The sequence below is a fragment of the Phyllostomus hastatus genome, unplaced genomic scaffold, assembly GCF_019186645.2.
Source record: "Phyllostomus hastatus isolate PE091 unplaced genomic scaffold, TTU_PhHast_1.1 phas_scaffold_345, whole genome shotgun sequence".
Classification (NCBI taxonomy): Eukaryota; Metazoa; Chordata; class Mammalia; order Chiroptera; family Phyllostomidae; genus Phyllostomus; species Phyllostomus hastatus.
In genome coordinates, this window is record NW_025334024.1 from 24596713 (window position 1) to 24663442 (window position 66730).

General features: G+C 59.3%; 2 protein-coding genes across 4 annotated transcripts; both read right to left on the reverse strand.

Moving 5' to 3' along the window:
• Positions 1 to 1480: 1480 nt before the first annotated feature.
• On the reverse strand, positions 1481 to 11061 carry HERPUD1 (homocysteine inducible ER protein with ubiquitin like domain 1). Of its 2 annotated transcripts, none has more exons than XM_045818617.1 (8): positions 10804 to 11061; positions 8144 to 8221; positions 7981 to 8052; positions 6630 to 6760; positions 4390 to 4512; positions 3512 to 3862; positions 3060 to 3165; positions 1481 to 2247 (listed from the first exon to the last, which is right to left on the reverse strand). In XM_045818617.1, the coding sequence occupies exons 1-8, from the start codon at positions 10942 to 10944 to the stop codon at positions 2083 to 2085; spliced, it is 1167 nt and encodes a 388-aa protein (XP_045674573.1). In that variant the 5' UTR covers positions 10945 to 11061; the 3' UTR covers positions 1481 to 2082. The 2 variants fall into 2 exon arrangements, with proteins under 2 accessions (XP_045674573.1, XP_045674572.1); XM_045818616.1 differs by having other exon boundaries at positions 7981 to 8055; positions 10804 to 11060.
• Positions 11062 to 20589: 9528 nt separating this feature from the next.
• Positions 20590 to 53105, reverse strand: SLC12A3 (solute carrier family 12 member 3). 2 transcript variants are annotated; one of them, XM_045818996.1, is made up of 26 exons: positions 52799 to 53105; positions 52233 to 52376; positions 50847 to 50922; positions 50063 to 50158; positions 49625 to 49764; positions 48999 to 49109; positions 47875 to 47986; positions 47551 to 47681; positions 45828 to 45912; positions 44764 to 44918; positions 44413 to 44520; positions 43924 to 44047; positions 42069 to 42170; positions 41107 to 41262; positions 40022 to 40121; positions 38806 to 38917; positions 38481 to 38621; positions 37303 to 37409; positions 36432 to 36514; positions 35298 to 35369; positions 34654 to 34755; positions 33600 to 33711; positions 32893 to 32979; positions 29743 to 29878; positions 29176 to 29243; positions 20590 to 23504 (listed from the first exon to the last, which is right to left on the reverse strand). In XM_045818996.1, exons 1-26 carry the CDS (start codon positions 53078 to 53080, stop codon positions 23363 to 23365), a joined length of 3084 nt encoding a protein of 1027 aa, XP_045674952.1. In that variant the 5' UTR covers positions 53081 to 53105; the 3' UTR covers positions 20590 to 23362. The 2 variants fall into 2 exon arrangements, with proteins under 2 accessions (XP_045674952.1, XP_045674951.1); XM_045818995.1 differs by having other exon boundaries at positions 52233 to 52379.
• Between the last annotated feature and the right edge of the window lie 13625 nt (positions 53106 to 66730).

Here is a 66730-nt window from a genome sequence, read left to right on the forward strand (position 1 = left end):
GCTGCCCACCCGCATCACCGCCTCCAGAAGTGAGACGCCGCTCTCACCAAACCGAACTCAAGACTGAGCCTGGTTTAATGAGGTCTGGGACAACCTGCCACCCCAGCTTCTGGAACACAAAACTTCCAGGCAAGTTTCACAGGAGAGAGCCATGGGGATTCAGGGCCAGTCACCCCGAGACATGTGCCTGTGTGGCCTGCAGACTGTTCTGAGCGAGAGGCGACTCTGGCTGCAGCTCAGGAGAAACTCCTACCTGCCCCACTTTACATACCTGGAAGAACTTGAATTAGGGCCCTTGCCCATGAGAAGAGGTTATCGGAGATAACTTCTTTTGACCTTTCTCCAGGGCCGAACTTGCATTTGTAACACTGAAACTCATCTGTTATCATCCTATAGTGACCTTTTGAAGCCCCTCAGCCCCCCAATTTGTATGATGGCCCATTTCTAGCTCAGGATGTCTCATGGGCCTCGGTCTCTATCTCCGAGTCTCTCCTGCACATGGGAATGTGACATCTCTGTGACCTTTTGGTTCACAGGCCTGCGCTCAGTCCACTGAGCCACACCAGCCGGGGTAACTCCAGTGCTATTCCAACCAGGAAACGGGCGCACGCGCAAGTACTGGGTTGGCCAGAAAGTTCGTTTGTTTTTCTGTAAGAGGCTCTAGCAGCACTTAGTTGTCTTTAACTCCATTCGAAACAATTTTGTTAGATTGTATTGTGACAGCTGTCCTATCAGTGTGCATTAAAAAAAAACTTATCCCTGGCTGGCGTAGCTCAGTAGATTGAGCGCAGGCTGCGAACTAAAGCATCGCAGGTTCAATTCCCAGTCAGGGCACATGCCTGGGCTGCAGGCCATGGCCCCCAGCAACCGCACATTAATGTTTCTCTCTCCCTTTCTCCCTTCCTTCCCTCTATAAAAATAAAATCTTTAAAAACAAAACTTATCCAAGTTGGCGAATTTTTGTGCAGCCATGTTAATATCGAGGAAGGAAGAAAATACACAACATTCTCAGTGTTATAATGCTGGAAATGAAACCAAAGTGCAAACCGAGATTTGTGCAGTGCGTGGAGAAGGTGCAGTGCCCATCGAACGTGTCAAAGTCGTTTGCCAAGTGTCTTGGCACTACTGCCATTTTGGCCAAACAACTCTGCTGTGGGGCTGTCTCACGGGTCAGAAGATGTTCAGCAGCCCCCCTGGCCGGTGCCCACCAGAAACCAGTAGCTGGAGAGAGCCGACCTACTCAAAATATCCAGATCAATAAGGTAATTGGTGAAAATGAAAAGTGTGTCTTTTATTTTACAGAAAAGAACTAAATGGACTTTCTGGCCAACCCGATACATTCCTAGGGAATGAAAACGTCCACGGCCTCACCTCGTCACCCCTCTCCGCCGGCACCGGCACCCCTGTATAAGCCGCAGCGCCTTGGCCGCGGAGCGTCCAAGGGGCGACGGGCCCGGAATAAGCTGCCGAGAGTCGCCGCCAGGATCATTCATAGTAAAACTTTATTGAACAAAAACCCCAGCAGAGGCGTCCTCCTCTGCAAAGTTCCCCCTTGGTTTAAAGTAAAGCAGTGCATTTTAAAAAGCAGTTATACAGAAGTCTTTCCTAGAAAAGTCCTGCTAAAACATGTCTAGCAATTTCATTGATTATATAAAGTAGTACACTTAGTGTAATTTGAACATTCCAACAGGAATCAAATCGTCCCAGCAGAACCGCTTCTGCCTCTACGACGTCTACGCACAGACGCACATGCAGACACGCACATCCGGACAGGCCCTCGGGCACAAGCATGCGACACGGACGCCCCCTATGTACAACGCCTACGGAGCTACACACAGTACGAATGAAAGCTCTTCAAAATAAAGACATGAGAAGCCGTGGGCACTGTTTGGTTCAGCAATTTGTATCATGGCTTCACGTCTCTCTCTCTCTGCTTTTGCTCATCACAAAAGCACCTGGTCTTCCTGCTGACTGGTTTCCCAGTCCTGCGCCATTGCCACGTCCAGGTGGGGAAGTCTGGCTGGAGTGCAGCGACCCCGTCCGCGTGTGTCCAAGCCTCCGGCAGCCTGAGAGCAAACAGCGTCAGTTTGCTATGGCCGGCGGGCCTTCCGGGAGGAGAGAGGCAAAGAAAGTCTTGAAGACGAGCCACGCTGTGCTCATAAACGAGGGGCTGGTCTGCTGGCCGGCCGGCGCGTCCCTGTCTGGAGGGAGGTGGTTGGGGTCTTCGTGTTCAGGATCAGGCCCCTCCTACAGGTAAAGGTGAGACACAGTGAGAAAACAGGCAGGCCCATGATGAACACCAAAAGACAACAGGGCGACGGCAGAGGAGATGCCGGGCCCCTGGCGCCACCGGCGAAGCAGCCGGGCGGGCGGGACCCCAGGGAACGGTGTGCTGGCTGGCGTTTTCTCGGCACAGCCGTGCTGGTGACGTGCGCGGGGCTTTGACTGTTGCCAGCAGCAAGTATCAGAATAAATGAAGTAACCAGATCTTCAGCCATTGTTAAATAAGTCGTTAGGTTAACACCTCCTCAGTAAATACGGACATCCTTCTACTGTTGGCAATGTTGTGAGTTAAAAAACTAAAAATGGAAACCCAGCGTTCTAAAACAGACACTAGGGTGCCAACTTATATTATAAAAAAATGCTTTAGGATTATGCATTAAAGTGCCTTATAAAAACTCTACTTCTGTGTGGTGTTTTCCAGAACACCAACTCCGAGGACACGACTGTGCTCTCAGCCCTTTGCTGGGGTAACCACCCACCAGCACTCTCCGCGGTGTAGCTGACACATTGGTACAGACCACGGAAACTCCAGATTGGGAGCTTACAAATTTCATTTAAATATTCCCAAATGCAAATCGCCATATGACAAAACACTTGATAGATGCTACGACCTACTTATTGTTTTAAAAATAGTTACTGTTCTAAGAATACATGGGAAAACACCTTGAGACAGCTAGCCTCAGAGTGGTAAACCCCGGCCCTGGCCGCTGGATGGGGAGGGTTCTCGCAGCCCAGCACCTCGCGTCCTGCCAGCCAGCCCCGCCGCAGCTCCGTACCTGCAAGTTATTGTTGGGGTCCTGGCGGGCAGCTTCCTGAGGGGGACCCTCGTTCGGGAAGTTCTGGGCCGGCCTCGGTCTGAACGGAAACCAGCCGACGTGGTGCCTGCGAGGAAGCACACGGGGTCCCTCTCAGCTGGCATCACGGTGAGGCTTACACGGGGGTGTGAGGCCTCTCATCAGGTAAGGTCCCCCACACTCCCCCCCTAACCAGCGGCGCCCCAGCTGGCAGCTCCCAGCAAGGCCCATCTGCGGAGACATTCTATCCCCCATCCCCTGGACTCTCTCGCTGGCCCGCCGGGGTCTTAAAGGCGGGGCCTGTGATCATTCACCATCGTACACCCAGCACCCTGCATGGCCCGGCACACAGCCCGTGCTCAGTAAGGGCTGGAGTCACCTCGGTGAAGGGTGATTGGGACTCAGGGGGAAAAGGGGGCGAATCCTCTGCTTACAGGTACATAACCACGGTGGCTCCCATGACCATGAGGAATCTGCTCAGGGAGGAGTAGAAGTAGAGGATGCTGAGGAAAACGGAAAACGTAGCTGCTGAATAGGTCCAGTCCAACCAGTCGCGATTTATCTCATCATCTTCCTCCACGATGGGGCCGCCCTGGGCATTCATCCGTAAGTTCTGATTGGCCCCGGGATTAACCACCACTTGAGGAGCAGCGTTCTGATTGGCCGGCTGGTTTTCCGCTGGAAACTGGTTGTGAATAGGGGCCGGAGCAGGTGCGGGGACCACGGGTATCTCTTGTGCACTCGGTGAGGGAACGAAAGTCCTGGACGCAGCAGTGGCCGCTAAGCTGAAACGGAAGTGGCAGAGGCAGACACCGTTGAGAGCAAAGCCCCGTGAAGATTGTGGTTCCCATCTCCTTGTTGGCACAGGGGTCCTTTACTGGGGAGAATTATGGGTAGGCACATACAAACTTAATCTTTTCTTTCACATAGTGAAGAGCCTCTTCACTAGCAGTCATGCCTAGACACGACTTTCCTGCTTTTAGGAGCAGCAACATGGTAAGTTTTGTCTGGAATGAAGCATCCAGGTCACTAGGAGAGTATGGTGCCGTAGCAAATTAAAATTTTCTCCAAATATTAAAGACACCCCATGCTGAAAAGGAAGTGACATATTCCACGTGAAGTCACCAGACCATGAGTCAGACAGCGGCACCGCCGCGTCCACACGCAGACCGGCTGGCAGGCAGCACTCACACGCTACTCTGCCCACAGCGCCGGGCCCTGCACGAGCGGGTGAGCACCCCCTACGGTACAGGCGACACGGTGGGACCCCGTGTTGCCCCCATCCCCCACCCCCGGGCAGGGCAGCACTCACTACTGCATGTAGTACTGCCGCGCGTACATCTGCTGGAACCAGGAGAGCTGCAGCCACCCATAGGTCGTGTAGCCTGAGAAACCGGGCCCCAGGCCTTGGAATGCCAGCTGGGCAGCTTCTGGCCTAGGAAAGACGGTTTCAAAGGGCATTTTGAGTTGGTGTAGTACAGGTAGGTGGGCACTGAGTTCCAGGAACCGGGTAGCTCAAGCGCGGAAAGGGCTGGCCGACAAGCCCTCGTACGTGATCCCCAGGGGACACAGGGGCCCAGCACTGGGCTGTCGCCGGCTCCGTGCCACCGCTGGGCTGTACGAGCAAGCTGCACCTCCACGGGCTAGGTGGATCCCACCCCCGCTGACGACCTGCCGAGTCTCACTGCAGGTCTAAACCCACTGTCCGTCCTTTAGAAAGCAGTTCCAAACCCCCCTCCTCCCAATACTCACTTCCCCCGGCCTCTAGACCTGACTCTGCACGGGCGGCAGTGGTGTGTGCATGTGGCCTCGCCCGAGCGTGCTCACTGACCTCCCGTGCCCCGGACAGGCTGCTGGGCTGACCCCCAACCACCTGGCGGGGAGGGACCTCTCCCCAGCTTTGCAGAGGGGAGCCCCGAGTGCAGCTCGGGGAAGACAAGAGACTCATTCGCACAAGGTGACACTGAGCTAGGAAATAGCGGGGCTGGATTTGAGAGCTCTTTATACGGCACCAAACAAACCCATTTTTCTATCATGTGACACAGCCTTAAACCACCCAGGCCAGAGCAGAGGGGTCACCAGTGGCCTTGTGAGTTGCACACGGTAAGCTCTGCTTCACAGAACGCAAACTAAGAGAACTGCAGGAAGACCAGGAGTTGGCGAGGGGGTCACCTCTGCTGGGCAACTCATTTCTTCCTTAAACAAAGTCACGTGGCTGGGGGCTCAATAAATACTTGCCGAATGGAGTCATCAGGTTTCACTCCAGTGGCATTCACGACAGTACAGGTGACCGTCAGATACGGGCCTCCGTTCTCAAGTGGGGCAGTGGGGATAAGGGACCTGTTTTAACTCTTTCTACCCTGCCCAGTTTACATGTGGACAGTCTTCTAACCAAATTCCAGTCCCGGAGGTATTTCCTGCACCAGTTAGGTCCTGGTGCAATGCTGTCACTTAAAAAACTACAGCACACGGAAAGGAGAAGAGAGTGAAATGCTTCTGTTGGCTCTGATGATGATGGCACTGCAAGAGGTTTTCACAATGGCCCTGGCTGGTGTGGCTCAGTGGACTGGGCGCCGGCCTGCGAACCAAAGGCTGCTGGTTCGATTCCCAGTCAGGGAACATGCCTGGGTTGTGGACCAGGTCCTAGGTTGAGGGTATGTGAGAGGCAACCATACATGGATGTTTCTCTTTTCTCCCTCTCTTCCCCTCTAGAAATAAAAATTTTTTAAAAGAAAGGTTTTTACGTGACATGCCGAGTACGTAGCAGGACAACAACATGATTCCAGGGAGTAACTCTCGCAGCCTCTGGGGGTAAAAGGGCCAGGGAACAGACGGGATGAGGGTGGCAGCACCTTGGCCGTCACGGGGCCGGGCGGTGGCCGTGTGGCGGTTCTTTGTATAGTTCTCCCCACTTCTGCTGATTGAAATTTCCATGAACTAAAAAACATCCAAAAAACCGCCTCATTCTGCACACACCTGGATCTGTTAACAACCACACATCAGAAACTGAGAAAATGAGGGCAGAGGGCTTGGGGAGCCACACGGTTGCGACCCGTGGTGAACACATTATGTTTTCCTGCAGGAACGGTCAGAACAAGGTGTCCCGAGAGCTACTAGATCCCCATGTCCGCACCTTCGTCACCCCTGGCTTTTGCTCTAAAGGAGAAAGCGCTAATCGCGCTACAGAAAATGGCCTTTTTTCCTGGTACCTTGGCAGAGTATTGCTTAAAACAGTCCCCTCCCCGTTTGTCAGCCAGTGCCACGACGAGCCACCCAGCAAGGCAGCCGCACTGATCTCCCGCCCTGAGGTGGCGCACACCAAGCACAGCCGGGCAGGAGGGGAAGGCCTCTCAGTACAAGTCTCCACTTTCCGGTATGTTCCCAAGAGGCTGGGTAGCGAGAAGAGTTAAACATAGAAGACCTTTAAAGCGAAACCCTTGGTACATTTTGAAGTTTTGTGACTACGCCACGTAAACCTAACAGCCTATTCTTAAGTCGATGCAAATGATGCCCGTTCATGCGTACAAACCGGTTCCTGACCGTAACGCTCACCTGGAGACGTTCTCCCACCCAGAGGGAGGAAGGTGCCGAAGAGCCTCCCTCGCCCTTGACCCTTCGCCGGCGGCATCCCCAGGGTACTGTCCCTGATGAGGACCGGCGGGCTGCTCCGTGGATTCAGCGACCTAAGTAAAGGGACCGTGAGCGTGAGAACGAAGGGTCTGAGGCAACTCACTGAAATCGAGCTAAGAGGGTGGTTTTGCTGTCAATGGCTTATGTCCCCCCACCCTGCCCCAGACCTCTCTGATCGTGATAAGATTAAACAGATACAATGTCACGTAAAAAAAATTCTGAAATTTGTCCAGCACAATTTCAATACACATTTCAATATACATTATTTCACTCATACATTTTCCTAGATAACAATGCTGTGCTTTCATTATAACCTCCCAATGAAGTTATCATTGCTAAGAAGCTTCTTAATAATTAATGCGCCGTGTATCTTACGGCTACCTTTACTGAATCAGGAAATTGAATCCGACCAACCAGGTTTCCCAATGCAGCCCAACCAGCAAAAAGGAAAGGAAAGGACCTCTGGTGCCGAGTTCAGGAGTTTGGGAAACACAGTCGCAGTGCTGAGCTAGCACGTGCCACCACACTTACTGATACTGTGCGTCTCAGTCAGCACTGTGACACGAAATAGAAATGATTCTGTCAAATGTGTGTCTTGCCCTGGCTGGTGTGGCTCAGGGGGCTGAGCACCAGCCTGCGAACCCAAAGGTCGCTGGTTTGATTTCCAGTCGGGGCACCTGCCTGGGTTGCGGGCCAGGTGCCCGGTTGGGGGGGTGTGAGAGGCAACCAATTGGTGCTTCTCTCCCTATCTCCCTCCACTCCCCTCACTCTAAAAAATAAACACAACCTTAAACAAACAAAGTGATGTATGTCTTTAAGGATCACTTGATAGAGACTGGCCTTTCCCTGTTGAACTAAATAAATAAGCAAACACAATGAAAATTTCCAAAGAGGCTATACTTTTTTACTCTATAAAAATGAATAGTTCATTAGAACTATTCTATTCAAAGTTATGTGCTCTAGTCAATAAAACTCATTTTAGAGTGTCTCGTTAGTTCAGTGATCTGGACACACAGCCGCCGTGAGTCAAACCGTGTCGCAGCAGACAGGGTGCCTGGAACTCCACTCGCCTATCCCAGCGACAGTGGTACTGTCTGCTACTGTCGCAGTAAACCCTCACTCACGTTCTAACCCTGACTCTCGCTGGGGAAGAAACAAAACACGGCGCCAAAAAGGCCATCACACCTCCCCTGAAAGTCCCACCCCACTTCCTTCCTCCCCGTCCTGAGAGCCCGAGCGACAAGCCCCCGTGCTCACGACAAAGCAGACGCACCCTCGCGCTGGTCTCCGACGTTTTCGCAGGACCCTTCACATTGCACACCAGATGTAGGACGTGCCGGGCTTCCTGCTGAGAGCAACACGGAGGTACGTTAGGACCTGAATGCAACCTGGTGAGAACTTGAAAACGTTCCCAAGTTGGTATGCACGAGATGTACCTTTGGAAGCAGGTCCCTGAGGCACTGGTTATCCAACAGCAGCTTTCCAGAATAAATTAACCTCTGGTCCTCCGGACGCTGCCCACGGCAAGAAGGGGAAGCAGACAGAGTTAGCACGTCACCCCCACACGTTCCCAAACACAGAAGACTTTTATCCAAATAATTTAAGTGTTTTCTTCCCCAGCACCACAGGAAAACGTTTTTTCAAAGGCCCTATACAGAACTTTTATTTAGAAAGTGCTAAAGTTGACACTGGTTTCGAACGTGTAAATAAATTTAGAATGGCACATGATCCCCACTCCCCCACACCTGCAGTGACCTACCTGACTCTCAGGAAAACTGCCTTCTGCCACTAAAAACACAGACGTGAAGGGGGCTCCTACAGCACCTAACTCCAAAACTCGGGTTTGGGTTCAGAGGAAACCTGAAGCACTCCCCCCAAACCACCTACCATTGCCCCAAAATAACATGAAGCAGCTCTAGACTGAAGCCCTCGAAGGGACACCCCACAACAGCCCTGTGCGAAGTGGCACCCCTGTTGTAAAGGGGGAAAGTCTGAAACAGACCTGCCCAAGGCCACCACCTGCGAAAAGTTCAGATTCCAGCCCCTTGTCCCCATTCCAGTGATTTTAAAGCCACGGGGAATCCACACACTTTTATACAAATCTCCCTTTTGAAATTCTAATTCCTTTTAAAAACTGTGCTTAAAGACAGTGGCCTCGACTGTGGAAGTCAGGACACTGGAGATCCCCTCCTGTTGGCCTGCTGTTGCCAAGACAACCAATGATGCAAAACTTGGAATCGAACTGCTCCTGCCAAGTAGCCCAAGATTATAAAGCAAGCAGTTTAAAACAAACAAAATAATAACTGCCAATCTACCTGCATAAGCCCGGTTTTTCCCAACCGCGCTACAAAAACCAGCTGCAGAACTAAGTAGGATGCTGTGCTCGCCGCCATTGTCGCTGGTCGATTTTATCAGCCAAAGTCTCTGCACTTGACTTTGGGGTGGGCCCTGCATTACATGAAAAAGTTCTGTGCTGGAGAAGGTTTGAAAACCACAGCTGCCTGCCATTTACATTGTTTTCCCTGATAAAGGCCTAAATTGACACTGTTTTCACCCAGGCTGATTCGACAAAAAATTAAATGTTAAAGCAAACAACTATCATAAAGTAAGGCTTCTTACATTAAAAAGAAAAAAACACAAATGAGTACTCTCCTGCCACAATTTTTAAACCCAAATTTGCATATCTGGGAGACCTGTTATTGACAACTTGCAGGTCTTCAGACTTCACAGGAGTAATGCCCCTCCCCCAAGGAACGCTCTCCTCCAAAACACTGCCTTTCTCCAAATGACGCAACCTGCAACCCGGGAGGACACCTGCTTCGCCCATTTGTGTACCTAACAGCCATTCTCACAGCAACGCAGCCACCTGCTGTTTGGGTAGAACTGCAGAGTCCCCAGGTGAATGCAAATTAACAAGCAAATTTCAAAAGAACAATTCAGAAGGAAAACTCTTCCACACCTGCCATTAAACAAACCTGAAACAAATACCCTGACCCCTGAGCCACCACACACGCTGAAACTCTTTAGCTAAGATAGAACAAAGTCACAGCCCTTTGCCGCCCTGATGCCCTCTCCCGTCGGGTGGAGAATTACACTCGAGGGCAGCGGAGAACACTGCTGACACTTACATAATGTGAGAGTGGAAAGTAAATACAGGAAGGTCCAACTCACAGCCTCTGTCACGTGGGAGGGAGGGAGGGAGGGCGGTGATAAGGATGATATTGACAGATGCGTCAACCAAAACAAAGCGAGGAAGTCTCTGGAGTTGAGGCACCAAAGCCTGAAACTCAGACTCCAGGAGACTCCTTCCGCCTGCGTCCCTCCTAAAGCACTCTTTACCCGAACGAGCGCCGGCTCCTCCCCGGGACTCGGCAAAAGCTGGTCAAGTCAAGCGTGGCAGGGAGGGGCCGTGGCGGGAGGTGGGCAGGGAGAGGAAGAGCCACGTCCGGCTCCGGGTGTGGGACCTTAGGTACACACGGCCTGGGCGAGCACCATGTTTCTCTGCCCAGTGGCCTCGGGGCTGGCACCTGCGCTCTCCTCTCTGCAGCGAGACGCCAGTTGCATTCAGAAAACAACTCTCTTTTTTCCGCCGTATTTTTCTTATTCCTATCCAGTGGAGGCAATCTTAAGGAGGAACACTTAGCCAGCCGCCCTGTCGTTTTGGGGGAAACGGAGGCTTGAAGGGTGAACTGACTCGCCCAAGGTCAAAGTGCTGTTTCAGCGTCTCTGCTAAGGCTGGCCACCAGATCCAGGGGGCCAGGAAAAGGGGTCTGGGGACGTGGGGCAGGAGGGTGACAACCGTGGGGAATGGGGAAGAGGAGACAGGGGAAGGCAGCCCGTCGGGAAGGCGGGGCGATGGCGGCCTAGGACCAGGAAGTGACAGCCATAGGGCCAAGAGAGGGAACGTCTTCGGAGGTCGGGAGGGGCAGGGAGACCACAGCCCTGAACGAGGTGACCGGGTGACCACCTAAGATCGGGGGAAGGCGGGCGAAGGGCGAGGCTACAGGGAAGGGGCAGGCGGACTTGGCAACCCTAGGCGCACGCCAGGAGGCCGGGCTTAGGGAGCGCTGGCAGCGGGCGTCGGGGCCCCTCTTACCGGGCGCTCAGGGTAGACGCGGCTCAGGTGGGCCTTGAGGTGGCCCACGCTCCAGCTGCGGTCGCCGCTCAGCTCCAAATCGCGGTGGCGCTGGTTGGGGCTCTTCACCAGCAGCGTGACGGGCTCGGGCTCGACCTCCATGTCGGCTGTGCCGTGGGCTCGGCTGCACTCCGAGATGCCAGGTAGGCGGCGCCGTAGCCGCTCGCAAGCTCCGCAACGACTGTTCGCGTCTCCGGGGCGCGCGCCCCCGCCCTGCGCTCCCTTTATAGTCAACCCGCGCCGGGTCCCTGCCGCTAGACCCCTGTGTGGCTGCCGCCCGTTGGCTGAGGCAGAAGCCACTGCCCCGACGTGGCCCAATCGGAGGCCAGGTCGGTAGGCGGGGGGGCGGGCCGAGCACGTGGGCGCGGCTGATGCAACCCGCCGCGGTTGCGTCACCCAGCGTGGCGGCTGCAGCCCTAACTCCGGGTTTGGTGACCCTTTCTGGGTGTGCTGCAGTCCGCTGGACCGCTGCCTAGGTCCGGGAGCTCAGGGCGCCTTAGGCAGGGCCGTGCCCGCCGACTCCCGGTTTGGCAGCCTCTGCAAATTGTTCCCTCACAAAGCAGCACCCTGGCGTCGAGTCCCGCTTCCCCTTTGCGTTCCCCGGGAGGGACAGAGAGGGTCAGCGGGCCCTACAGCCTGACTTTGCAGGGGAGGCTGCCCCACCCCTACCCTACTTGCGAGCCCACCCAGAAGGCTGCGCCGAGGCCCATCAGAAGAGCAAGGAAGAAGCTGGGCATTTCCTGGGACTGAGGGGCTGGAGGCATCTGATCCAAAGTTGCCAGTTCATCTGTGGTCTTGGACTTGAACAGTTACACTCTCGAGCGCGAGACATCACCCTATGAATGGCAAACAGGCCACAGTCCAACCAGCACACGGAGACACTGGAAAAGGGCCCCACGTTCCAGGCTGCTCGCAGGTGCTTCCTTTAAATCGGGGCTGAGACAAGGAAGGCAGGATTCTCACTATTTTAAAAATGTGACTCCGAAGGCCTCTCTGAGGGAGGCCCTCCCTGCCTCCCTTCTGAAGCAGAAAAGGTCTTGAAAACCAAAACTGACAGTGCGCCGGCCCCATCCGTGTTCCAGTCCTGTTGGGACATCTGGTTTTTGGGGGCGTGTCAGCAGCTTGGCAGGGGTAGGACGGTAACAGGAGGAGCCTGGTCTGTTTGGTGAGTGCAGGACTGAAACTGGTGGCTTTGTTACCAGACAGCAGTTGGGGTCCCGCTGCCCACCCCCACCTCCAGTCAAAATTCCAGAGGCAAAGGTTTGGTGATAAAGGAAAGGGATTTTTTTTGAAAGATTTTATTTATTTATTTTTAGAGAGGGGAAGAGGAGAGAGAGAGAATCAATGTGTGGTTGCCTCTCACATGGCCCCCACTGGGGACCTGGCCTGCAACCCAGGCATATGCCCTGACTGGGAATCGAACCTGTGATGCTTTGGTTCACAGCCTGCGCTCAATCCACTGAGCTACGCCAGCCAGGGAGGAAAGGGATCTTTATGCAAAACCACAGCGATATGGAAGCAGCCCAAGGGTCTGTCAATAGATGAGTGAATAAAACAACTCTGGGACACTGACATCCTGGAATCCTACTTGGCCGTGAAAAAGAAGAAAATGTTACCCTTTGCGACGGTATGGATGGACCTGGAGAAGATTATGCTAACTGACAGAAGCCAGTCAGAGAAAGACACACGCCATATGATTTCACTTATATGTGGACTCTAATGAACAAACTGAACTAACAAGCAAAAGAGGGACAGACTCAGATGGAGAACAGATGACAGCTGGTGGGGGCGGGGGGTTAAGGGGTGGAGGGATTGAGCAAAAACGAAAAAGAACTCACAGACATAGACAACAGTAGGGCGATTGCGAGGTGAAGAGGGCTAGAAGGTGACTAAATGGTTGGAAAAACAATAAAGAATAAAAATATTTTTAAAAAACTTCCCAATTTTGGAATAACAGCTCTCCACATGCATTAGTCACTTCAGCCTATCAAGGCTAAACTAACTCTTTAGTTACAGCTTTAACCACTTAAGCCTATCAATTAAGGCTAAACTCTAACACCTGAGTTTTATCACGTCCCCTGTTAGTTTTAATTGTCTTATTTCTATAGGCTTAGTTTACAAACTAGAACAACCTGAGTCACAAAAGCTGCACAAAGCTGGAAGAATGGGAAGCTTCTGCCTCAGAGTCTGTTCCCTCTAGAACACCCAAAGAAGAATAACCCTGCCACCGCCCGCCAGGCCAGCCTGACCCTAGGCTGCACCTGGCGTTCCTTCCCATCCAAAATACTGTCTGTTGGGAAACGCAGGCAGCCGCGCACGACCCTCCAGGCATCCTCGAGGAGGAAGAGAGCCAGCCCTCTCTTTATTTATGTGCACTCTGGAGGCGTTCAGCTTTGAAGTCATCCCGACCTAGACTGTTGACCATTGCCCCTGTGGCCCTTCCCCACGTCTCCCCAGTGATCTGATCAGATCTCTCTGTATCAGCCTGAAGGACCAACATTTGCCATTTCACAGTACCGGGGGCTAGAAGTCTGGGATCGAGGTCCGGGGCAGGGTAGGGTCCTTCTGAGGGCTATGAGGGCGAGCCTGTTCATGCCTTTTTCCCCATTGAGGTTTGCTGGCCATCTCTGGGTCCCCGGGGGTGTTGCTGTATCACCCCACCTCTGCCTTCATGGGCACATGGCTTTCTCCCTGTGTGTGTCCCTCTGTGCATGTCCGAGTCCCAGTCTCCTCCCTTTTTATTAGGACACTGGTCAGAGTGGATTAGGGCCCACCCTAATGGCCTCATCTTTATTTTTTGCTTTAACTTTTATTACTATTTATTTTATGCTGCATTTACTCCCAGGCCTTCTTCCGTTTCTTCTGGGGTATCTTTTTCTTCTGTGCAACCTCTTCTTCTGGTTTGAGAACAATCTGCTCTTTTCCCGTGGGAGCCCCTCAGTGTGGCAGGGAGAATTCCCGCGTGGGTCCATCCGTCCGGGAGCTCTGTAAGTTTCGTGCCGCATCTCGGGAGCTTCGTGTGCCTGGATGTGGTCGATGACCGGAGAATCTATATCTAAACCCTCAAGTTCAACATTGCTCTCTGCATCTTTAAGCACGTGCAGCAAAAACTCAGCACCGACCCAGCTCCGCCATGGTAACAATGACAACGGCACATGTTGCTTCTATAAAGTGACAGCCTTCAGGTACTTGGTGGCCTTTCGAATATGCATACCCTTGACAGTCCGGGCAGTTTCATGAGTCTTCTTAAAGTGAACACGAATATTCAAACCTCTTGGTTCGCGTGATTTTGTGGGTTTTTCTGGGTCAAGTGACGAGCGAACCGTTTTCAGAGGTCACCTCTGGCCGCTTTTGGAAGAGCCTGTCTTAATCCGATCACTTCCAAATACGATCACAGGCACATGTAGTGGGGTCAGAACTTAAAACATCCCTTTGGAGGGCGAGATTCAAACCATAACAGCTGGCCTCACTGTAACACAGAACCTGGGGCTGTTTCTTTACATTAAGAAGGAGGTAGAGGCTTTGGAGATCAATTGTCCCCGTGCTCAGCTTTGTGGGACGGCGCTTTTGTCCTTGGAGAAAGCCTGGCTCCATGGGCATGGCCCCCACCTTGGTGTAACGCTCTGCTGCCAACGTGCAAAAATTCCAAGTAACTTTTGAACAAGAAGCCCCATGTTTTCCCTTTTCACCGGGTCCCACAAATTCTGTAGACTTCCATACGTCAGGGTGACAGAACATGACTGATGATGATCTGGTGGTCTTGCAGCCAGCTAGACGCTGACGGATGGGGCCAGGCCAGATAAAACAATCCAGAAGCCTTCGAGGGAGCAGCCAGGCAGGACCTGACAGGCCCACTGGGAAATTAAGTGTGGCACAGAGCCCGCGTCCGCTAGCCTGCGGCGACAAGCACCAGGGCCCCTTACGTTTCCACTCGGTATTAAGAGCGAAAGGGGTGTTTCTCCCCCTAGAGAAGAGGCACTCCACTGTCTGTATCTCCTCTGGGGTTCTGTCCCGGTGAGACAGCCTCCGGTAAAGGTCTCTGGTGGTTTTGCCTGGAGCATCTTGAGGAAAAACATGAAATTCAAGTCAATAAACGTGCCAGGAAAAGCAAGTTACACACAAGTGACTCGGTCTCAGTGACCTTACAAAAACAATGGGGACGATAAGACCGCACAAAAATACAGAAAGAAAAGACAACCCCAAAGTCCCCTACATTTCAGAAGGACTCAAGAGTACATGAAGGGGTTTTCCTGAGGGGCGGAGGAGAAGAGGGGAGCCAGAGAAAACATGAAGGAAGGGGCAGAATGAAGAGGAAGGATGAAATTTGAATAAGCACAGTGGTGGCAGTCACGGGTGAGCCCCCCAGGGGACCTGTATACAGACCCTGCTTGGGCAAATATAGCTCCGCGGGAAAGCTCATGGGGCCGGGCCGGGCGGCCTGTTTTCAGACTCAGCTTTTGCCACTTTTGAGCCATGTGACCTCCAGCAAGTTACTTGACCCCTCTGTCCCCAACTGTCTCATCTTTAACATAGGAAGGAGAAGAACGGTATCGTTTGCAGCAGGTTGTTGGGAGGCCGAAATGACAGCACGTTGTTAAAGTTCTTGGGATGCATCCAGACCCGGAGGAGGGGCTCGGGGAATGTTAACGACGACTATTTACGGAACTGCGAGTCTGGGCCGGTGGTTCTCGAACCTGACGGTGAGGCTGACTCCCCAAGGAACTCTTTTTTTTTTTTTTCAAAGTGAAGTCCCGCAACACCAAGTACTGGTGAAGATGCAGAGACACCGGAACTCTCCTCTGTGGCTGGTAGGAGTGTCAAGTGGGACACCCCTGTGGAAGTCGTCTGTCCGTCCCTCATAAAGTTAAACACACACCCACCCTAGGACAGCCGTCACTTAGAGGGATTCCCCCCAAAGAAAGGAAAGGCTTGCACGAGAATGCTGATGGCAGCTTTACCCTCCCCCCCAGCGCCCAAGGCTGGGGACTGTCCGCGTGTCAGTCAGCAGGGGGCCAGACAGGTGAACTCGAGGCACCCGTCTATCAGTGATAAACAGGAATGAACTACCGACACGTGCAGCAACGTGAATGGATTTCAAAACCGTGCTGAGCAGAACCAGACCGAAAGCACACCTGATTCCCCTCGAGTGAAACTCCGGAGTAAGCAGGACGGGCCGCGGTGACAGACGAGAGGTGGCGTGCCGAAGCCGGCTGGTCCTGGCCCCCAGAGACCACTGTGTGCTTCTCTCCCGCTCGCTGCCCTCGGTAGCGTCATGTTGGTGGCTCGAGGTTGGCCATGGTGGGGGTATGGACACCCAGAGATGAGCAAAAGCCATGAAGCAGAGGTTATACCCCCCTCCCACTTTTACCCACACCCCAGTCACTGGGCGTGAAGGAAATTCCTGGGTTGCTGAAATGCTCTGTCTCAATAGGGCATGGGTTACGTAGGCGTTTGTCAAAACAGACCAAGCTGTCCATTTAAGATTTGTGTGTTTCACAGCACATACATTAAACCTCGACTCAACGTGCAAACAAAAAGGTTGGGTGTCTGGGTCCTGCCTCAGGCCCAGCAGACAAGGCCTGATGCATCCAAGCGGGCATTGCACCCAGGGCCCGGGTTCGGAAACCACTGCTCAGGCGTGACAGTGAGCACAGGGTTTATTTTGAAATCACGGTCACGGCAAGAATTCTTGGGGCCAGCTCAGGAAAGGCCTGGAGGGGCCACCCTTGAGAATTTGGACCTTCTTTGCGGGCAACAGGTGGTTTTTGAGCAGTAGTGGGATGGGCTTGGAGTCCGTGTGGATCCGCATCTTACAGAGTCTGAATTTCACTGGACTGGACGTGGGGCCAGGAGACCGACTGCAGGAGGAGATGTAGATCAGCACTAGGATAGACCCCAAAAGGAAAAGTGGGGGGTCGTGTGGCGGGGGAGAGGCACTGCAGAAGTAAAGCAGGCGGGAAAGGGGCTTGGCGACAGAGACTGGCTCATGAAGGGAGACACTAACGGCTCACACCATGGAGCACCGACCACCAGCCAGAAGCACGGCTGCAGCTTCATGCGGCTCGATTCGTTTAACCCTCGCAGGAACCTTCCTTGTGGAGGAGAACGCTCTTACTGTTGTCATCTCACAGCTGGGGAAACCGAGGCACGGGGCACTGAAGTGCGTGCACTAGGTCCCAGAGCTAGCAACTCTAAAGTTATAATTGCTTAATTAGTTGGTACCAGGGTACGATTTGCATACAGTACAATGCATCGATCTTAAACGCGCAGTTCCCAGAGCTGTGGCAGGTGTGTTCGCACCTGTGACCCACAGCCCTGTTGAGAAAGAGATTCCCATCGGTCCAAACGCCCTCTGGTGCCCCTTACTCCTACTCACCGGGACCGCCCCTGGGCCCGTGATCGCTGACTGTTCTAGAAGGCCAGACCAGTGACATCAGACAGTACGTATTCTCTGGTGTTTCTCAGGGATCGAAATTCAAGCAGATCTGGGGAAGAAATTTAGTCCGCTGAAGGGAAACCCATATCCTTTGATGATTTCTGGAAATGTGGAAATGGAAGGGCTATAAAAAGTGTGGCGCGTGAATGTGGCAGGCCTCCACGGCAACACATCTCTGCCTCGACCCGAGCCATCTCTAGACCCGAGAGCGGGAAGGGACGAAGGCCCCGCGCCCGGTCTCACGGTGCAGCTGGGTCGGAAGGCTCTGGAAAGACCTCTGCAGGCCCAAACAGGGCAAAGGTCACCGATGATGCACGTGTCTTATTTATTTTATTTATTTACTGACAGATTTTATTTATTTACTTTTAGAGAGAGGGGAAGGGAGGGAGAAAGAGGGAGAGAAAAATATTGACGTGAGAGAGAAACATCAGTTGGTTGTCTCTCACGCCCCCCCAACTAGGGGACGACTCGCAGGTCTGGCAGCCAGTGAGTGGCTACACGAGGGTGCTACATCCAAGGCAGTACAGCATTACTCAGCCTCGTAAAGGAATGAAGCAGCGACACGTGCTACAACGTGGACGATCCCTGAAATCACGCTCAGTGAAAGGAGGCAGACTCAGAAGGCCACAGAGTGTGCAATGCTACTTCCTAGACGTGTCCAGAACAGGCAAACCCACAGAGACAGAAAGCAGACTGGCGGTTGCCAGGGGCCGGGGGTGTGACTGCTTTAACGGGTCTGGGGACGATGAAAATGGGATGGAGCGAAATAGCGGTGATGGTCGCACGCCACTGTGAATATACTACATTGCATACTTGAAAAGAGTTACATATTTTTAAAAATATGTTTAAAAACCTACTGGGTTCCTTGTGTCCTATTGAATGTTATTTCCCGGCCTTTCCTCCAATGGAGAGAGGAACCCAAATCAAATAACCACCACCGCACAACAAACTCCTTCCAAATACCCCAAAAAGGGACCCTGGACGGGGTAGGTGGGCGGTGGCTGCCTGGTTGGAGAAACTCACAGAGTGAACGCTTCACTTCGCCCGGGCCTGCAGGGGCAGCCCACTGCAGGTCTAGGACGCTCCCCGGCTGCTTGGGTGTGGCCCCGGGGCAAACACGACCCTGCTCTCCGGGCCTGCATCCCGGGCAAGGTCATGGCTGGACGCTGAGGCCCAGGGAAGCTCAGAAGCCCACATTTCCCGTCCCGTCCTAGCTACCTGCACCCCCTTTCCTGATTGCAGCCCAGCATTTTACTCTAAAGAGAAAAAAAATAACTCATTCGGTTTAAGATTCGTAGCATCTGTTCATGAACACAGACTCTTCCCTGTACCGTAAGGGGAATTTTGATTGCGTGTTAGTTTCTTTTCTTTCTTCCCTAGCAAAACCCCCAGCGTCCCCGAGGTGGTTTCTGACTAGACCTAGCACTCAGGCAAAGGGGCAGAAGACTGCAGGAATCATTCGCAGGAACAGCCTTGCCAGTGGTGGGACTTCAATCTCCCCCATGACATTAATTCTGCCTGCTCAGCCCCCCTGCTCAACTCCGGGGGAGTTTTCCTCTCCCCCAGAGCACTCCTCTGCCCCCTCCAACCCTCCCATCTCCACCCTGGCCCGGCCAGCCTTTCCCACGCCAGGCTACCCCGATGCCCCATCTTCAGGAGTCACCCCAGCTCTGGCTCCTAGTGCGCAGGCCCTTCGCCTGCTCCCCCAAACCTCCTCACAACTCACCCACCCCACCTGTCTCCAAGACTGGACCCCCTGAGCCTCCCCCGTTTCATGTTGTAATTCTGGCCTGAAAAATACTGTCTTGCATCCACGTGACACTCTGCTGCGGGCTGGCCACCCTGCCAGGTGGCTCTTCTCCAGGCTCCGCCCACATGGCATTTTTGGAAACTGGATTTGTTGTGGTTCCTGTGCAAGCAAGACACTCACGTCATGCTTTAGCTTTCGGTCACAGGATGAACCCTTGCTTCGAAGGCGGAGTTAGTTACCAGCCAAGCCCCCGGCTGGGCTTTACTGGACCCCGTCTCTGTGAACACTTTTGAAGCTGGTAGCTTTTTTTTTTTTTTTTTTTCTGAAATCCTGAGCTATATGCAGCTACAAGCGACACCTGGCTGTTTTGCATGTGTTTGGGGGCCACCCAGCCAGGTGGTTCTTCTGGAACACCCCAGCTGGTCTCACCTCTGTGTAACGCCCCTCTCCCTGGCCACCCGGGCGAGGCCAGGCAGGCACGTCCAAGGGAACCCGGTCTAAATGGGGCTCTGCTTTGGCTAATGCGGCCACAGCTCTCTCTCTGCCTTGGAGACGGAGCTCAGAGAGCCTGCTGGCTGGAAAACGGGTTGTGCTGTGTGGTTACCTTAAAGCCACGATGGATCTGGGCAGGAACTGAAGGAGAAGGTGCAATCGGAAGGGGAAATTGGGTGCTAACTGGCCGGGGGATCCCGGGAGCAGGGGTGGGGCGAGATAAGTGAGGAGTGCCTGCTGTGGGGGCTGGGGCGGCTGTGGGCTAGGCCCCCCGCCCCTGGCCCTGATGACCCGCCTCTCTGAGGGGCAGGTTTCCCAAGCACAGATTCATGGGCGAACAGCAAAGAAAATACTTCCCACCGCTAAAACTTACCACCACGGGGCATTTGATCGTCCAAAGGCACAGAGAGCCATGCTGTGGACTGAAATCTCTGAACTTCCCAGCGCCCAAGGGGCCCAACCACGACTTGGAGAGCCTTGGAGAACTCCCAGCCCCCGGCCCCCCCCCCCCCCCCGTCACTCAGTGGGGAAGAAGGAAGTGGTGAGCCACGGGGCGGCTGTTCCCCATCCCACCCTCAGCAGCTGCAACACCGATGCACCACGCATGGGCCCAACCAGCTGGCCGGGGACACCTGTTCCGGCCCAGCTCCCTCAATGCACAGACGGAGGCCCAGAGATAGGAAGGGGTGTATCCAGCTCACACAGCCAGTTTGGGGGGAAGACGGGAACTCCAATCCAGCTCTCCTGGTGGCCAACCTGTGGCTCCTCCCACTCACCCTCTCTACCCCTGGGCTTGAGATTAAGATTCCCGGGAGACCTTCTATAAAACGGAAGAAAACACCGTGCCCCAGAGTCTGCAGACACACACAAGAGAAGCAAAGGGAAGACAAGCGTCTCCATGAAATCTTCATGTAGCAAGCTGGCCACGTGACCTCTAGTCCAAGCAGAAGCTCAGAGAAAAGTTCAGGCCGGGGTTGAAAAGGCAATACGCTTCAGAGTTTTTTGTTTTTTTTTTCAAAACACGTGGCAGACTTGGAAAAACAGTGTGTTCCAAAACAAGTCAGTCCTATTGCCTCACAGAATGTATTTTTATTCATTTTATTGTTTTGACCTCTCTGCTAACTCAAGGCTATTTTTTTCACCCCCCAAAGCTATTACCATCATTAAAAACTCAGTTTTCCAACACGGTGAAATTTTGTTTTTTTGCTTGAAGTGCCGGGAGACAACGCATTTTCTGGCCCTGGAGCAGGGTCTCCTGAGGTCTGGCGCGGGAGCCCCCCTCTGCCAGGACCTGGTTTCCCACGAGGCTCTAGAAAGGCGAGTACTCCCTGACCAAGGCTTCCCCTTTGGTGGAGCTGGGGGGCAGGGGTGTCGGTCCCAGGTCCACTGGATGGCTCCAAGGCGAGCGCCCTTCTGAGGTCCCCAGGTCCCCCGGGAAGGAGAGGAGCCGTCCACAGTCAGCACAGCAGGGATTCCCGATGAGCAAAAGGCCTGGGGCCCCAGAGCCTCTGCTCTCTGCAGTGACATGAAATGCTCTGTCCTTTTGAGACAGGATAGTGAGAAGCGAGGAACGTGTCTTGGCGAGTAGAATAGGGTAACGGAATCAGACAGCTGAATGCAATGGCCTCGCAAAGTACAGCCAGATACAGAAGGTCATCCACCTCCCTAGACCTGACATCTAGGCCTCACCTGTACTTCAGCTCCAAGCCCAGAAAAGCAGCAAAACCAGGTGGACGACACGTGGACCAGCTGCAGTGATAACGCCCTCCCACCCCGCCCCCAGTACTGACCAATCAGAGGAGACCGTGGCTCTGAAAGGGCGCACCTGGAGAACTGATGGACACTCTGCTGAGACCTCCCCTGAGATTCCTGCCGGCAAGATATAAAAGCCTCAACACAAAGGCCCCAGCACACACACCCTTCCTCTGGGGAGCAGCCGGTGCCATTCCCTTCTTTACCCTCCACTTCTTTCAACACAGGCAGGCGTCTCCTAAACTCTCAGGCACTGGGCAGCTGGCAGCGTGTCCCTGGCTACTCCCCTGAACCTGTCCCCGAGGCCACCTTTTCTCTCTGACTTCCCAGTGAGCTAAGGCAGCCCAGCCTGGCCTCTCCTGGGGCTTCTTCTATGCTAGGCCTTCCTTGTTTCACTGTCTGCAGCTTCAACAAATGTACCCTCACAGTCGCTTGGACGCATGTTGTGAAATCTTTCTTACGCAAAGTCAAGAACCCACACATGACAGCTGGCCCCGGGCAGACCCACTCAGGGCCAGGCCCCTGGCTGCTCACACTTTGGGTCCAAACCCTAAGAAAGAGATTTTTGCCTTCATGGCTAAGTGGGTGCTTCAGTGGGCTCAGAGGGCGTCCACAAGTCCCAAAGATGCCTCGCTCCTTCCCCCGTACCCCCGTGCTACTGGAAAAGACCCAGGCCACCGAGTCCACCAACGGCTGGCTTTACGCTGTGTGCATGCACCTAGATCTGAAACGCCCTTCCAGGGAGCCCCACCCACCAGCATCGGGCATCTCCTAACGTTCGGCCTGCTCTTGCATCCACACCCGGCTGCTACAAGCGTTCTGGGGGTGCTCAGTCCTCAGGAACCCAAATACCCTTGCACAGACCCCAGGTCCATCGTCCCCAGGTTCTCAACTCTGACCCCCATCCTAAGACCACCCGCACCACCACTTGCTCTGTCTTTTACCCGGGGCTCCTCCTCCCTTGTCCTTTCCCACGGCCTTGGGCTGGGTGTGCGTCTCTCCGACCTGTCACTCACTTTTGCCATCTTTACACACGCCCAGGGCTCTGCTTCTCCATTCCTGACCTTCGCCATGCCCGCACCCCTCACCAACCCTCCACCCCACCCACCCCCAGCCAAACCTGAAACCAAACACCCTCCCTAACACTCCCTAAGTCTTGCCCCTCCTTGGAAGCCCTTTCTTGACATTCACTGACATTTCCTCATCACTGGCAATAACCCTCCGGAGTGCTGTTTGTGAGTTCCCCTCCTTTCCTCGCTGGGGGTGGGGAGGGGAGGGCGATGTTAGTCAGGCCCATCAAGACCTTTCTCACATCTTTTGCACACCACGGGCCGCCACCCATTGGTCGGTTTCAAACTCATTTTAGTGGGCTGCAACCGACGTTCCAAAGAGAAAAAGAATCAGAACAGCGAATATCAGAGTGCCCCCCCCATAGGAAGGGTGAGTATTGTTTGGGGGCACTGTCATTTCAGCGTGTGCTTCCTCCATATCTCAATGTAAAATATATTCCTTACTGCGGGTTGCAGCCCCCCAAAGTTTGGAAGACCCTGGACTACCAGAGAAGCAGCCAAAACACTGAAGACACATTGTTACTGAAAGTGAAGGGGCTGAGAGGTGGTTAAAGAAATCTGCGTTATCACGGAGGTTCCAAGGGCCCTTCGACCCTCCTGTAGGGGCTGCAGGTGTGTGTATGTGGGGCACCGGCCTTGGGTGGGGGCAGGCACCGTCAGGGAGAACTCCCAGGAGATGTTTGGAGAAACGGCCAAGAGGCACACCCAGCGCTCTGACTCAAACGTGTCTATAAATCACAGACTGAAATCTTCATTTGCTGTACTCAAAATCAAAAGAACTTAAAAGGGCTATGGATCCACCGGAAAAACTTCCACCCAGCCTCCAATGCTGCTTCTCCAGCCCAGAGGACACGTCCGACGGGAGGGGGCGTCCAGCCAAAGCTTGGAAATCTACCGGCTTCTTCAGTCGGGCCGTCAGAAGCTACCAGTTAGCATGTGACGGCACCCAGGTCTCTTCCCCGTGGAGGGGTGGCTGTCCCACGGATCCTCGGCCGCAGGCAGGCCTGGCTGTGCTCGGCGTCACTGGCAGTAGAAGGTGAGCACGTTCTCCTGGTTTCCTCGGATCAGGATGACGGGAGGCCTGAGGTCCTGGGACAGCGTCTCCAGCCAGGCCATGTACAGCGAGCTTGGGCACTTCCCCTTCCTGCCTATGGGCAGGGTGCTGCGAGACGGGAAGAAAGGCGGACGAGAAGTCACCCAAGGGCCCTCTGCACGCAGCCCAGCTCGTGGTTTGCTTTCCGGACAGCAACTCTGCCTAGGGACCCCGCCAGAGCTGCTTCTTCCCAGCCCCCCTAAGAGTGACCCCCCCACTCTCCTTAAAAGCATGACTCCAAATGGACCGTCAGCCACGGTCTGCAAGGCCTCCGTGATCCGGCCCCCGCCAGCCTCCCCAGTCCTACCTCCCACCACCCTCAGCCTCGCTCACAGCCCTGCAGCCACAGTGGCTTTCTTACTGCCCCTAAAAGAAAAGCCAAGCTTGCTCCTGCCCCAGGGCCTTTGCACCTGATGCTCTCTCCACCCAGAAGGCAGCACCCCCAGCTCCTGACCTAGTTGGCTCCTTTGAATCACTCAGATGCTGGCTCACGTGCACCTCCTTCTCCGGTCACCCCCTCCGCGGCAGGCCCCAACCTCTCCACCGTATCGCCCTGTGCCACTGTCTTCTCACGCAGTCAGAACCTTCCTCCCGCTTGTTTGTTTGTTTGTTTGTTTGCTGTCTGTCTGTCTCCCCCCGACTAGAATGCAAGCATGCCCACTCACGGGCAGGCTGGGTCCGTCTTACTCATGACCCTTCTTCCTGTTCCTGGAACTCGGTCTGAGGCAGGTGGGAGGTTAAGTGGGTGACCCCACCCATCGGGCCACTTGAGTCAGGCCAGCCTTGCTTCTCCAGCCACACAGCAGCTGCTTGCGGCCGCCAGGTGACCCGTTTAGCTGAGTGTCCTTGTCCTGCCTCCTGCCCCGTCCCTGAGGCCCCCCGGGAGCAGGTCTCCGCCCTCGCCTCGGGAGGGCCCCTGGGGCGGACTGCAGTGCTGTGGAAATAACGAGCGGTTCCTTGGAGGCTGTTTAGCCAGATGTTCAGGGCTATGTCAGGCAGTGTCTCAAGACAGTTTTTCACTGTCTTGAGATTCCGGGAACACATCACAGTGACCCCATCTGGCCTGCTCTGGGCTCTGGAAGAAGCCGGCATCTCACAGAGCCAGGTGCAGTCACAGGAAGTCGGGGCCCCGGCACCTGACAGGGCTCCACACCTTGATTTCCCAAAGGAGGTGCATAGGTATCACTCCGTCAGAACCTCAACACAACTCTGGGGAAAGGGCGGGGCCCGAAGCTCTGCCCTCTCCTCTGTTGGGCCTTGTGACAGAGGAGGTGTCTGCGTTGTGTCTTTGCCACTTCCTCAGCCGTGTGGCTTTCACAGATGGCTCACTGTCCCTGAGCCCCGCTCTTCTCCTCCTGAGAGTGTGGACTCACACGGCCCCCTGCCAGGATGTCGGGTGCTCGGGAGGGGACGAGCACACCCGGGGCCCCGAGCAAGCGTTTGGTCACATTGGCAGCGGTTCTTGTCGCTTGTCATTGCTCACCAGCACGAGGCGGCCGAGCCCGTGAGTGGCAGAGCTGGGACCTGACCTGGGTCCTGGGCTCGCCCACGCCAGCTGCCTCTGCTCACTGCCACCCCGTCTCCTGCTGACAGGGTGAACGGAGGTCCCGAAACAGCCGCCCCTTACTTCCAATCCCACCTTCGAGCCTTCCTGCCGAGCAACACTCCCCTCTTTTAAAAAGCAAAGACCCCCAGGAGGAGAGGTGGTGAGTGGGAGCAAGGACATTTCATTAACCGAGTGTCACCTCGGTTAGAACGAATTTGTGTCCGGTGACTCTCCAGGGGAAGGGAAGTGGCGAGTCGAGAACGGACTTCCCCATCGCACAGGGGTGCCAAGGGCTGCAAACGCCCTCTGGGAACTGTTACGTCGTCCTCAGGTACTGCTGCTTTCGGAGGCTTCCTAGGTCACGAGGGACTGGAGGCAGCTTCATCACGGCTGGGGACACCCATCCCTCCTGCCGTGGCCTCTCGGGCTCAGTCTGTGCACCCCGGGGAGAGACGGGCTCCCCCGGCGCTCGGCCCGGCGCCAGGCGCCATCACTGTGCTCCTGCCCACCGGGCGAGTGCACGTGAAGCTGCTTATCTTTGGGAATAAAGCCACTCCGGCACAAGGGATGTTTTGTTCAGGGTCGCATCTCTGAGTCCCAGACAGGCAGCCTTGGATCCAACCGAGACACAAAGCCGTGACCCTGCGTCCGAAACAGAACTGTGTCACGGCCTCAAAACCAATGCCTGCTTCCCCGCGGTGAGGTCCCGGGCGAGTGGCGTAACTCCTCCTCTGGGGCTCCGTTTCCTCATCTCCAAAGTGTGTGTGTGTGGGTGGGTGGGTGGGTGGGTGGGTGGTGGGGGAGGGGTGTGGGTAAAGTAGAACCCCTTCACAGAGTTTTGAACATGAATAAGGCCCAATAACTGCAGGGTCAGGGCTTTGAGGAGGAAGTCCTTATCGAAAAGAGAGGGCTCACCTGGTTTATCAGCAGTGCCAGTGAAGCTGAACGTAACCAGGGGAACTGCTGGTTTGCGGGCACTGAACAACCGATTCCTGCCTCCCACCTGCTCCGGAAAATGGGCCCGTGTGCTCTGAAAATGCTAGGAAATGTGATTTTGTCCTTTTACAGCGAGGCGTGGGAGGATTCTGGATTCCTCAGAATTTCTGGGGAATGTGTGTGTCTCTGGACTCCACCCAAGGCCCTGGTCTGGAAGGAATGGAGGAACTCATCATTTTCGACAGGCCCCTGGCGGTTCTGTGGAAGGTGACCCCGGAGTGAACCTCTAGAAGGACATCTGGCTGGGGATTAGTGACACAAGAATGCAGCTACGTGCCCTCCCAGAAGAGTCAGCCCCACAGCCAGCAGCCAGGCCCTTCGAGCAACAGCTGTTGGCCGCCACCTGGGGTGCGACACCGTGTGCCAGCGGCTCCTCTGAGGCAACTGGATTCAGTGTTGTCTGTGCCCACTGACCCCACAAAACCTGGGGGTGGGGGGCTGGCTTCCCCTCTGAGGCCTGGGAGTGGGAGGCAGAGTCGCCTCCCAGCTGCTGAGAGCCTGAGTCATGTGAGTGGCAAATAGAACCGTGACGTGGTAGAGCAAAAGGGCATCTCGAGAAGCACTGAGTCTCTAGCTGTTGTCTAGAACCGGGGAAACCGAGGCTCAGAGAGGTCGGACTGTGTGCCCAAGGCCGCACAGCGAGCTGCGTGCAGAGACAAAAGGCAAGCCGGCCTCCCTGAACACAGGCGGCGCTCAGGAGGGGGTGGCGTGGCCTGCCCGTGCACCCCGGGTGGCGCACACCAGGGTCCCAGGATGAAGCCCCTCCCTCCTCCTGGCGCCGTGACCCCGTCTGCACCCAGGCCGACCTTGCCCCAGAGACGTTCTCTGCAGGGTTCCGGCCAGAGGCTTGGAGATAAATCCAGCCCTTCTTCTCCTCACCCTGGTTTCCACATCAAAGGGAGCATTTTTTGGCACAAAAAAACGATCTCCCTCAGAGCCCCCAGGAAGCCCGGTTTCAGGCAGAACCAGCTCCACGGGCGAGCAAACTGCACATTTTTCGCGACCCCGTACTTAGAAGGGTCCCGTGCGGGGCGGGTCCCACACTGGGCTTAATGCCCCGCGGGCCCCATGTTGACAGCCTTAGGGTTTGAACAGAGGGTCCCCGCATTTTAGTTCTGCAACAGGGCCCCACAAATGGTGCCTTCGACCCTGGTTTCAGGGCAAGAAGAAAAGCAGGCTCCACAGGCTTCTTGGCCGAACTGCAGAACTCCCTGGCGGTCCGCCCCGGGAAACCTAAGAATGGCTGACGTTTGCCTTGGCAGACACCCCCGTTCCCTCCGAGCTGGCGGAGGGGACTCAGGCGGCATCGCTGGCCACGTTCTTCCTCCCGGCCTCCGAGAGAATACAGCCACCGTGACACGCTTTCCGTGCCATCGTCACCGTCCGCTTACTCAGCCTTGGCCAGTGCCCACCGGAGGCGGCGCACTCCTGGACACGGGCAGCAGCCACGAAGCCGGAGGGCCTGGCGGGCATGGAGCCCGAACAGTGGGCAGCGGCGGCCTCGGCTCCTGCTGCCCAAGCTTGGCATCGACCTTAACCGGGGGCCACCGAGAGCCAAAGAGGGCTGGGTGACCCCCAAACAAGCAAGCATTGATCTTCCTCTGGAGCGACCCAGGTCCCCTTGGCCAAGCCGAGCTGGGCAGCAGTAGGCGACGGCAGGTACGGGAAAGGCAGTGGTGAGGGGCACTGGACAGGCCTGGGACCGGGAGGCCCTAGACCCCGGCCAGCTGGCACTGCGCAAGGGGACCGTTCTGAGACGTCCTTGATGAAATTACAGCGGCCAGAGGGCGGGAGGAAGAGACCGGCGGGGGGTGGGGGGGGGTGTCAGTCCGTTAGCACCTGCAGGGCAAGACCAACAAAAGACTGCTCCCTGTCCTGAGTGTGTTTTGGAAGGCGGCCTGACTTCCAGGTGGCCGTTTCCACCATTACCTGCCGGGCCCTTCGAGCAACAGCTGTCGGCTGTTCGCTCGCAAGAGCCAGTCACCAGGTGCAGCCATCCCAGCCCAGGTGCCCCCGCTCACTGACACGTGAACCTTCCAATCTGCCGCCCACGGCCAGTCCTTGGGAGCAGACCCTTCTTCCTTAAGCACCCCCCGTGCCCCACTGCAAGATTCTTTCAAAACAGCCCAGCTCTCTCTCCCCTCTACGTGATGTATGAAAACACTCAACAGCTCCAGGACTCCGGATATACGGGCCCCCCCGACCAGGCACAGCTGTGGGGGTTTAGATGCCCCCTCCGCCCCCCAGGGCCTGCCCTTCTTTTTCTTCTTTTTCTTTTTCTTCTCTCCCCTTTTTTTCTCCCTTAGCCACGGCCCACTAATAATCCCTGTCTCCTAAAAGGACGTTCTGTCCTGGAAGTTAAGACGCCTGTTTACCAGCCCTCGGGGTGAGAACGGCCCAGTGCGACAGGCCAGGACGCTGGGACAGTGGGACGGGAACAGGGACAAAGAGAGCTGAGCACACTGGCCGAGGAATGTGCAGCCAGGTACAGAAGGTCACCTCCCCAGAGATGACATCCAGGCCTCCCCCTGTCCTTCAGCTCCAGGCCCAGAAAAGCAGCAAAACCAGGTGGGCGACGCCAGGCCCAGCTGCAATGACTAACAACCCCCTGCCCGGTCGCTGACCAATCAGAGAAGGCCGGGACCCTGAAAGGGCCCACCTGGGGAACTGAGGGCTGTTCTGCTGGGACCCTCCCCTGAGGCCTCCTCTAAGTGTCCCACCTACGAGAGATAGAAGCCTCAAGACCAAGGACCTAGAGTGTGCTCTCTCTGCCTTCCCCTCCCCCCTCTTTTTCTTCCCCCACAGGCAGCTTCTCCTAGACTGGAAGGGTCCCCAGGAGACTTGCCCCCAGGGGAGCGACGGGCAGCTTGTCCTGGGCTAACCCCCTGAGCCTGTCCCCCAGGGCCCCCTTTCTCCAGTCTCCCAGTGAGCTCAGGCAGCCCAGCCTGGGCTCACCTGGGGCTTCTTCTGTGCTCAAGCCCTTCCTGGTTTCCCTGCCCCAGCTTCAGTGAATGCACCCTCACAGTCGCCTGGACTCGTGTCGTGAAGTCTTTCCTACACAAAGTCAGGAACCCACACACGACAGCTGGCCCTGGGCGGGACCCGCTCAGGGCTAGGCCCCGGACATCCAGCAGTTGGCCGCCCCTCCAAAGCTGGCACCCTTGGCCTCTGAAACAGGCTTCTCCTCCCGCTACTCACACGACGACCAGAGCGGCGTCTCGGGAGTAATCCAGCAGGATCTCATTCAGCCTCACCTGCCGCAGGGACTGGGGCGAGGGGGGAAAAGCCACTCCGTCACTCCTCCTGTCCTCAGGAGCTGTCCTCACCAAGCCCAGGATGCATGCATTGTTCCCCTAGCTTATTATCCATTCCCCTGCCTCCGAGAAGGAAGGGGGGACCCTCCTAGTCATGAGGGGCTAAGCGCCCCTTCAGGGAAAGCCAGCCCTCCCGGGGTTTTCCTTGCCTGACCTATGACCAGCAGGACAGCGGGGGAGTGGGGGATGGAGAGAGCTCGTTACACAGTGTCGGGAGAGCAGATCATGCAGAATAGAGGGAACTGAGCAAGACACACGGACTCCCCGAGCTCCACTGGTGTGTGGAAGGTACATGATAAGGGGGACTGGAGCCAGGGCGGGGTAAGGGGGACAATCCTCCCTAACAGGGTAGGGAGCTCGGGGTACAGAAGCACAGGGTCCCGACCCAGGGGAGCGCCTGCCCGTCCCCCCCCCCGCCCCTCCCCCTGCAAGGCCCTTCTCCCTTCTGCACCTTGACCCTGTTCTTGTTAATCTCCTCGTCTGAGATCTTCCAGGGGCAGTCCCGCCTCAGCTCCGCGACGGTGGCCTCATCCTTGAAGCCATCGTTCAGGCGGAAGGGCGCAATCATGTCCTCAAAGCGCTTGGTGCTGCGGACCAAGAGAGCAGGTGAGACCAGGTCAGATGGGCTAGGTTCCGGGGAAACCAGGTCCCTGGAGGGCGCCCCAGGGACCTCCTTTCCGGGCTGAGCCCCATTCCGACACTGCCGCTGACGTCGAAGCAGCTTCCGTGTGGAGCTCGGCACTGATGGCACCTCCAGGAGTCGGCCCTGACGACCCATCTGGGACCCGCCTCCACCCCACCCCCCTGACCGGGCCCGGGAGTTTACTGGGCGCTGTTCTGTGCCGGGCTCGGTGCTGCACACAGTGACCACACCCGCCCGCGTGCCCTGTCCTCCCGGATCTCAGGCTCTGCTGGGCGGTAAGTGTGACCAGCAGTTTGACGGAGGCACAAACCGGGTGCCGGGATGGGACTCCCAGGGGCCCGGAGGGCCTCCGGACCCCAAGGGTGCCTGTCCTTCCAAAGCCAGCCATGCACAGGGCAGGTGCTGGAGCAAACAGGGCAGCAGGTGCCCAGGCCCTGAACAGAAGTGCGTGCTTGGTCTGCATGAGAAGCGGTGTGGTGAGCAGGGCGCATGCAGGGCAGGGTGGGGCGAGGCGAGGTCAGACAGGGGCAAGGGGCCAGGTCCGCAGGCCTTCGGTGTCTGCCCTGAGCGAGACAGTAACTGTGGCCGGGGAGGGGTTCCGTGGGATCTGACTTCTGTTATTAAAGATAGAAACGCAGACTGGCCGGCAGTCCGAGGCAGCCGTGGGCAGTCACCTGGATGGATGAGCTCACCTGGGGACAGAGAGAAGGGGAGGGGGAGGGGAAGAGAAGGGGGGGGAGGGGAGGGGAGGGAAGAAGAAAAGGAAGAGGAAGAGGAAGAGGAAGAGAAGAGGAAGAGAAGAGGAAGAGAAGAGGAAGAGGGAGGGTCCAGGGTGGAACCCCAAGGAGGCCAACAAGTGTCACTCAGCTCAAGAAGGAAGAGGTAGTGAAGGCAACTGAGCGCCTGCTGAGGTGGGAGGAACCAGGAGAGGGTGGCGTCTCGGAAGCCAGGAGAACTGCTCCCAGAAGGGTCCCTGTCACATACAGCCGGGAGAGAGGTGGGGGAGAGGAGCTCAGCGGGCCCCGAGGGCCTGGTGGTGGCGGGACGCTGGTGAGAGCGATTTCCATGCATCAGCGAGGTGGAGGGAGGTGGGGAAGGAGGGGTGGGAGGACCGGCACCAAGTCTCTGGGGGTGTTTGGCTGTATAAGGCTGGGGGGGGTGGGTGGCGGAGAAGCACTCCCGGAGGTGGGGGCAGAAGCTGGGGCAGAGCGAGAGGTTTGAAAGAGCAGATGCCGGGTGGGGCCTGCATGCTGGCTCTCGCTGGCCTCTGCACCGGGACCGTCTCCCCTGTCTCCCCGTGTTCACGGCCTTCTGCCAGGCTTTGCTCCTCCGCCAGCAGAGGGGACCCTACTCCCTTCTGCACCCGGTGCGTCTCTGCAGCGGATGCTGGTGGCTCTGGCGTCCTCCAGCCCGCCCTGAGCTGGGGTAAACCTCAGGGGGCAGGGCTGTGAATTGCTCATCGCAGCCCCTGCGGCCCCCAGCACAGCCCTGAGCAAACGGTGGGGGCAGCACACCCATCACCATTAAACAGTTCCTTGGGGTGGGACACAGAGGGGAGAGGGAAGGGCTACAAGGGCAGGGTGGCCCTCACTTTGTTGAGGAGATCAAGTCCTCCAAAACCTCAAGCAGACCGATTTACACAAAACAAATCCTATTGTGAAAAATCTTATTTTAAGACTATGAAACTGGGTGCTTAGGAAGGCATTTCCACCATCCCTTCTGACTCCACAGTTGAGCCTCCCTGAGGTTCACACTGGGGTCTGCTCACAGTCTGAGCACTTGGCCTTGCGTGGAGGGAGGAGGGCAGTTCTTGCCCGCGTTATTCAACGTCTCCCCCACTCCCTCCACCGAAGTGCTAATACAACAGGGGCTGCAGCCACTGCCTGCCGCTGCCTCAGGGCCTTCGCACATCCTTTCTTCCAGTGGGGCAGGGCCTGGCCTCTGCTGCGGCCCCTGCAGGAGGAGCTGCCCTCCAGCCACGCATCTTGGAGCACGTGGCTCTGCCACCCCTGGCCAGGGCCAACTGGACCAAAAGTGGCCAAGGAGTAGGATTTCCAGTAACCTCCACCTTGGCCTGGCAGGAAGGGATGAGCTGGGCCAGTCATATTCCTTTTTGAGGAACTTAAACTAGGCAATGCCTGGAGAAGGGGGCAGTTTGGTTGCACAGAAAGGTCAAGTGCAAGGCTCCGGAGCCACACGAGGAGGCCAAAGCCACACATCCAGCATGTACTGAGCGCTGGCTGTGGGCTGGGCGGCGTGGTGAGTACATTACAGAGTGTCACTAAGACAGCGGTCCTCCCAGCGGGGTGCCTGGGCCAGCACGGCGAGCCTGTCGGAAACACAGGTTCTCAGGCTCTGCCCCAGACCTACCAACTCAGATCCTTGGGGGTGGGTCCCGGCAGGCAAGCTCGGTTCGAGCAAGCCCTGCAGGTGACTCGGGTGCGTGCCCGAGTTCGGGAACCACTGCTTTGTGAAAACACTCCGGGGTTGGAGGAAATTCCGAAGCCCAGACCCTGTGGAAGGGAAAAGCAGCCTTTTGTGAACAGCCAGAGCCCTGGGCTTGTGAAGTGTGCAGCCGGAGACACCTCGGTCCCTGTGGACAGAGCCCTGGCCTCTCTGCTCAGGTGGCGGAACAGCCATGAGCTGCCACCTGCAAGTGCTTAAAGGACACTCGTTTGAAGAAAAGCACCAATGTCAACTTCCATCGGCCTCCAGCCCAGGTGTGCTCCTGGCCCAGACCAGAGCTCTGATGTACAAAGGACAGGACCCAAACACGAAAATAAATAAATGGCTGCAGACTCTGACCCTTCTGCTTTGGTTCCGTGAGCCCCGCTGGGCGAGGGCGGGAGGGGCAGCCCCTCTGCCCCTGGCTCACCAGGGAGAAGGGGGCGGTGGGCAGAGGGGTGCGCGGGGCACAGGCTGGCCCTTCGGCCTGGAGCCCCCCCGCAGACCACTCACTGCTCAGCCCGCGGCTTCTGGTTGATGTCGGGAAGGACGTGCACTTCGTGGAATCCCAGGCGGAACTTGCTCAGCAGGGACACGATCCTGGAAGGTGGAGACAGTTTTCAACGCATCTGTTCATTCCACGAATTTTCATCGCTTGCCCTGGCCAGGGGCCGTTGCCGGCCAAGCCCCGGGCCAGGCCCACCCTCTTGGACTTGGGTGGGAGATTAGCACGGATTCTGAGCTGAGAGCCCTTCTGCAGGGTCAGCCACGAAGTGAGCTGTCACTTATTCGGGGGGGTTTGCTGCCGCCTCTCCAGGCTGCTGAAGTCACCTCTTGCCTCATCAGGGACGGCAACCCGCACTTGGGTGGGGGTGGGGGTCGGGGGGACAATTGCCCTGCAGGGTTCTAAGCGATGCCTCATTTCTCAGGAGGCAGGGGCTTCTCCATCCTTCAGGTCACACAGGTTTCTCTTCGAGCAGATGTGTGAGTTTAAAACCTAACACCCTCCCTCCCTGTCCTGGCAAGACTGGGGCACCTGCATCTTATCAACGGAGACAGGACACCCCAAACCCTTCTGAGATGGACAGCAACCTGCTCCCGCCCAGCGCCCCCTCGCTGCTGCTGTGACTCGGTCTCGCTGAGACACCCGGGGACAGGGGCCGGGGGGGGGGCGAGGGGCGCTGAGGCGGCCCTGGTCCCCACCGGTGCTCCCCACTTACGCCTTCCTCTCCTGGTCCATCCTGTTGATCTGGCCGCCCACAAACACCCGGATCCTGCATTTGCTCCATCGCTTCTTGCGGCCAAGCAGGTAGGGGATGAGGAGGGTGAGGCCTGGTCCCCGGGAATCAAGAGGAAAATGCTCTCAGGGTGGAGCATGCTCTGGGGTCTCGCCCCTTCCCCTCGCTGGGCCTCAGCTTACCCGTCTGTATAACGGGCATGCCATGCCGGCTAAGCCAGAGAGGCACACAGCGCTCTGAGGGCCTGGGTTTATTTGGCTTGCACCGTGTTTTCACATAAGCGAGCGGGCATTTAATAATGGGGGGTTCCCATGCAAATCAGGATCTCTGGCATTTCTGGACAATTGAAAACTGGACCAGTGGGTGGGAGCCCCCTCACCCCTCCCTAACATCTCCCCACACAAGGCCAAGGACGAGCTATCACTATGGGTACAGAACCTTGGACAAATTATTTCACCGTTCTGTGCCTCAGTCTCCTTACTTGTAAAGGGGGCTAATACTAGCTCCTACCTGGGAACTGTGGTAGGGGAACCCACATAAAACACTTAGTGTCAGGAATATAGTAAGTGCTCGGTCCTATTAGCCATCACTCATAGGACACCTTCTCTCGGAGCAGAAACCCTTTCTAGCCAGGACTTGATCAAAGGTCGGCACAGTAAAGCTGGGAGTCATGTGTTTTAAGAAGAGCGGGAGAGACTGCACTTCTCTGGGAAGTAAAGGGGGCTCCTAAGGGTTCCTGTGCGCCAGCCCGTCCTCCCCATCAATGTTCCACGCTGCGGCCCCTCGAGCCTGAAGGTTCCGCCTCACGCTGACATCAGCTCCTGCCCGTAAGTCTTCATTTACAGCCGAAAAACTGGAGGCCAAGAGAGGGCCCAGCCAGGCTCCCCCCAAGCCCAGTGGTGTGGGCCAGTGACCCCTGCCCCCTGCAAGGGGCTCTGAGGTCCCACCACAGGCCTTGCTAAGAGCGGCAGGAAGGGCCAGCCGAGAGCCACGGAGGGCAGGCGGCGGGGCCGGGGCAGGCGTCGAGGGTGCTGACCTCCGTCGTCGAAGAGCCAGTAGATGTCGATGGTCTTCTTGCCCTGCTCCGACTGGAAGATGGTACTGGCCTGCTCCTCCCGCACCAGGGCCTCGGGGTCCACTGCGGGGGCAGAGGGGCTGGTCACCGAGGAGCAGAGCACGTTCAAGTGCCCAGTCTGCCTGCAGATGGCCAGCTGCCCGGGCAGCGGCACTGGCGGTCAGCAAGGATGTGCACCCTGCTGAGGACCTGCGGGGGTGGGGGTGGGGGGTGGGGGCGCGGCCCAGAGCACCGCCAGGGGCCCCTCTGAAGCTAAGACTCCGGTTTTCCCCTCAGAGATGCCCAGAGGGTGCCCCCAGCTCCAGCATGGGTCGGGGGAAAGGCTGAAGGAGAACCCTGCCCCTCCCCTAACATTTGAGCCTGGCCAGAGAGCGGCGGGGGGGGGGACGGGACGGTGGCGGGACACAGGGGTGGGTTCCTGCAACGCCCAGATATCGAATTCCCGGTCTTTAATACTGCCCCAGCCGCCACCGCCCCACCCCCACAGCCCCAACCCCAGAGGCCTCAGGCACCTCCTGCCCTTGACCAAGATCCCCCGTGTGGCCCCCACCAGCTGCCACGCAGGGTGAGCGTGTCCTGAGCCTCTGAGGTGGGTGGGGACTCACGTGTGCCAGAGACCGATGGCCGGGCCCTGCTGGCGTCCTTGCCGTCCTCCGCGGGGTCAAACATGGGGTTAACTGCAAGAGAGGGACCGCAGCTGTACCCCCAGCCCATCCTCCACCGGGCACGTCTGGCTCTGCCTCTTCCGGGCCCCTCCTACCACAAGGAAGAAATCCCGACGTGGCGCCTTCCACGGACCTGGCTCGGCCTCCTGCTGACCCGACTCTTCCCGGTCCAGCCCCACGCAGTGTCCTCCTGCCCCTCAGACAGGCCTCCCTCCTTCCCTGCTGCCCGCGGTGGTGGGTGGGCCGGGCACCGGGACAGTCAGCTTTCCCCAGGGCCCCCTGCTCAGGGAGGGCTTCTCGACCCACACCCTGTGTCGGTGGCACCGTCCGAAGTGACCCGTGGGCCCACCGCGTTTCCCGGGAGGACGGCAGCTCCCCCGGGGCAGACTCGGGTTTGCTCCCCCCGCACCCCCAGCGCCCAGTGTTCAGGAGCTGCTGCTGCTGCTCTGTAAGGACTGTTTGCGGGAATGCTCACTCCACCGCGCCGCGCCAGGGGGGCCCTGGGTCTCGGGACAAGACCCGGCCCTGCCTGCGACAGACAGCGTCCGCCATTCCAGTCTCCCAGCAAGCCCTCCAGGGGTTTTCCTGCGTGTGGTTCGTTTCCCATGCATCCGGGGGCGCATCCTCACGTGGGACTTTAAATGGGGCCCATCCCCGCTCTGTGCCCCGGTGAAGGTCTCGGAGGGTCTCCGGGGCCCTTGTGTGCGTGCTTCATGTTCCGATGTGCTCAGGTGGGCGTTCTCCTCTCCCGCCTTTCCTTCCTTCCCTCCTGTTGGGTCCTCCTCAGCCCATCTGGTTACGAAAAGCCCTGACCGTGACTCCAGGAGCTCTGAGCTCCGGTCTGCCCCCAGCTGGATGCACGACCTTGAACGGGTTACTCCCCCTTTCTGGGCCTCAGTTTCCCCGTTTGGAAACCTGATGTGCTCACATGGGCCACTGAAAGCTGACATTCTAAGGGTCTGCGATCTTTATTCCTTACTCATTTTACCACTTTAAAAAAATGGGTTCTAGAACCTTCTGGGAGGCTAACCCCAGTTTCGGACGGGGTGCCAAGCAGGTGGGGTGCGCACTCACTGTGTGCCTGCATCACCTCCGAGACGTTGAGCCCCTCACGCATCCTCATGACGCACACGCCATAGTTGAAATCAAAGGCGTCGCTGGAAAGAGAGAAGGGGGGTCGGCCCCTTAGCCCCAGGGCCCGGCCCCCAGGAGACCCGGTGTCTAGAGCTGGCCCTGCCTCCCACCACCTGCTCTCTCCTCGCTGGGCCTCAGTCTCCCCATCTGTGAAATGTGCAGGCGAAACTGGAGAGTCCCCAGGACCCTCTGGCTCTGTGGATCCTGCGGACCCTGCACTCAGGGGGAAACTGAGTCAGACCTGTCTCCGAGCCAGGCCCCGTCCCCCTGATACATTTGAATAACCCTCACAGTTCTGCCAACAGAGGTGGGGCTGGGAACTCTTACCCCCCTTCCACACACACAAAAGCTGAGCTCTGGGGAGCAACCTGCCCTTGGTCACACACCGCCGAGTGGCCACTGGGGTGAGAATTCAACAGCTGGGACTGGGGTCCCTGCCCGAGGGCACAAGTTTTCACCTGAACACCCGCATGTTCGGCTTCTCTGTAAAACTGGAAGGTCTGGTGACCCTGGGTCCGAGTTTCCTCGCGGGCACAGCTGGCTGGGCCAAGTGGCTCTCCCCAGTTTGCCGCAGGCCTCACTACCCCCTGTAGTCCCACACCTGGGCCACTTGCCTCTCTGTGCTACCTGCCGGGTCCCCTTGTCAGCTTTCAACCAGCGACTCAGCGTCACAGGTCACAACCGCTTCCCTGCCACTTCCCACGGCCCAGGAACCCCAAGGCCCAGGAGGACAGACCCCAGGCCCTGCCCACCCACAGGCCCTGCCCCCCACAGGCCCTGCCTCCCCCACCCCCCGAGGGCCCTGGCTCACTGCAGGATGCCGATGTAGTCCTCCACCGTGGCCGGGTGGGCCGACTGCCAGTTCCTCTTGAAGCCGACCACCAGAATGTTGGGCTTCATCCGCCCGAGACCTGCGGCCTGTGGGGGCAAGGGCGGGGAGGTGGGGGTGAGGTGAGGACTCAGGCCTCACGCCCCCGGTTCTGGGGCCAGGGTGGGGTTCTCTCTCAGCCCCGGCTGCCCTCTCCACCCTGCGGCGCCCACCCAGGAACCACATCCCCGTGTCCAGGGTCCTGCCTGCCTGGACTCACTCGCGGGAAAGGCACAGCTGCAGCCAAAGCCACCCCCGTGACCTGTCCCAGCCCGGGCCCACGACTGGACCGCACATTTGTTCTGGATTGCCCCAGCTCCCGCTTCTCTCTCTCGAATCATTTCTCATAATAAGGGGCTTGAACTTGGATGTCAAGCTTGGAGGCTTCCCAGGGCACCTAATCCATACATCTTTGATAATTCTTTCTTTTTTTAATGTTTAAAATGCTATTTCATATTTTGAGGTGACATTTCCATAACAAAATTCACCATCCTAAAGTGTGTAACTCAGAGGCATTCAGCCCAGCCACAGTGCCGTGCAAACACCACCTCTCTCCGACATATTTGTGTGACCCCCAACATATTTGGGTGACCCCCAAAGGAGACCCTGTGTATGCTCTTTCTTTAATTTTGAGAAGTATTTAAAACTCTTCAAAGGGGACTCTCAGATGTGGACTCGGAATTCACAGCTGCTCTGTCACCCACATGTCCCATCTCACAGACGAGAGAACGGAGCAGTAACATGAACTGCCCTGTGGAACCTTCTAGAACTCGGTCTGAGTGGTGGTTCCGTATCACGGGGCAGTGTCTGCGCATGTAAACATTTACCGAACTGTACGCTGAACACTTTCTCACTTTGCTGTTGGTTAATTATATCTCAAAAAACAAAAAAACCGACAAGGTGAGCGCAAGGCCACACAGCCTGCCCAGGCTTCTCGGTCGGTTTTCCCGAGTCAGCGCTCTCCGGGGAGGGCCCCGGGGCTGCATTATCTGAAGAGGCCAGAAAGGTGGGGCTTCTGTTGCAGCAAAAGGGACTTTGACCAGCCCCTCCAGAGGCCCTGCCTGTCAGGTGGTCGCTCTAGGTAAGAAGCCCTGCGGGGGAGGAGCCCCAACCCCGTGCACCTGCATGAGAATCTGGACCCCGCCGCGGAGGTCCTCGGCGATGACATCCGAGTAGAAGGCCTTGATCTTCCTCTTGTTCAGCCACTTGGTGTGCCCGTTGGCGATGGCCCGGAGCTCCGGCATCCTCTGTTTGCGGGGTCCCTGTGGGTGGGTGGGGGGGTGGGCGACATCAGGGGCTGCTTTCGCCCTCTGGCCTGACACTCAGCCTGGCCCCTGTGTGGAGGCTGCCCCTGGGCTCCGCAGTGCCGGGTTTCCGGACAAGGGAGGGAAAGAAGGGGGATAGGGGCAGGCGTGCGGCCCCGCCCCACCTCCAGGGGGCACTCACGATGAGCACATGGCCGCAGATCATCAGGCTGAGGTTCCGAGTGAAGGTGCCCACGAAGTCCACCAGGGCCGGGCGGAAGTTGGGGGGCCCCGTGAGCACTAGGCACTGGGGGCTGAGGAGGGGAAGGGCGAAGGGCATGAGGGACAGAGCCCGTGGGGATCTGGAGACCAATGCAGGCACCCAGGATGTCTGTCTTGTCCTGGGTCTCCTCCCTTCTTAGAGCCACTGCGTGGCCTCCAGCAGGACTCCCTCCACGATGGGCCTCCTCTTCCCACCTGGGACCTAAGAGTGAACCTCAGGGCCCTTCCAGACCTCACAGTGGCCAGCACACTGGGTCTCCTTTGTCCTCCTGCTGAGGCCACCAAGTGTCCCACTTGGACAAACCACCCTTTTCACGACACCTGGTGCTCCTGCCCAGCCCAGCATGGTGGTGGGCAGAATAAAGTCAGGGCGTGAGGATGCCTGTACCCTATGAGCTCACTGGGTCACCTGGGTCGGTGACTCAGCCTCTGGGCCACGGTCAAGGGCCACCAGCAGACTCAGAGCCAGACAAAACTGGCCACTCAGCTGTGTGACCTGGGGCCAGCTACTTAACCACTCTGTGCCTTGGCATTCCCCTCTGTGAACGGTCGAGGCATTTCACATGCCTCAGAGCCGTGCTGAGACTGGGTGAGGTGCTTTGCGCGGCGATGCCACGTAAACAGAACCAATTATTAGCGTTGCGACCTGGCGGGAAGGGGGCCCTGGGCACACGGCCCTCCCCACTGAGGAGGGGAGTCAGCTAGAAGAGCACCTGGGGGAGTCCCTTCACGGCCCGCTTCCCGGGTCCTTGTGATGGAAATGACAATGCCAGGGCACCCTGGCGGAGCCCTTGGCACGGCCAGGGGCACATTCTGCTGCAGAAACGGAGGCACAGAGCGGTCACCCCACTTGCTCAGTCCCCTCAGTTGGGGACCCCAACCCCAGCCCCCTGTCTGCCATGTGGCTCTCCCCCACCTCTGCTCCCTCTCCAGTGACTGCCCTGGGTCTGCCCACATCAGGGGACCCCAGCCCCCTGGGTGCCGCATGGCTCTCCCCCACCTCTGCTCCCTCCCCGGCGGGGGCTGTGCCCGCCCTGGGTCTGCCCGCATCAGAGGACAGACGGGCCTGGCCAGGAGCCTCCCAGAGCAGGGCCATGGTGGCACCGGGCCCCGGGGGGCCTGGAGGCCGTGCTCACCGGTAGTTCTTGATGTGCTCCTCCACCTCGTTGAGGCCCACAGAGTAGCTGAGGGCCAGGTTGTAGGAGCCGGCCTGCACAGAGGAGCCCCAGTTCACCTCTGGGGGTGGGGGAGAGCGTGAGGTTAGGAACCACGGGGAGAAACCAGGCATGTGGAGGGAGGGAACGTCAGCATTCTGGAGGAACAGGGCACCCATGGGAGCAGGGCTGCTTGGCCGGGGGACAGCCTACACATGACATATGGCTGCGTATTATTTAAAAGTTATACATTAGTCCTGGCTGGTGTGGCTCTGTGGATTCAGCACAGGACTGCGAACCAAAGGGTCGCCAGTTCAATTCCCAGTCAGGGCACATGCCTGGGTTGCAGGCCAGGTCCCCAGTAGGGGGCACATGAGAGACAACCACACACTGATGTTTCTCTCCCTCTCTTTCTCCTTCCCTTCCTCTCTTTCTAAAAATAAATTAAAATCTTTTCTAAAAAGTTACACATTTTTTAGGGGTGGGTAGGGCAGGGGAGAGTAATGGGGGGAAATGGGGAAAACTGTAATTGACAACAATAAAAAAATCAAAGATAAATAAAAGCTATACATGAAGGTGTTCGACTCTACAGAACAGTCTCTTCCCTCGAGGAGCAGACCTGCACAGCGACCTGGAGGGCCGGTCCCTGTGTGGAGCCCCAGGCTTCCCCGAGCTCTGCATCCCGGCCCCAGATTGCTGTCACCCCAGCACCCTTGCCTGCGTGCATGCAGACACCCCTGCCCATGTGTCACACTTTGTCCCCTGCCCGACCATCCGCCAGCCCTTGGCCACCCCTCAGGCCCAGGTGTGTTCACTGGGGGCCGGCTCCTCTCTCAGGAGCTGGAGGACCTACGTGGACAGTTCCAGGGGCCCAGGTGCTGGGGGAGGGTCCAGTAGTAGAGGGGTGGGCTCTCAGTGGGCCCATGCCCGTGGGCTCCTCCCACCATGGGGGACCCAGAGCCCATTGCAGGCCCTGATGGTGGGCGGCGGGGCGGGGTGGGGGCGGAAGGGGAGGACGGCCCACTGGCGACCCCAAGACGACCCTGAGGCGGCCTGCCACCGCACACCTGGCTTCTTATAGATGACGTAGAGCAGGAGGAAGAGGACAACGCCGATGGCGATGAGGGCCGCCCACCAGGTCAGCAGGAACATGATGACCACAGAGATGACCGCCCCAAACAGCGCGGCCCACTTGCTGTAGTAGCGGAACGAGGGCCTCCACCCTGGGTGGGGGGACACGGGTCGGCAGGCGCGCTCAGCACCCGGGAGCTTCCTCCCGGGCCAGCGCCGCCAGGCAGGGCTGGGCAGGGCCGGGCGGGGCCGGGGTGCTGACCGTGCCCACAGCCAGGGTCCCAGCCTGCACCCACCCACCCACCCTCCCTCCCTCCTGGAGGCTCTGGGAGGCTCCGTCTTGGCTGGCATTCTGCCATGTCAACGGGCTGCAAGGAGGAGGCATCATCCAGCTCTGGCCAAATGCGGCTGCAAGACGGCCAGCGTCAGCAATAGCACGGCCCGAGGCTGGTGTGGAGCCACGTGAGGTGGTGGGGAAGGACAGGACTCTGCCCGGCCCCACACGGGAGGCCACGCCAGGGCCACCACACGTGACTCCACGGCACCACTCTGGGGCACCATGGTCCGTTGTCTACGGAACAGGCAGCCCGGCGACTGGCCCATCAGCGATTTGGGGCTAACTAGAGTCTTCCTCAAGACCCTTTACTGCCCCCTGCCAGAAAGTTCTCGCAATATACATGCAGATCTGTGACATCTGTCAGTGGCGCCCCCAGAGTTGTGTCTTGTTCAACCTGCAGCCCCCTTGTCTGTGGCTTTGGGCCATTCTCTGCCGTCTCTAGGGACTCAGACGACCGACCCCGGTACAGCGGGTAGGGGAGGCACTAGGAAAATCTCTGTGCACTGGAAGGAGGACGTGAGTCCATGGGCAGAGTGCCTGGTAAGCCCTTGACGAGGGGTCGCCACTGTTATTACTACTTAAACAGGGACTTTCACCGGTTCGAGGGCGAGGGCTGCCTACCGGGTGAGTTGGTGGTGGAGGCGTGGAAGCAGCTGAAGTTGATGAGGGCGTAGGAGCACAGGAAGAAGTTGGAGATGATAGGGGCGATGGTGTTGAGCTCCGCTTCGGGGACCCGGGGAGAAAGAGCACAGTCTGTCGGGTGAGGCTGCCAGGGGGCCACCTGGCGCCCCCCCTCAAAGGGTGGGGGGCCCCAGACAGGCCTCTGAGGCTCAGCGAGTCTCAGCCTCCTCATCTGTGAAATGGGCCTATCGTTTCGTGCCGCTCTAAGGGCCGATGTTTTGTAAACTGCAAGCGGCCAGCTTTTAAGGAGATAGAGAACCATGGGAGGGTAGACACCATCAGGTGAGGAGGGGTGGACAAGGACAGAGGCTGCCACAGATTCTGCGTGGCCGCAAATTAGAGTAAGAAATAAGTTCACCACATGACCCAGGACACAGGTCCCCTTTGATGTGAAACCCTGAGACCCCATCACTGCTCCTCCACAGCAGAAGCCTGCTCACGAACCGGCCCCTCCTCTCCCCTCCCCCGCCCCACGGGCCCCTGCGTCTGTGGGCAGACTTCAGCACATGAATCCCTGTCTCGGGGCCTGCTTCGGGGGGGCCCCAAAACAAGACACGCATCTCCTGTCTGTATCTCATTCCACTGCGTGGACACAAGAACCCTGTCCCCGAGCTTCTAAGACCATGTCCTCGGTCTGAGGTCCCGTCGGAACCCCCAGAGGAAACGACGTCACATCCAAGTCAGGGTGGACTGCAGGGTGAGCGGTGAGGGGTCGGGAACCCTGGGCCTGACTGGACGCCCCCCTCCCGTGGGTGTGGCCCTGTGGCCTCCTGACCCGGCTCAGGGCCCAGGAGTGGTCTGTCTGGAATGGTTCCCCAGAATGGCAGCGACTAGACCGTGAGGGTGTGTCTCATGAGTGGGGGCTGCCGGCCTGGGAAGCAGGGACTCGGCTGTGGCAGGACCCCGGGCGCACCAGCCACCGAGCCTGCCCTACTCCTGCAGAGCAAGCAGTGGCCGGGGCGTCCTCAGGCCATGGCCTTGCTGTCAGCTGTCCCTCTTTCCTACCAAGTCCTGCCTCGTTGGCTAAGTGACCAGGATGTATCAGGGAGTATGCACACGTGAAAGCATGCATATATGACCTCATGTGTTCACACATGTGTTCACGTGTGTGTGTGTGTACTATGGGCTCTTCCTGCCCATCTGAGCACGCCTGCTCTGCACTATCGCTCCTGTTTTGCAGATGAGGGAACTGAGGCTCAGGGAGGCGAAGAGAGTTGTCCGAGGGCACAGAGCCGGCACACGGCAAGGCCGGAGTTGACGGTCCACCTAACTGACGAACTGGGATCTTCCTCCTGGGCCACCCCCCACCTGGACCCCAAGGGACCTGGCAGCTCAGGGGGTGGGAGATGAGGCTCGTCCAGTGAGCGAATGCGCCTACAGAGACCCCGCCGTTTGCAGCAGCAGCTCCCAAGGGGGAACCCGTCAGCGTGTCCTGGGCCCCACAAGTGTCCCAGGGGCTCATTCAGGCCTGAGGGGGGGGGGTGAGGAGGGGTTCCCGCTGCCAGGACACAGGAATGCAGAACGAGAGGAGGCAGAGAGGGTCCCCCCTAACAAAATAGGGTGGTGCGCCTGCCTGGCATGGCGGGGGAGGTGGGGGAGGGGCCCCATGACCTCCCAAAGTCCCCTTCCAGGGCAGAGCCCCCCCTGCCTGAGTCAGTCACCGACTGCCCACCGCCTGCCAGGCCTGGCTGGGAGCCAGGCACACAGGTGAGCGGCAGGGAAAGGAGCCCCGCCCCTGCGGCCCCCATGGCCCCCTCCACTGGCCAGAGAGGCCAGGCCCTGCGCAGCCTCTCACCGATGATGATGAAGGCCACTGCGATGGCGTAGGCCAGCAGGTAGCCGCGCACCGGCTCCTTGTTCTTGCCGTAGCCCTTGCCGAAGAAGCCGATCAGAGGGTACAGCTGGTCCTCACACAGGCACTGTGGGACCAGACGTGAGGCTCGGGCCCTGGCCGTCCCTCCTCTGCCCTCCCTCATGGACCCCGGCCCCTGCTTGCTCCCCCTCTGACATCAGCAGGGCACGGCCCCAGCTGGGCCCCAGCTCCTGTCTCTGCAGAATGGCAGCGACCTCCCCACCCTCCCCACCTCACCAGGAGAACCGCGAAAGGGCACCCCACGGGGAGGCGGCCGCGTCCTGCAGGAGTTCGCTCTCTGGCCCCTTTGTCCTCAAGTCTGGATGCCCCTGTCCCATGACACCTCCAGGCCTCTGTGGCAGTCACTGAAGGACCCCTGTACCGGGGCCTCCTAGATACCGACCGGCCCCCCCCTTCTGCACGCAACCTCACCTGGAAGACTTTGGCAGCAGAGACGAGGCAGGCCAGGGCAGAGGAGAGGGTGGCCCCGAAGATGCCAGCCGTGATCAGGGGTGCGAAGCCCGACACCATGCTCATGGTCTGCAGGGACACGGGGCTCAGGGCTGGCACGGCGGAGTGTGGGCCCGGAGCCCCCTCCTTGCCCCCCCCAACCCCTTCTGCGGGCAAGGGCTGGGTTCTGACACCTCCGTCCGAGTCTGCACCATCACCCGGGGGTGCCAGCGCCCGCCGAGGCCAGGACGGGCCTGGGGCCCCCACTGGAGCCCAAACCACGTCCATCCTCCTCCTGCCCCCTCCCCGCGTCCGGTGCGGAGGCCGCGGTACCTGGTAGTAGTTGATGAGGCCGTAGTGGCAGCTGCGCTGCTGGGAGCACTCGGTGAAGTTCCAGCCGTAGCCACAGGCCAGCCCCTCGCAGGCGCCCAGGCCGGGGGTCAGGGTGTTGTTCAGGTCCCCGGAGGCGTCTCGAACCACGCAAGAGCCTGGTGAGGAAGGAGGATGGGGGTGGGGAGGGCTGTTTCCCCGTCCTCCCCTCCTCCGTCCCACCCCCAGGGGCCATGTCCGCAGGGGCAGATGCTGCCGAGGGCAGCCCTGCCTTTCCGGTGTAATACTAACGGTGCCAAGGAAGGCGGTGGTGGGACCCCCATGCAGGAGCCCTCACGCCGTACCAGGCACTGTGCCGGGCACTGCACGCCCCCCCGGGAGGCAGGCACGGCCACCACTCCTGTGGTGTGGCTACACAGGCACAGCGAGCTCACGCGACCTATCTGAGGCCTCGATGTCCTCCTCCGGGCGGAGACCTGGGTCCCAGACCCTGCCTGGCTGTGACCCAGGCCCCGTCCCTTGGCCGTCTGCGACTCGCTTACCTCACAAGGAGCAAGAGCCCCTGTGAGGACCTTGGGGAGAGGTGGATGTCAGCGGTGCAGGCCTGGAGTCAAAGCCCAGCTCCCCCGCTCAGTGGCTGTGTGACCTTGGGCAGGTCCCTGAACCTCTCTGAGCCCTTATTTTCTCCCCCGTGAAACCATGGAGATGACAGTGCCCGGATTACATGTGGTAACGCAAGCAAAGGGCTGGGCAGTCAGCCGCTAGTGTCATCTCCATCATCATCACCATCATCATCACCATCACCATCATCATCATCGATAGGATGATTTCTGTAGGCTTCTCGCACCCTTGAATCTGTAGTGTCACACGTCATATCTGAAGGGACTGAAGAGCCTGGTCTGCCCCCCTCCCCACGGCCTGGTCACCACCAGGCCACCTTCCACATAAGGTCCAAGGCTCTTCTTCCTGGGGTTGCGAAGTCCTCCCAGCCCAGCTCACCCTGTTAGAGAGCCAAACCTGCCCCCCCCCAACCCCACAACCCCCCAGCGTGTGGGCCAGCTACCTACCGATGGTGGCCGAGATGGCCAGGTAGGAGATGGTGGTCCAGAAGATGGCCATGAGTGTCCCCTTCGGGATGGCTACAGCAGGGTCCTGGGGGAGGAGGGGAAGGGGGAGGGGGCATCAGGAGGCAGGGGAGGCCCTGCCCTTATCTGAGGCTGGGGGCGGGGCACAGAGAAAAAGGAACTTTGCAGCTGGGGACTCGCAGAGGAGGGCAGGTGGCAGCCAAGGTCACAGGGCTGAGACCACACTCAGGGCCTCGGAGCCCAAAGCAGGGAGGCAGACTCTGACCAGCCCCACGCCTGGGCCGTTCCACAGGCTGCTGGGGCCGCAGGACACGGGCACGATGCCGGTGCTCCCACAGAGTCCCTGGGACGCTGAGATTGTTGTGGTCAAGTGGGGAAGTGGGGGCTCTGTCTTCCGGAAACCTGCGTCCTCTGCCCCCCGAGTGTGTGGCTCTGGCCGGCCCCGGCCCTTGCTGAGCCTGGCCGGCTCCTCCATGGCCCGGGGGTGAGGCCAGCCCGAGCCCTTCCGGCAGCCGGGGGTAAGGTTCACGGAGGAGGAGGCAGCACGCACAGCACACGTGGTACGAATGACAATGACCTTGAAGCTGCTGGTCCTTAGCACTTCCCCTGTGCTGGGCACTGCTCTCCTTTACGCAAGTCAACGCACTGCATTCTCACTTCCTGTCCTGCGACGCGGGGGCCGGGCTGGCCCCATTTCACAGAGGGGGAAGCTGAGGCCCAGGGAGGTTTTAAGGAACTTGCATAAAGTGTCCGTGACGGGAGGAGCTGCCCTTCTGAGGAGGACACACTGTCCCATGGGATGGTCGGAGGGCTGGATCCAGAAGGCAGGGGCCCCGTCAGGGCTCAAGGGCGTTTAGGACACAGCAGAGGTGCCCCTGCCACCCAGTTCCGAGGGCACGGCCCAGCCAAGAGTCCAGCACACGGGGCCCATTGTTACCTAAGAAGCTGGATGGAGCGTCTAGATAACTCCCCAGGCTGCGCAGAAGAACTGGGAGGGGAACCCGGCTGAGGCAGGCGGGCCAGGCGGCTGCGGGCCGGCGGGTCCCCAACGCACAGCTACACACGCATTGAAGGAAATGCGTCAGGAGCACCATTGTTGCGGGCCTGGAGACGAGCAGCCCCCAGCGCCCAGCCAGGCCACTCAGCTCACACACCATCTCCTTTGACCCGCCTGCCAGCGGACACTCCATTCGCAGCCCGGCTGCAGCCCTGCCTCCCGGAGGTTCTGCTGCGGCCCCTGCGTGTGCCTGGTCTCTCCTTCGGCCCCACGTCACGGCCCCCTGTGCGTCTGCCCCACACGGCTCCTCTGCCACGCCTCACCGCTCTTCTCTCCACAGACACGTGCTGAGCACCTTGCCCGTGTCGGATTCATAGCAGGACGCAGAGACCCAGAGGGAGGCCCCGGGTCCCCAGTGACATAAATGGCCTGACGTCACTATGCCGGGCACCGAGACACCGATGGAGCGCCGGGAGGGATGTGAGGGGGGAGGTGTTATTTGAAAGAGGAGCAGAACTTTGCGAGGTATAGAAACCAGGCAGGGAGTCCCAGGGAGCAGAGGCGACACCAGGAGGCTTGGGTTGGGTTGAGCGGGATTGGACTGGATTTCAGAGGCTCTGGCCTCCCGGGGTCAGGGCCAAGTTCAGCGCCAGTGGGAGATCCTGGTAAGCAGGACCTGGAGGACGGGGGCCTGGGCGTGCGGCTCACCCTGAGGTCCCCGGAGATGTTGGCGCCCGCCAGGATGCCGGTGGCCGAGGGGAAGAAGATGGAGAACATCCCGAAGAAGCTTCCGTCGGGGCCCCGCCAGTCAGGCACCAGGTTCTGGACAAAAATGTCCCCTGGGAGACCGAGGCCTGAGTCAGGGCCACCTGCAGGACTCTGCCTGCTCCCTGGGCCCCGCCAGGCAGGCAGGGGCCTCCAGCGGCAGCTCCTGTCCTCCCGGTGCCCTGTCCTCCCGGTGCCCACAGAACAGGCCAGATGGGTGGGCAGGTGGTGCCTCTCCCCACGGGCAGGGCCCCAACCTGCACCTACCCCGGTAGCTGAAGAAGCCTTTGGAGGCCTTGTCGTCAGACGGGGGGATCAGGGTCCCCACCAAATAGTTGGCGAAAGAGACCATGATGACCAGGAAGAAGAGCACCTGGGCCTGGGGACAAAGGACTTAGAGGTCAGGTGGCCTGGCCCCACCTCTTCAGGGCACCCCAGCAGGAAGAACCTGCCGCAGGTGCCTCACTCTCCTGTTCATTCATTCACTCATCCATCCATCCCTTCATCCATCCATCCATCAATCCACCCATCCATCTACCCATCCATCCTTCCCTCCATCCATCCCTTCATCCCTCCATCCAACCATCCATCCATCCCTTCATCCCTCCATCCATCCATCCATCCCCCCCTCACTCATCACCCATCCCGCTGCCAGCTCTCCTCCAGGAGCTGACGCCCCCACGGGGCTCCTGCCTTGCGGGTGGACAGGGAACATGAATGTCGTGTAAGAACAGGGCTGTGAAGGGGACGGGGTTGGGGGCTACTTTCGCAGAGTGGTCTGCAAATGTGTCTCGGGGGTCCTGAAGGAGGACGAGTGAGCAGGATGATGAGGCAGAAGCTTGGCGCGCTCCAGGGGCAGCGAGGAGGCTGGCGCGGCTGGTGGGGGTCAGAGTGGAGGAGAGCGACAGGAGAGACAGTGGGGGCCAGGTCCGGCCCGGTCTGCCAGCCGTCGCCCAACGTCTGCCCCTCCCCCATTTCACAGTTCACACGGGGACCATGCTCCCCCAGCCCCCTGACGCTGGGGGTGGCCGTGGGACCAGGTTCCCGACAACGGGATTTGACCGAAAGGGATTACTCCCTTCCTGCTGACTGGTGGCAGCCGACCAGACCAGGTGGATGAGGGTCACACCCGGGGCTGGAGAGGCCACAGGATGGAAGGGGTCTGGGACCTGGGGCCCAGGAATCAGGGACACCTGGACTGTTCCAGGAGAGAGAACCGAGCGACTCTGGTTTAAGGCCCCTTCCTCGGGCCTCTTTGTCGTAGCAGCAGGTCCTGAAGCCTTGCTGATACAGACAAGGAAGGGCGGAGCCAGGAAGGAGCAGGCCCGTTCTCACAATACCCACTTCTCCACGGGGCAGTGACGCATCCCCTCCCCAGCCTGGCTCCTCACCTTGGACTCCCACTCCATGCCGGCCAGGGAGATGGCCAGCAGCACGGTGACGGTGACCACGCCGATGATTCGGATGTCGTTGGTGGGGTCCACGATGGGCGAGCCGTACTCCTGGGGGAGGGGAACGGGCCAGGCTGCGAGCTGCGCCCTGAGCCCCTCCGCCTGGGTTCCCTGCCTTTGCGGCCGCTCTCTCCCAGGAAAGCACAAACCCAGACGCCTTCCCCGCCTCACAGGGGTGTCCCACCTGCGGCCCGCGGGCTGCATGCGGCCCGGGATGGCTGTGAATTTACTTAATTGTGATGCCATGCCTCGATGTATCGAGTGTGGGGCCCCAAATAACTCTTTGTCTTCCAGTGTGGCCCAGAGATACCGAAAGGCTGGACCCGCCTGCTAGAGCCTTCAAAGGCTGCAGCAGCTGCGTGGTCCGGACGGTGTGGCCCTAGAGGCAACACGCACACCTGAAGGGCCTTTGGGGAATGGCCTTCCTTGGATGAGATTGTCACGGTCACCTGCAGGGATCAGGTGGTGGCCTTGGTCCCTGACGGGCAAACTGGGCCAAGGAAGGCCCAGCCGGATTGGGTGAAGGAGGCCGCGGCCCCCTCCGCCCGGGCTCAGCCCCGCCTCACCTGGAGCAGGTCCCGCACAGTCTCCGCGAAGCCCACCGTGTGCATGGCCACACCCACGGCGTTGGCGAAGGCGAAAATGAGGCCGATGGAGCCCCCTAACTCTGGGCCCAGACTCCGGGAGATGAGGAAGTAGGTGCCACCTATTGGGGACAGAGGAGTTGGCTGGCTGGACTGGACGAGGGCAGGAGAAGCGGAGGCGGGGAGAGGGTGGCCTCGGGCTCCGTGGGGCCCGCAGCGCAGGGGGGACCCGGGCCACCCCGCGAGTGTGCAGGGCCCGCCCAAAGCCCGCACCTGGAACCAGAAGGAGCAGCCTGGGGTGTCCCAGTGTTGGGGGTGGGTAGGGAGCAGTTCAGAGACCCGGCCCCAGTGCGCAGACTGGGGGACCTATAAGGGGAGGTGGGTGGGGAAAGGCAGTGGTGGGGGTGGGGCAGGGCGCACCTGACTTGACCTTGCCGTTGGTGGAGATGGCCGAGATGGAGAGGCCGGTGATGGAGGTCACGGTGACCGAGAGCAGGATGATGATCCAGGTCAGGACTGGGGGGGCGGGTGGGGACCTGGTCACCCCAGAACTCAGTGGGAGCATTTCCCAGGTGAGGAGCCTGAGTCAGCCGACTGGTTGGCCCTGTGGCTGAACTCACTACTCTTCTCTGAGCCTCTGTCCGCTCATCTGAAAAATGGATTTCTGTCTACCTCCTAGTCTAGCCTGAAGAGTCAGGGGGCTGATGAGCCAACAGGTGAAAGGTCATTAGGTATGGAAGGGAAAGTACTCTTTTTTAATAATAAAAAATAAAGCAAGAGTTACCACTTGGTGAGCACCTCTGGGTGCCAAGTCCCATGCCATTTACATGCATCATAGAAACCCAACAACAGGTCTCTGAGGTGGAGACAATTATCACCCCCCTTTTACTGATGAGAAAGCCAAGGCTCAGAGAGGTTGAGAACCTTGTTTGAGGTCACACAGCATGGCGCAGAGCTAGCATCTGAACACTGGTCTGTCTGGAGAGCAGGTTTCTAACCCGGATGCTCTATAGCAGAAATTGGCTCCGAGAGGTTCAGTGACTTGCTCAGGGCACCCAGAGCCAGCGAGGGCCCTCAGGGCTGCTGACCCCATGTCCCATGCTCCTCTGCCACACCTCCCCGACCTCTGTCACTGCAGGGGCCCAGGGTCTCTGCTGCCCAAGTTCAAGCACACCTTCCCCTACCCCCCAAGGGTGGAACTCACCGATGCCTGCCTGGGCCGTGATCCACGGGAGCCGCAGGTAGAGGATCACACCCCAGATGTTGAGCATACACCGGATCTGGGAGGAGAGGGGTGTCAGGCGTCACCTGCGGGGTGGGGGGGTTGGATACCCCGAGGCCAAACACACAAGCCCCTGTCTGCAGTCACGGCGTGTCATCAGGCACCTAGGCCTTGGAGACGCCTGGGTCCTTTCTTTGCTTCACCCACTTCAATGGTCCTCCAGTTTTGTGGGGCAGGGAGGGAGGGGAGGAACCCAGAGACCCACCTGCCCCTCCCACCCACTTCCCTGCGCTCCCCCCGGAGGCCCGAGGGTGGGCTGCAAGCACCGCCACCCCTGCCCTGCCCCCAGCCCGGGATCCTGTGTCTGGCAGTCCCAACCACGTTCCCCATGGCCTGCTGCTGGCCCAGGGCCTGGCATTTCGGGGCAGCTCAGCAAATGCTAGCTGGGCCAATGCCCTCCATACAGGCAGAAATCAGGCCTCGGGTGGCAGAGGCCTTGGCTGAGGCTGACATTCCCCGGGGCGAGGCCTGCCCCAGCCGAGTCGGGTTGGGACAGGGGCGTGTGGGAGATTTCTAAGGCCTCCCATCTGCTCTGAGACACCGGACGGGCCATGCTGGGCTCTGGCCACCGCAGTCCGGGCGGGAGATCCAGCACCTCCACACGAACCTCGGGGGGTGGGGTGGGCAGGGCTCACCGTTCAGACAGAGGACCTGAGGCACAGCCAGGAGGCAGCTGGGCAGAGGTAAGGTCAGAACGCTGGCCCACTGCCTCCCAGAGCAAGACTAACATTTTCTCTTACACCTCACGCAACCCCCTCTGTAAAGTCCCCTAATGTCGTCCAAAGCCAAGTTCACTTGATTCTTCGCTGTCTGGAGACTTACTGGTGCTCTGCACCACAGCAAACCTTCCCCTTCCCATCATGGAAAACGAGAAAAACACACTGTGGATTCGTGTGGTTAGTGCTGCCCTCTGGTGGCCACTCTTGGGAAGCACCATTTCTTCTAATAACTCCAAGGCAGGCCTTGCTTCAAGCACTTTACATGCAATGCTCGGCATTTCCCAGATGAGGAAACTGAGGCACAGGTTAAGTAACTTGTCCAAGGTCACGGGACAAGTGAGGAGCCAGAACGAGATCTGCTTAGAGCCAGGTCTCAGTCTGGGGAGGGCGGGGGGTGGTAAACAAAGGACAGGAAGTACAAAACCAGAGGAAATTTGAGGTCACTATGCAGATGGGGAAACTGAGGTCCAGGATGGGCCTTGGCCTGCCCTGCCCACTAAGGGCTGCATGCCAGAGCTGAGGCTGGATGGAGCTCTGCATGCCCACCCACGTTCCCAAAGGCCCGCCCCACGCCCCACGCCCCACTCACCATCACGCCCTTGACCCAGCCAAAGCGCACGGGCTCCCCGGGGCTCTTCTCCACGTTGGCGCCTGCCTCGTCCTCCACGAGCCCATCCGTCATCTCGTGGCTGGGCCGGCCGTCAAAGGCCAGGGCGTGCAGGTGGCTGCCTTCCTGCTGGGGGCCCGGGGACCGCGGCGGGTGAGCTCCTGGCCCTCCACCCTCTGCAGTCTAGCCTCCCCGGCAGCAAACCCAGCAAGCCTCTTTCCTGACGCAGACCTTGCTCCCTCTCCGCTCCCTGTCTCTTTCCGTGGTCCTGAACCTCTGCTTTGCATACTTCCACTGACGGGGAGCTCACTACCTCTCCAGGCAGCCCTAGTTTGCTCAATTGGGTTGCTGCTGCCTGGGCAGTAAACATTACAACACGTGCCCAGGGCCCCACAGCTCCCGCGTCCACATTTCATCAGGGCCTCTCGACTCACGAGGGAGACACAGCCTCATGGCAGAGACGACAGAGCCAAGGCTCAGAGAGGTTAGGCAACTGGGTCAAGGTCCCACAGCAGGGAAGTGGCCAACCTCCTGAGACTGATGCTTACCTTAAGGAAGGAGTGCAGGTCAGCCAGCGTGGGCCGGACCTTTCGGGGCTCACCGGGCAGGGCGCTGTTGGCATAGTGCTCGTAGGCTGGCACCACGTCAATGGTGTTATAGCCAAAGGTTCGCATGTATAAGGTGCTGCCGTGGGTCAGGTGGCTAGGGTGGCTGCTGTCATAGGCAGCCGGTGGCGGGGGCTCCTCGCCCCCCAACAGTGTGCTGATGGTGAAGCGCCCACTGCACAGAGTGGAGTCCCCCGGCATCTCAGACGCCTGCAGCTCTGCCATCGTGGCTCTGGGTGTCAGGGGAGGGGGCCAGGGTCGGCGGGGACACGCAGGGTGACTTTATAGGCTGGGCCTGCAGCAGAGAGGAGGCAGGGAGGTTGGCCCGGACCGCCCACAGCTGGCGAGCAGGGTCCCTGGACCGGGTGGGAGGCAGAGCACGTGCCCACTGCTGCCCTGCCCACCGTGTGATCGCTGAGATAGCGGGGCGCCTGGGACCGGAGGAGGGCCAGGCGCAAGGCCTGCTGCCCCTGCCCCAGCCGGGAAGGGCTGCCCCAGCTCCCGAGCTCCCCAGCCCGGCCCCCTCCCGCCCCCCTGGTGCGCGCCCTGCACACTGGCTGCCGTCTCTGTCTGCTTCCTGGGCGCGGGCGGCTCTCGCCTCCCCGTCACCCCTGCTGGGCTTGTTGGCGTCTGTCAGCCTTTCGCCCAACAAACCTTCACTGCACAGCTTCCATGCCATGGGTGGTGACCCCCATGGAGCCGGGACCCCCGCAGCAGGCCCTGCGGCTGTGCTCATGGTGCCGCTGAGTCGGCGGGGAATGGGGCAGGGACTCAGACCAGTGCAACAACTGGTCAGGGTGCTCTGGAAGGGGGCCCGGGTGGGGGCAGTCGGGGACAGGACCAGAGTCTTGGAGGACAAGGCAGGGGATGAACAGAGGCCTCGAGGCCACCACCAGCTCCAGCTCCAGGCCTCGGAGCGTGGCTTGTGCTTGGCTCCTGCCACCCTTGGGAGGGACACGGAGGGACACCTTTTCCCCTCTCCCTACTTTGCCTCCCAGACCTGGGTTCTCAGAGCCCACACGGGTCCCCCGAGGACCAGCTCTGAGATGCTCAGCATCTTTGGGACTTCACGGTGTCCAATGCGAGTCAGCCCTTGGGACTGAGAGCTTTTGGAGGGCCCACCCTGGTCACGCTGTCCCCGATCGTTCCCGGTCCGGAGAGCCCAGGACCAGGTGTGCCGGGCTGCGGGGCCGGGCAGCAAGGGCAGGTGGAAATGCTCAGACTGTGTCAGAGCAGCAAGCTGGGATGGGGACTGGCCCTCCAGGTTAGGGGGTGCTTAACCTGGAGTCCAGGAGCCCCAAAAAACTGTGGGCAAGGTTTTATACCCAAGCGCTCTTTTCCAGAAGGAGGACATTCATCCCATCCAACCTGTTGGCTGGTCCGCACGGGCGTGGGTCTGAGCCCATCATGTGCACGGATTCCAAGCAAGTAGAGAGCACAGAGTAGGTCCTCAACAAATGCGTGTTGAGTGAATAACAAAGGGGACCAGGCCAAAGAGGGCAGAGAGGAGTCGCTGTAGGGACCCTTGGGGGGCAGAATTACCCCAAGTGGGGGTCAGTGCTACGGACAGCTCCCCGGGGTTCTCCCTGGGAGACCGGGTGTGGAGATGAGCTCAGGACCACAGGACTCGGTGACAAAACTCCTCGCAAAGTTTGTGTATTTGCCTTATGTGTGGATTTTTGTTTAAGGACCTCTCAGGGGCCCCTCTTAGCGCCTCCCGGGCTTGCCTCCCCCCATCCCCAGGAGCTCCAGTCCCTCCCCAGAGAGCCTGCTGCAGGGGCGTGTCCCCCACCCCACGACAGCTGCCGGTGGCAGGGGGGACTCCAGGTCAAGGACCCCCATCCTGGTCAATGTTCCACCTTGGGGCCCCCCCTCCTCGGGCGGGGAGGGGCCTGTGGTTACTCATTCCCTCCCATGGGCCTCCTGGGGAAGATCTTATCACCCCTCTCGCTCTTAAACTGCCACCTGACTGGCGAAAATCACAGCTGCCCCTCGTCCCCTGACACCCTTCCCGCACGCCCTGACCCTGGAGGAGCTGTGGAAAATTCCTGATAAAGATCTCCGGGGAGGGAGGGGCAGGGCTGGTTTCCAGCACCACCTGGGGGGCCGGAGGGGGCACTGTGAAGGCGCCACAGGTTGGCTGGGTGGCCCTGGGTGACCCCTTCCTCCTCCCTCCGCAATGCTCGGGCCGGGTCAGCTCCCAGGTCCCTCCCAGCCCTGGAGGAGAACAGTGGCTGCTTCTAGGCGCCTTTCCCGCCCCGCCCCCCCAGCCCCACCTCTCTCTGGGGCGGGGAGGGGTATGAGCGGGACCCCTCCCGGGGCTGGCAGCAGAACGGGCTGAAGGGACCATATGAACACCTGTGCCAAAGCACGAGAACTCCCCTTTAGGAAGCGGGTCCCTGCATGTGGATGGAGTTGCACCCCTTTGAGAAATGTCCACGGGGGTCCCTTCCTGACGGGTACCCAGTGTCGGGTCAGACGCAGCTCCTGCCTCCCAGGGCCTCAGCCTCCAGGGGGCGCTCAGAGCCCCTCGGGTCTGAGACCCGGGGCCCAGAATGGGGCGTGTCTGACCAAGCAGAGCCCTGCCAAGGGGTTGCAGGGGGTCTCAGGCTCCGGTCAGCTCTCAGCTTCTGAATGACTTTGAGCAAATCGCCTGACCCCAGGGGCCCTCGGCTAGGCCGACCCCTGGCTGAGCGGCCGGGGGCCCCTCGCCCCATTTCCTGATTCTCAGGGCAGAGAACTGGGGCGCAAAAGGGGCTCAGTGGTCAGGAAACTCCCTGGAGGGGAAGCCCCTGTGTGCAGGCGCCGAAATGTTGAGGACGGTGTGGGGGGGAGCCCCTGCAGCAGCCTCTGAATCTCAGGGCCACAAGGCACCTAGGCATTCATTGTGCCCCTCCTGTATACCAGGCACCGAAACTCACCACCTAGCCTGGCAGACGAAGCAGCAGAGGAGGGGGCTGCCCAGGAGAGGTGAGGAGGGGGGTAGGTGTGGCCGGAGGGGCCTCTGGGGCACAGGGTCGGGGTAAATGCAGGGTCAGCGCAAGGGAAGAAGAGGTGGGTGGGGACGGGGGGGGTAGGGAAGGAAGGGTGGAAGATGGGGCTGAAGGGGGTCCAATTGTTTCTTCATCCATACACATTTATTGAGTGCCGCCTGCATACCAGCATGCCCTCCCAGGGCATGATGCCCTGTGCTAGGCAGCACAGACACGGGGGACGAGACACAGGCCCTGCCCTCCTGGAGCTCACATTCTAGGGGAGAGACAGTAGACAAGCAATCATTATAACACACTCAGTGACTCAGTGACACGTGCTGTGAGGAAAACAAAACTTTTTTTTTTTTTTTTTGAGGGGCATTTAGGTCTGTCTGAGGATGAGCTACTCGAGCTGAGCTCCCACAGGGAGAGGAAGCCACCCATCTGTGCGCAGGGGTTCCCGACAGCGGGCAGAGCCTGTGCAAAGGCCCTGGGGTGGGCGGTCGGTGTGCTTGGGGCGTCAGGACAGCAAGGGAGCAGGTACGGCTGGGGCACAAGGACTGGGGAGAGGGCCTCTGAGACATGGAGGAGGGACCATCTAAGCCGGGGTTAGAAGTTCCATGTTCTGTCATGTGATGGTCAGATTTCTATTTTTCAAAGATCCCTTTGGCCACTGTGTGGGGGAGTGGACTGAGGGAGGCAAGGCCAGTCAGGGGCCGGGGCAGGTGTGCGGTGGTGGTGTCGGGCCAGGGGGGCCGTAGGGGGTGGCAGGACCCATCCTCTAGTGCGTTTGGGGCAAGGGCTCCGGAGCGGAGAGGAATGGGGGACTCTGTGGGGGAGACGGCGGTCTCCTTGGTGAGCAGGGAAAGCTGGAGAGAAGGGACTTGAATATCAGGGCACAGAGTCCTGGCCGTCGCCCTGGGCGGCAGAGGAAAGCTGCTGGGGTCGGCAGAGGAAAGCTGCTGGGGTCAGCAGTGGTGCGGTGAGCAGGGCCAGGCCGGGCCAGGGAGGGCGGGAGGGGCCGTGGCAGCAGTCAGCAGGGACAAAGCCCCAGCTGGGAGCCCTGGGCTGGGGTCTGAGCATCCCTCAGCCACCGCTGTCACCTGCTGATTCCCTGGCGCCATGCGGGAGGTTCTGTGGCCCTGCAGCAGAGGAGGGCTGGGGCCAGCATCAGCATTTTTGGGAAGGCCCCCCCGGCTGGTCCTGAAGAGGAGCATCCTGCTTGCCAAGAACAACAATCTTTCCCACAGACTACCCCCGCCGCCCCCCCCCCCACCCCCGCCCAGGTCCGCGTCCGCCGGTCCCACGTCCCACGAGGCTCGCCTGGAGAGGATGGGTATGATGCAACCCTGGTGTCGTGAAATAGCCGGGTAAGAGGATGCGCTGCTCGTCGGCCTGATTCACAACACCAGCTGCAGCAACCATACCAGAGCTCCGCCGGCTTCCTCCTCCGGGGGTGGCTGCGTGGCTTGGAGACCCCGGCCGGCCCGGACAAGCATCCTCCCCGACGGGTGGCGGCCCCGGATGGCCATAGCGGTGCCAGGGCGCAGGGATGGAAGGATGTGAAGGATGGAGGTGGGGTCCCTGCCCACGGGGGGCTCACAGACTTGGTGGTCCCCAGGGAGAGGGGAGCAGACACAAAATCCCCAGCAGGGTGGCGGGGCAGAGCGAGGGTGGAAGGACGGGCCCCCGGGAAGGCCTGGGGGGGCAGAGGCTGGATTGCAACCGCTCCGGCAACCAGGGCCAAGACACTGGGGTTTCTCCTGAGCCTTGCTGGCCACATAAGTGTCTGTTGTGTCCCTGGCCCTGCTACCCAGACAACGTTAGAGCAGTTAGACTCTGAAGTGCCTTGAAGCTACTGGCAGCTAAGGCAAAGAGGGAAATGTGATTGATGAGTTAACATGGTTTCATTGTTAAAGGAAGAACTTTTTTTTCCTTTTTCGTGGTCAGACTTGCTTTTTTAAAAAATCCTATTTAGCTAACATTCATTCCGGAAGTCAGTGTAAGGTTTACAGTCTGGCTGTTTTGGAGGACAGACAGAAGGCATGATCGCTATCCTCAAGAAGCATATAGTGCATCAGGGGTGGTAAAGCCAGCAGTGGCCTCGTCCCAAGGCACAAAGGCACAGACCCCTGGCTGAGATGCTACACGGGTTCAGAGAAGGGATGACCTCCTCCCGCTGGGGCAATGGTGGAGTGCGGTGTATGAAGTAGCAGAGGTAGGATAAAAGCAAAAAGCAGTAAGCTACTATTTAATGAGGGAAATGGCCAAACGTTAGCTTGGAGCTTCCTGGCAGCCAAGGCAAAAAGGGGAACCGTGATCAGTGGTCCCTTCTCTGACAAAAGTGAGATTTCATTTGTTTCCTCCCCTCTTACTCTTCTGATGAAGAATTCTCCACCGACCCTTTACCCCTCCGTCCAGGCTTAGCGGAGAAGATTTCTAGCACAGGAGTGGCCTGAGTTCAGGCCGGCCACATCAACATGCTTTTCCGACTTCACTGCAAACCCTTTTTTACCTTGAAAGCATGGCCATTCTGCTTGGCTTTGAACCCCACGGGTGCATTTCGGTCAGAATGCACGTTCATGCGCCCTTCGAGAGCCCGGAGCTGCTGACCGGCTCCCGCAGTCAGCGGGAGGGAGGGCTTAGAGTCACCAGGCTGCTGTTCAAGGCTTAGCCGCCCCCACGCCTCCCCCGAGCCTGGCCCAGCCCTAGACACGGGGAGGGAGTGGGGGCCACGGGACTCCTCGGCACCACCTACCTGAGCACCTCGGGCCTGTCCCTCTGCGCTAGCTTCTCCACCTGTCCAATGGAGAGCTCCCCCCAGTCAGCGGGGCTTTCGAGGGTCAGGAGAGGGAACTTGTGAAAGCAGTGTTTTGGAGGACATTAATGGTGCTCTACAAGGATTATGTGAATATATACAAAACGATATACAGGCAATTATGTGAAGGATAATATTGTTTGGTCCCAGCTCTTCAGCTACCACAAAAGGTGGGAGGACACCGGCCCCTTCTTGACTGTTCAGGTCAGCGCTTTCTGTTGCGGGCAGTTGCTAACATTTGTTAGAAACGAGAGGTGGGGTGGGGGAGGGGGCAGGGGCGGGGGAAGAGCTGCAGGGGGGCGCAGGGGGCAGGAGCAGAAAGCGGAAGCCCAGAGAGCGCCAGCCTCGCCCCGGGCAGCCATCAGAGCTCAGGGGCCCGACAGACACCACCCTCCGGCAGGTCCTAGAAGCTCCGAGAGCCTCTCCACCACCCCACCGGTTGCCCCTTTAGCAGACAGACCCTTGCATAAGCTGCGGACCTGCTTCCTACCCCAAAGCAGAACCCCAGAGGGTCTTCTGCTGGGGGTCACCCCAGCACCCCAGTGTTCAGCTGCAAGATGACGTCTGCCTTTCAGGCTGCGTTTGTGCTGCGGTGGAGTGGAGGCTGGACCCAGCGGGGAGTCCCCCCTCCAGATGGGTTGCTCCGGCGGGGTGCAGGTCCCCCAGGGCACGCAGCTCCACAGCAGGGGAGGATAGAAGCATGCAGCGTGCCACACATGCTGCGTGTGGCGTAGAAGTCGGCTCCTTTTGCCCGGGCAGCTCGATTAGCAGCGGCAGCTCTGAGCCCTGAGCACACGTCCCACGGGGGCCCCAGGCCAGGGACCAGCCCGTCCAGGCACGCGTCTGCCCAACAGTGGGCACAGGAAGACTGGGGCAGCTGGCCACAAGAGAGAACATCTCGGATGAGGGGCCGGGAGTCAACCAGAGTTGTCAGGTGTCATCCACCTGTGACTTCCCGGAAATGTGACACTGCCCCCCCCCCCCAACACACAATGACGTTCTTCAATGAATGCCATGTTTCCTGGTCAACCATCAACACCAAAGGCATGCTGGCCGACTGGCTTTGACCTTAGTGGGCACACCATGGGCGAGCTGACCCAGCAGGCCCTGGTGCGGGGCCTGTTTTCCCCAACCTCCCTACTCAGTGCATCTCAGATGTTCGGCGGTTGGCTGAAAACCTGGGTCGAGAGGTGGGGAGGGGATTCTGTATCCAGAAAGGCCCAAGGCCGACCTCGCTCCCTGCTTCCAGGCAGGGCAAGGGGCCTTGACCCTGCTCTTGACCCAGGGCAGGAAAGTCACCGGGCGAGCTTTTAAAAACCCCAGTCAGTGCCTGGGCCCCTCCCCGGACCCACTCAGTCAGAGGCTCAGGGCAGGGGCTTGCGAACCAGCACATGGGAGGGGCTCCCCAGGTGGTTCTGACTGGGACCAGGGCCGAGCGCCAGCAGGGGGAGCGGGGGCGGGGAGCTAGAGGACAGACATGCTGACTGAGGCCCTGCCGGCCAAACCGGCGCTCCTTCACAAAGGCCGTGCTGACGTGGAGTTCCTGAGCAATGGCCGTCCATGCTGTGAGAGCTTTCTAAGGAGCTCGCTTCGCCTGGGTGGACACATGATTCCATAGCGGCCGCCGCCCGCCCTTTATGCTGGATTCTCTGCCCAAGGCCAGCAGGCGCCCTTGATCACTGGTTTGTACAGACCAGTGTGCCCCGCCCCCATTCGGACCACCCTCCCTCTCTCCACCTTATGGACCCCACCCCCCAGGAGCCCCCCACCTCCACGAACTCACCTCCTCAGCAAGGTGGATCCCCTACGGCCAGGCCAGGAAGGGCTGCAGGTGAAGCCCTTGACCTTGGCAGGTCTCCACCTGGCTCCAGGGCCCCTCAACTCACCTGAGTCCTGCTGCTTCGCCTGCTTCAAGGTCATGGGCGTGATTAACAGCTGCTTCACACCTCTAGGGCCGGGCCAAGGTCAGAGCTGGGCTCCCTGTATCCAGGGCTAGTGGGATGGCCACACCCACACCAAGCCCCCTAACCCCACCCCCAACCCCGATGTCTGCAGGTTGGAGCCCTGGTCACCTGCACAGGCCTCCCTCATCCCCCGACACAGGAAATCCTGGCCCTTTCTTCCATTTCGCAAGGCTTCCTATTTTATTATGCTTCGTGTGTGCGCCCGTGCACTCACACCTGCTTGCCCCCCTCCCCCAACCACACCTACGCTGAGGAAAGAGGGGACTGTGCCCCAGCGTCCAAAATCAGCCCCCAGCTCTTAGCCCCACAGCCTGCGGGGGGGGGGGGGTGCTGAATGGCGAGGCTCTCAGGTCAGGTCGGCCTGCGGAGGAGAGCGCCCGATTTATAGGAAGGGGCCAGTCCCACCCGTAAAATGTGGCTCCTTGGGGGCAGGGAGCTCCACCCACTCGCCGCTGTGTTCGGGTGCCTGGGACGCCGCCTGGCACAGGGCAGGGGCTCAGACGTTTGTCAACTGCCTTCTCCACTTGGCAGTCGCTGAAAGAACGGGACTTACACGTTGAACTTGCATGTCAACATCTGTCCCCCAGTAGCAAATTTTTAGTCTGACACCTTTAACCTCATTTTGTCTCTTGGGGAAAAAAAGAAGCTACCCCTGGGGCAGGGGTGACTGCTTGCACCCTGCACCCGTGTGAGGGACCCACTGCCAGGGGCAGGAGCCGGGTGGTGGAGGGCATGCCCACGGCTCTGGAGGCCCGTGGAAACCAGGCTGGGTGCAGGGCGGCCCCAGCGAGCCCCCGCCGAGGGCTCCCGGGTGACGGGGGATACAGGGGCGATCTCCAGGAATTCACCACCTCTCCCTGAGAGGCCGAGGGAACAGGAACTGACACCTGCTGAGCTCCCGAGCAGAGAGGACAGAGAACCTGCCCTCGGGCCCACGATGCCCAGAGGGTGAAGAGGGCATTTTCACCCAACTTCCAGGCCCGCCCCGGGGCTGTCACTGCCCCGGGCCCTGAAGCCTGGGGGGGGCTGCTGCCCGCTGTTCGGGTCTCCGTGCCCCGAGAGCAGGCTGGGGTCTTCCTCCCCTGCTCTGCCCCCGCTAGAGCTGAGCTCCTTCCTTTCAGAACTGAGTTCTCAAGGAAGCCTCTGACTCCTTCTAAGGCCCTGAGTGCTTTCTAATGCGGATGGTCACTGCTGTCCGCCCCCAGAGGACCCCAGCCAGGGAGTTCAGCCCGGAACCTGCCCTGCGTGCAGGAGGGCTGGCTGGGCTGTGATGGGGACGGCGCCCCCAGGCTGGTGTACTTGGGACCTAGGCTTTTGCAGCAACCGAGGGGAAGAATTTCCAGCTGACCTCCCCCAGGAAGACTTTCCCAGCACAGCCAGCAGGAAGCTTCCCCAGGCTCTGGAGGGGAGGAGGGTGGGGGGCTTGCTGCCCACCACCTGTCCTCACACTTCTCTGCGGCTGTTGGCTTCCTGGGGCTTCTATGCGAACCTGGCCTTTCCTAGGGAACCCCTAAGGTCCCGCTCATGTTGGGGTGACCACCTGGTTGGCATTTTTAAAGGTTTTAACTGAGGCCTGGCTCAGTGGATTGAGCTCCGGCCTGCGAACTGAAGGGTCACTGGTTCGGATGCCAGCCAGGGCACACGCCTGGGCTGTGGGCCAGGTCCCCAGTGGGGCGCGTGCGAGAGGCAACCGATGGATGTCTCTCTCGCACATTGCTGTTTCTCTCCCTCTCTTTCTCCCTCCCTTCCCCTCTCTCTAAAAGTAAATGAAATCTGCCCCTGAAGAGGCTGCCGAGTCCCCGAAGAGAACCCTACGGCAGGGTGTGGAGGCACTTGCACGAGGCCCAGATGCCCAGGTGATTCACCCAGGAATGGCTACCCCAGAGCCCCAGGGGCCCCAAAAGCCCAGGACTCCCCTGCAAAGGGAGCAGGCTGGAACTCTCCCATGTAGCTCCTTGGTCACCAGGGGTTTGGGCCAAGTCCCTTCAGAGCTCCTGATCGGGGCCAGGTCCCCCGGGGGAGAGAAACAGACACCCCCTTCCTCCTCAGCCATTGGCACGTCCCCGAGCAGAACCCCACACCCAGACCATGTGAACGCCCCTCCTGGTCAGAGACAGGCGGATGCAGTCCCAGACAGCGGGGGATGTGTCTGCCCAGTGATTGGGCCCAGGTCTCTCCCACCATGTGACCAAAACATAGTCCCCCCCCAGCCCCTCCCCCAAGGCCAATAAGCGGCTCCCAACCCCCCTTTAAGGTGCTTTCCAGTAAGCGTCCAAAATCAATGGCCACAGGCGGTTCCCGGCTCCCAGCCCCGAGGGGTGCAGCGTGCTGGCTCTCTCACCCAGATGCTCCGCTGGGTCCCCCTCCGGCCAAACCCTGGGACTGCGCAGGACCCCTGGTCAGGGCACTGAGGTCCGGGGCTGCTGGGGGAGCGCGAGGCTCCGGAGCTGGGACGGGGGTCTGTACTTACAGAGACCTGTGGGGGCTCCGCAGACCCCGGCCCGGGCAGGCCTCAGCCTTCCTCGCAGGGAGCGGAGAGGGGCCGGCGCGGCGCCCCCGAGGCTGGGAGGAGGCCCGTCTGCAGCCTTCCTTTGGAGGAGCCTCAGGCTGCGCTAAGGACGACACTCCCAGCAAAGCAGGCCCCAGGGAGGTCTCTGCGCCACTGCCGGCCTGAACAGAGGGGGCGCGTGGCGCTTTGGGAGGACATTCCGGAAGGGTACGGGCTACAGACAGGGGCGGTGGTGAAGGAGCCATCCTAAACAGAGTAAACGCAGAGGTTACTGCACAGAAAGGAACAACAGACCACGCACACCGGCGCTCTCCCACCTGGGTCCTCCTCCCACCCGGGTCCTCCTCCCACGGACCCCACACAGAGCGACAAGGCCAGAAAGGCAAAGACAGAAAGGAAACAACCGGCCAACTGAAGAAAACGAGGAATGCTCCCCGGTGCATCTCTAGTGGAGGTGACTGACCAGGTGGGGAAAGGGGGTGCTCTGCTGGCTTCCCCTTCAGGAAACGCGCATCTGAAACTCCCGTCGGGACACACCCTGCAGACCGGGCGGCCGAGGCCCACAGTCCTCCCTCGATACCCCCACCCCTGCTCCTCTAAACCGGGTCCCGGCGACGACGGTCCTCTCTCAGGTCACCGGCCAGCCTGGGGGGGGCAGCGGGACACAACTGGGATGTGCCCCTGCTGAGAACTTGCTCGTCTGTCCTTTACCTGAAACTCCCACGTACTTCCTGCCCTGCGCTCTCACTTGCTAACTCCGGCCCAGACGAAGGGGCCTCAGCTACAGGCTGGGGCTGGGGGGCGGGGGGGCGGCGGCGGCTATGGCCTGAATGTCGCCTGAGCTCCCGTCTAGGCTGGCTCTGCGGGGGCCCCTGTAGGGGCTCCACATGTCTGTTTCTCCCCCAAGATCCCCTCTGGGACCACCAGCTCCCCTACTTCTTGCTCTGAGGCAGGCGAACTCCTTCCCCCCACCCCAAGAAGCAGGGCAACGGGGAGGACGGAGTGAGCCCATGCAACCCCGGGCTTCCGCTAGCCCTCCCTGCCACCTTCTCAAATTTTCTCTGAAGATCTGGTCTCTGCTGCTGTTGGTCACAGCAAACCACGACTCCCTGCAGCCTGAGGAGCCCGGCTCTATCTGACCCCGAGAGACACCCCTCTCCACGGCCCTTTCACACCGGATGCCGGGCAGGGACCCCCGTCCAAGTGGCGGGAACCCGGGCACTGGGCGGTGGGACAGAGGGCGTGGAGCAGCCGCTGGCGCAGGGGCCAGAGCAAAGAACCAGCTCGAGCATTTGCTGGGCATCCACGGTGGGCCGCTTCCCCGGGGCAGGGCACACAGGAGTGGTTTCAAATATCCCAGTTAGGACAGGAGGGAGGTTCCCCTTCCCTGCTAGTGACTTGGCGCCATTGGGGTCTCCATGAAGAGGCCTCGGGGAGCGAGCCCACCTTCCCTGGACCCACGGACGACTCTGGGACGGGGACTTTTATCGCCTGGCTGTGACGGCTGCCCTGAACTTGGACCGACACCCCCGCATGCAGGGCTCAGCCGGCCAGGCCCTGGCTGTCCGCCAGTCCCCACAGATGCATGACCGGGCAAGGAGAAGCGCAGGCCACTTGAAATTTCTTTTCAAAATGTTTTGGTCGGTGGTCTTCAGGTGTTCCCACCCACCTTCGCAGCAAGAAACAAGCAGCAGGCAGGCAGCCCCACTCCGTCCCCGCCCCACCCTGTGCGGGGCGCTGTGCGGTGAGACCGTCAGGAGACGGGGTGGGGGCCGCTGACTTCTGAAGCCAGCCTAGAAGAATGAAGGGTGGGGGGGGCATTTGGGACCCTGAAAGCAGCCCGACATGGCCAACTTCTTCCTGATACACCTGAAATGTAGGCGTAAAAGCCACATTTTACTGATGTAAAACGGGCACCTTGGAAGGTACCATACATCTCAAGTTTCCACGAGGAAGTTTACAGGGAACACCTCCCAGTCTGCGGGACACGGGGCCGCCGGGCTCCACGGCCGGCTGAGACCCAGAGCCCCGTCGGTGCGGGGTCCGCCAGCACCAGCCCAGGGTTCGAGGCACTCAGACACTGGGGGCGCTCAGTGGGCCCGTGTCACTCCCTGAGCGGGACCACGGAAACCTGGCGGCGACGTGAACCACCTGACGCGCCAGCGAAGGCTCGGACGCCCAATGGAGAAACGAGGGTTGTGGGATGCACCCACGGCAGCAGGACACAGGGCACGGCCACGTGTAACTGCTGGACTCAGTATTAAGGGTTTGACCCGGGGTTTCCTGAAACAGAGCAGGCAGGGAGAGAATACAAAAAGCGAACCAGTGAATGAATGCCAGCCACTGTGGGAAGGGGTCTGGAGCGCTGTTTAAAATAACCTAAGCCCGAGAAGGGAAGCGATGGTTCTTTAAAGGAAGAACCACCGTGGCGGCCACACTGCCGCTGGAGTCTCCGGTGAGACTGCATTCTCGGAGGGCAGGGGGGCCCACGTCCGGGCCTGGCGTGAACGGGCACCTCCTGCTCTGTGAACGGCAAAACCAAAGGATTCGCTCTGACAGAGCTCCCTCCGGTTTTCTCTTTAGAGTTAGGCAGTCAGAGCTGTTTCATTAAAAACAACAACAACAACAACAACAAAGCCCTGGCTGGCGTAGCTCAGTGGATGGAGCGCGGGCTGCGAACTAAAGTGTCGCAGGTTCGATTCCCAGTCAGGGCACATGCCTGGGTTGCAGGCCACAGCCCCCAGCAACTGCACATTGATGTTTCTCTCTGCCTCTTTCTCCCTCCCTTACCTCTCTGAAAATAAATAAATAAAATCTTTAAACAACAACAAATCAAAGGAACAGATTCCTTGAAATAAAATTTCAAGGCCCCTGCAAGGACCCAGAAGGAGCCAGTACGTCCCTTCAGCGTCTCAGCGAGCTCGCGGCAAGCCGCTCTGAGGCCGGCACGAACCACGTCCCCAAGTACCCCGATTCCGCTGGACAGGCTGGACCCGCCCCAGTGGAAGACGGAAGACTCAGTGCCACTCTCTCCGCTTCTCTGGGTGCAAGGCAAACCGATGGACCCGTGTCGAGGGGCACGGTTTAGACTCCCGAACAGGTGCGCTGAGGATGACTCTGAGGTGGCTCCCCTGCCACGGGACCCCGACCCTGAGCACTGAGCACACGGGAGCCTGCCGGGGGTGTGGCCCTGCACCCGCAGCCGTCTCTCCCGCCTCTCTGGACCCAGCGGGCCGCGCCTGACCCCAGGACTGGCAGCCAGGTCAGGCACCGGGACTTGCTCTGTGAACCTGGCCCTTCTGGCGCGAACTGCTGTCTTATCTCCCCTGCAAGTGTCCCTCTCCAGGCAAGTCCTCAAACGCCAGCCAGGCTTTCCTCTCAGTCCTGCAGTGCCCCGGCCAGGGCAGCTCTAGGGGTGGCGGCTTCCCTCCCCCTGCGGGTTGTAGTCTCCTCTACAGTCAGAGCGGGAGGACCCCAGCCCCCGGCAGGACTCCCGCGCCGCCGTTCTCCTCTCCGGGGCTGGCCGAGCCGCAGGGTGCGAGGGAGGGCAAACGCACACAAAGAAGCCTGCTGGTCAGGAGGAGGAGCAGAGGGGGAGCCAGGGAGCATTCT

What these genes read in the sequence shown, in the direction of transcription:
- HERPUD1 (XM_045818616.1), bottom strand. Translation starts at nt 10,944, where the DNA reads ATGGAGGTCGAGCCCGAGCCCGTCACGCTGCTGGTGAAGAGCCCCAAC. An exon ending in CGGCAGTACTACATGCAGTA is followed by an intron (nt 3,863 to 4,389) that starts GTGAGTGCTGCC and finishes CTTCCGTTTCAG; the next exon opens with CTTAGCGGCCACTGCTGCGT. An exon ending in ACCCCAACAATAACTTGCAG is followed by an intron (nt 2,248 to 3,059) that starts GTACGGAGCTGC and finishes CTTTACCTGTAG; the next exon opens with GAGGGGCCTGATCCTGAACA.
- SLC12A3 (XM_045818995.1), bottom strand. Translation starts at nt 53,080, where the DNA reads ATGGCAGAGCTGCAGGCGTCTGAGATGCCGGGGGACTCCACTCTGTGC. An exon ending in AGTGGCCTTCATCATCATCG is followed by an intron (nt 42,171 to 43,923) that starts GTGAGAGGCTGC and finishes GGGTCCCCGAAG; the next exon opens with CGGAGCTCAACACCATCGCC. An exon ending in TCTGCGGCCATGTGCTCATC is followed by an intron (nt 38,622 to 38,805) that starts GTGAGTGCCCCC and finishes ACCCACCCACAG; the next exon opens with GGACCCCGCAAACAGAGGAT.